This window comes from Humulus lupulus, chromosome 9 (assembly GCF_963169125.1).
Source record: "Humulus lupulus chromosome 9, drHumLupu1.1, whole genome shotgun sequence".
NCBI lineage: Eukaryota > Viridiplantae > Streptophyta > Magnoliopsida > Rosales > Cannabaceae > Humulus > Humulus lupulus.
Genome location: NC_084801.1, coordinates 16,816,064 through 16,888,152, shown reverse-complemented (window position 1 = coordinate 16,888,152; position 72,089 = coordinate 16,816,064). Strand labels below are relative to the sequence as shown.

Below are 72,089 nucleotides of genomic sequence, written 5' to 3'. Positions count from 1 at the left end.
TGCCCGCTTGGAACGTCAGACTGCCACTGCGTGCTTGAGCTCCCTTCAAGCACATGTTGCCAACATGCCTTCGTCCAAACAACAGTCTTGTTTTCCCTCTCCATCTGGTCCTCACTCTCCCTTGCATGTTTCCTTTTCTAGCGATTTCTTTCGGCCTCGGGGACCACCTCCAAATTTGTTCTCCCAGCAGCAACGGCCCCCCTAGAACCCATCCTCCCAGCAGCAACGGCCCCACTGGACCCCATCCTCACGTCCTCTTGCATGCCCTCGTTGTTAGATTTGTCTCGAGCCTGGGCATACTGCCAATAGGTGCTATCACCGTGCTAATCTTCAGTATCAGCCCTCTTCCTCTGCACCTCGTAATTTCAAAACTTACATGCCCTTTTAGGTCCTCTGGTTCCTTCACCTCTAGCTAATGCAGCATTGATCATTGATCCTACTTGGTATATGGATAGTGGTGCCTCTCACCACTTTACTCCAAATCTTAATATGCTGGACTCTGCTATTCCATACACTGGTCATGAGCACGTTACAGTCGACAATGGCAAACAGGAACCTATTACTCATGTTGGTAAGTCCTCCCTTCTCACTCTTCATTCCACTCTTCAATTGTGTCATGTCTATCACTCTCCTTCCCTCACTAAAAATCTTCTAAGTGTTTCTCGATATGTGCTGATAATCGTGCCTTTAATGAGTTTTATCCCCATTTTTTCTTGGTCAAGAACCAGGTAACCCACCAGGTTCTTTTGCGAGGATAGCTTGATAATGGTATGTATCGTGTCTCTCCTACCTTCTCCAGCCGCTCTGTGTCTTCTCCTCAGCTTCATGTTGCCTCCAGCTCTCCCTTTCATATCTGGCACTTTCGTTTGGGGCACCCAAGCAAAGACGTCGTCACTTCTATTTTATCTTTATGTAATTTGTCTTCTATTTCAGCTTCTACTTCTAAATTTTGTAATGTTTGTCAGTTGGCAAAATCACATAGATTGTCGTTTCCTTTGTCGAATTCTTGTGCTTCTTCCATGTTTGAGTTGGTTCATACGGATTTGTGGGGACCTTCCCCTGTAAATTCTATTATGGATGCTAAATATTTTGTTCTGTTTGTCTATGATTACTCTCGGTTTTGTTGGTTTTATCTTTTACATTCTAAGGATCAAACTTACAATGCATTTATCACCTTTCGTACCATGGTTAAAACTCAATTTCATTGTTCTATTCAACGCATCCGATTTGATTGCAGTGGCAAGTTTCGTCCTCTCCATTAATTTTTCACTAATTTAGGGATTCATCATGAGGTTTCCTGTCCTCATACCACGCATCAAAATGGTCTGGTTGAACGAAAGAATCGTCATGTTGTTGAAACTGGGTTAGCCTTGTTAGCCCACTCCTCTATGCCTTTGTCATATTGGCCTTATGCCTTTGCTACCGCTGTGTATTTAATTAATCGTCTTCCTACTCGTACTCTGTCCAATTCCTCCCCTTACATGGTGTTGTATAAAAAACTCCCGTCTTACCAACATTTTCATAGTTTTGGTTGTGAGTGTTTTCCTTTTTTGCATCCCTTTAATCACCACAAGTTGGAATTTCGTTCTCAATCCTGTGTCTTTCTGGGTTACAACTCTCATCATAAAGGATATTTGTGTCTCAACGTCCATTCTGGGCATTTGTACGTTACCCAACATGTAGTTTTTAATGAGTCTTATTTCCCTTTTGCCCATATTACTCCTCCTGTTGTCTCTCCACCTTCTCTTCCAGTACTTTCCTCCTTACCATTTGCTACTGTTTCCTCCTCCTCCAAACTCATGTCTTCCCTTCATGTGTCTACTAGTTCTTCTTCCCCTCCTCTTGCTCCTTCCCCTTCTTCCTCTGTTTCGTCTCCCTCTTCCTATGTTTCGCCTTCTTCTTCTGTGTCTTCCCCGCCTCCTCCTGCTGTTAATAATCACCCCATGGTTACCTGCTCAAAGGTCGGTGTGTTTAAGCCTCAGATGTTTTGCCATATTGCTACCACTGTACCCATCTAGCCCTCTTCTTTTGCTTTTGTTGTGCAAGATCCCAAATGGGTTGCTGCTAGGACTCTGGAATTTCAAGCCTTGAAGTCCCAGAATACTTGGAACTTGGTCCCTCGCCCAACTCATTGCAACATTATTGGCTCTAAATGGGTTTATCGGATTAAGTTGTGCCCCGATGGCTCGGTTGATCGCTACAAAGCCCGTCTTGTTGCACAGGGCTTTAATCAAACTCATGGTTTGGATTACCATGAAACCTTTAGTCCCATCATCAAGCCTACTACCATTCAGTTGGTGTTGAGTATTGCTATCTTTCGGCAGTGGTCTATTCGACAGTTAGACATTCATAATGCCTTCTTGCATGGTGACCTTCATGAGGATGTTCACATGGCTCAGCCTCAGAGCTTTCAAGATCCTTCTCTGCCCCATTACGTTTGCAAGCTTAACCGTTCATTATATGGTCTCAAACAGTCCCCTCGGGCCTGGTTTATGAAGCTTAGTTCTGCCTTGCTGTCTTGGGGATATTCTGGATCTAAGGCTGATACTTCTATGTTCATTTTCAGGAGGTCTGGCCATATGTTGGTTGTGCTTATTTACGTGGACGATATCTTTGGTACAGGCTCTTCTTCTCCTTTAATTGATTTGCTTCTGCAGTACTTAAGTGGCCAGTTTGCTGCTAAGGATTTAGGGGCTTTGCACTACTTCTTAGGGGTGGAAGTTCACTCTACTCCTTCCGGTTTGCACTTAAGTCAAACCAAGTATATCAGGGATATCTTAACTCATATTGGTCTCCTTGATTCAAAGGTCGTGGCCACTCCTTTAGCCTTACCTTCTTTGTCTCTTCACGACGGTACTCGGTTATTTGATCCTTCTCAATACCGCAGTATCCTCGGGGCTCGTCAGTACTGTACCTTAATGCAGCCCAACATTACTCATGCTGTCAATCGTCTTTGCCAATTTATGCATGCTCCGACTGATTGCCACATGCTTGCTGTGAAACATGTTCTTCGCTACTTGAAGGGTATTGCCCATCTCGGCCTCTTTCTTCATGTTGATTCTCCGCATTCTCTATTTTGTTATACTGATGCCGATTGGGCGTCTTGCCCCGATGACAGATGCAACACTAGTGCTTATTGCATTTTTCTTGGTCAAAATTTGATCTCCTGGTGCTCTTCCAAACAACGCATTGTGTCCCGTTCTAGCACTGAGTCGGAGTACCGTGCCCTCGCCAATGGAGTTGCTGAATTATCTTGGATCCAATCGCTTTTACTGGAGTTACAACTTCTATTGTCTATGCCTCCCGTGCTTTACTGTGATAATCTCTGTAACGCCCCAAACTCCAGGGACCATTACGGTGTGCCTTGTAAACAGTGCTAAACTCGCTAACCGAGTCATTTGGCCAAAATCGTGAACTAAGTATGATTAGTGGTTTAGGGATTAAAAACTTTGGTTAAGATGTAACGTCTCACTAGAACGTTTAATATATACATTGGGATCCCGAAAATATAATTTCAGAGTTTATTACAGAAAATATTTACAACAAGCCGTTCTAAGCGGCAAAACAGGGTTTAACCCTATTTCCACTTTAAACCTCGGCCGTGGCGGACGAGCAGCTTCATATGTACACGTCATCACCTAAGCTCTCCAACTCAAGGATGGTCCAGCTTCCTCTTGCCTTTACCTGCACCACGTAGCACCCGTGAGCCGAATCCCAGCAAGAAAACCCAATAAAGCTTGATATAATATCAACAACGATCATAATAATCATTCAGGACTATCAGTCCAAGCAAATAGGTGACAATAGCCAAAAGTCACAATAATGAGCATCGCTCCCTCTAGCCATGTGACGATAGGGTCACCAGGGCTTAACCGATAAGTGATTCTTTCTTAAGTTTGATTAGGACAGGTGCAAGGTGATTAGTCACCAACATAACCTTCCTCATGACTCTAGAGTCGAAACTATGGACAACGTCCCTTAGCCATGTGACAAACGGTCACCAGGGTCATATACCTTGGCTATAGTCATCTGGTCGTAGACCAGGCAAGCGCTTATAATTTCTTCGACCCTAGGGTCAGTCTAGCATTAATGTCATAGAGCCATTCAATGCGTGATTCTCGACTTTAGAGTCAGTCCCTGACTAGTCAGTGTCATTCACAAGTAAGACATGCCACCAATCATATATCACATGTTCAATATCCATAAACAAGGTATTTAGCATGCTTACTAAACAGATACCAGTACAATTAGGACCGTGCACAACCACAGAGGCTCAAGCTCTGAACAATATCATACCCAGTATACAAAGCATGTCCTAATCACATGTTTCTCATGCATCATATGCAATATATCCAGCAATCCAACATGCACCAATAACAACCATGCATGTCACGTTTAATAGTCAACCAACATGCATCAAGAATAGCCATGCATGTCATACATAATAATCAATCGACATGCATCAATAATAACCACGCATGTCATACTCATTGATCAACCAACATGCATCATAATAACCATGCATGTCATACATAATAATCAACCGACATGCATCAATAATAACCATGCATGTCATACCCATTAATCAACCAACATGCATCATAATAACCATGCATGTCATACATAATAATCAACCGACATGCATCAATAATAACCACGCATGTCTCATATACACAGGGTGCAGTTTTCTTACCTTTGGTCCAAGCACAGGTTACCAACAAATGAGCAACAAGCACGATCCTGATTCCAAGCCTCTAGTGATAACCTAGTCACAACCACAAATGGTGATCCAATGAGTTCAAGTTCCAAAACCAATCCCGGAACCAAGACCTAGCCTCCGAGACATCAAACGCCACCAATCCGGGTAGTAGGAATGATCCCGAGGCCTAAGGTTTGAGTTCCCATGACTAAAAACCCATTTTGGTCACTTTTCCTCTTTTGAGCCGCGACCCCAACCATTAGAGCCGCAGCCCCACTCAAGTCAGGCCCAAAAATCCTCTCTAACAGCAATTAGAGCCTCAGCGCTACCCCATAGAGCCGCAGCTCAAATAGCCCATCAGCACCAAATCAGCAACTTCTTCAAGCTTGAGCCGCAGCGCCCAAGAACTAAGCCGCGACTCAACCTCGAACCCAACCAAAAATCCTCCATTTCTTCATCTAAAATCCTTTCATAAACATATCCAAACATCTCCAAACTCAAAAATCAAAGTTCACAAACATCCCCATGATCCAAAACCCATAAAACCCAAGTCTCAAATCACCCAAAAACACATTAAAACACAAAATCCAATTCAAGCTTAAAAACTTTAAAAAACTTAGAACTTAAAACTTGAATTACCTCCAATAGAGTTGTTTCCAACTAAATCCTCCAGCTAATAAGCTTCTAATCTTTCCTAGGATCGCTATGCCTCGATCCTCGCTTGAATCCGAGTCCTAGAACTCAAGTTATCTTCGAAAAAACGATCGGGAGACAAAAAGGGAACTTTTAGGGAGAGAGAACGTATAGAACGTTCTTTTTATCCTTTTAAAAGGTTACTTCAAGCTTAAGTAGCCTCAACCCTTATCCTAATACTCGGGGTCCCGAAAACACCCCCGGGGACAAAATAGTCAAAACCTCCAGAATTTCCCCCTGATCTTACTAACTCCCAATTTATCACCAAATATTAATTCCCATTACCCATTAACCCGGTAATGCTCTAAATACCTCTTGACTTAATCCAAGTCAAGCTTAAATCCCGTTGTGACTTTCCCACTAGCTTACCTCCTAGGATCGTCTTGTACTGGGTAACCCTGGCATAACCAAATAATAATAAAGCACCACGCCCATTTCACATATATACCAAAAATGTCCGAAATGGCCAAAATATGACCATCACCCAATTAATCACAAATTGGTTCACATGCATATTTAATACACCTAAACATGCATATTATCATTAAATAGCATAATAAAGCAATTATGGCCCTTCCGGCCTCCTAATCAAGGTCCTAAACCTTATTAGGGAATTTGGGGCATTACAATCTCAGTACTTTGAGTTTAGCCTCTAATCTGATCCTTCGTAATCGCTCTAAACATGTTGAGATCGATCTTCATTTTGTTCGGGAGAGAGTTACTACTGGTCAGTTAACTCTTGCTCATGCGTCATCTGAATCTCAGCTTGCTGATTGTTTAATAAAAGCATTGGTTGTTGCACGTTTTCAGTCTCTTCGCACCAAACTCAGTGTCCTTCCCAGGCCGCTGAGTTTGCGGGGGATGTTAAGCCTTAGTTAATTACATGTTTTAGTTAATTGCATTCTGTTAAAGTTAGTTTTTACTGTATTGGGCCTATTACCCTTTTAGGGTCCATTTCTTTCTACTGTACACATATATATGACTCTCTTTGTACTCGTTTGGAATGTGATAGGAAATACAATCAACATTTTACAAATTCATTCTATTACATTTTATTACAGAAATCAACAATACAACATTTTTCATGTTTCTGTCTCTGTGCTTTAAGCTTGGTAAACCGAACGAACGAGCTCTACCTTTACCCATTTAGCGATGAAGCTCAACAGGGACCCGTTAAGAGCAGCTCTAACTGGACTGCAAAATAGTAAATATAGTGCTAAAATGGCACAAAATCAAATCTAACACAACTCTATTTATCTCATCATTATGTTGTCAAGCTACAGTACCCCACTAAATATGGTGAAGTACTATAGCAATGGCAAAAAAAAAAAAAATATTATTTTACTTTTTATATTAGTATTTAATAATAAATATATATGTATATTATTTTATATATAAGATAAAATAATAAATAATATATATTTTGGCAAAAATAAAAAAGAAATATTATATTTTTATATTATTATTTAATAATAACTATATATTATTTTATATATAAGATAAATAATAAAATAATAAAGAATATAATTTTGGTGTAATTTTTGACATCGTGGTTGATAAGGAAAAAATATATAGTGAGGTTTAGTGTTACTGCATCACTTTATATTTTGTTATGGGTTGAAAATGGCTGAGTACGTACATACGTATACCCGTTGAGTCTTCACCCTTTTCTCAGAATTAACTTCTCATGAAATGCCTTATGAAATGTGACTCAACTCTACTACCTCTGCCACTATCATCCGCTTTCGCCATCGGATATCAACTTCTTTGCCGGTCTTTGAGTTCGTCAAGTTCCACAGATCAACGTAAATGGAACCCAAAGACCAGTGTGATCATTACGAACCCAACTTTATTTGCCATGGAGTCTTGCGCCACCATGCTCGAGATGAAGCAAATTCAAGCTCAAATGACTCGCACTGGCCTCATTACCGACACTTTTCCGGCGAGCCGGGTCTTAGCCTTCTGCGCTCTCGCTGATTCGGGCGACATTCGCTACGCGCACGCTTTCTTTAACCAGATTGAGAAACCCAAAACTTATATGTGGAATACAATGATCAGAGGCTATTTGAAAGCTCAATTTCCTGAAAAGGGGTTTTCCTTCTTTGGCCAGATGGTCCGGGAAGGCGTCGAAATGGACAGGCTTAGCTTTGTTTGGGTGCTTAAGGCATGTGGGAACTTTCCGGGAATTTCAAAGGGAAACTTGGTCCACTGTGCGATTTGGAAGATGGGTTTCGATATCGATTTGCTAGTACGAAATGGGCTTATACACTATTATGCTGATCGTGGTTGTTTATTAGTTGCACGCAAAGTGTTTGATGAAAGTTCTGTTAGGGATGTCGTTACTTGGACTACGTTGATTGATGGGTACACGGCCCGTGATTGCTTGGATAAGGCTACGCAAGTATTTGATTCAATTTTGTTAAGTAATGTTAAGCCGAATGAGGTTACTATGATTGCAATGCTCTCGGCTTGCAGCAGTAAAGGGGATATGCGCATGGGAAAGCGTATCTATTATTATATTACGATGGAGAATGTAAATTGCAGCCTTAATTTGCTCAATGCTACATTGGATATGTTTGTGAAATGTGGTCTCTTGATCGAAGCAAGGAAGATTTTTGACAATATGAAAACCAAGGATGTGTTTTCGTGGACTAGCATGGTTAATGGGTATGCTAAATGGGGAGATTTAGATTCTGCAAGAAGCTTCTTCGTCTGCATGCTTGAAAAGAATGTGATATCTTGGACTGCAATGATTGCAGGCTATTCTCAAAATAATCAACCAAAGGAAGCCCTGAAATTGTTTCAGGACATGATGAAAGCAGGTTTGTTTCCAATAGAGAATACTTTAGTGTGTGTTATCTCTGCGTGTGGCCAACTGGGTTGCCTGGATTTGGGCCAGTGGGTTCACAGGTGTTGCATCAACCCTAAAGGGGTTCAACAAAGTGTCATATTAAGTAATGCACTTATAGACATGTATGCCAAAAGTGGGGGTATTCATACAGCTGCAAGTCTCTTTAATGAAATGCCACTGAGAAATTTGGTTTCTTGGAATACTATGATTGGGGGATATGCTTCACATGGTTATGCCAAGCAAGCACTTATCCTCTTTGAGCAAATGAAACAATCAGGATTTGAGCCCGACTCTATCACATTCGTAGCTGTCTTGTCTGCCTGTAGCCATGGTGGATTAGTCTCTGAAGGTAGAGAGTACTTCAAAAGCATGATAAGGGATTATAAATTAGAGCCCAGAGAAGAACATTATGCTTGCATGATAGATTTACTTGGTCGAATTGGACTGCTGGACGAAGCTTATCATTTGATCACAAATATGCCAATGTTACCATGTGAATCAGCTTGGGGTGCTCTTCTTAGTGCTTGTAGGATGCATGGAAATGTTGAGCTGGCTAAGCTTTCAGCTCATAAACTTTTAGAAATGGATCCCCAAGACAGTGGTATCTATGTATTGCTGGCTAATACCTTAGCTAATAACAAAAGATGGGCTGATGTGAGGAGGGTTAGGAGCAAGATGAGAGAGATGGGGGTCAAGAAGAGTCCTGGTCGTAGCTTGATAGAAATAGAGGGTGAATTCCATGAATTTTTGGCTGGGGATGATTCACACCCTCGGTCCAAAGAGATTTATAAAATAATAAATAATATATTATTGCTCTCTGATTTGAGGGACTACATACCTTAAACATGTTAAACATCTTTATGCATATAGGATGATGATTCCCAACAAGAGTAATGCATATAGGACTCAGTTTTAGTTTGCATAAAAACAATTTTGAGACTTAATTGGATAGGTGTCTACTACCAATTTTGATTATTTTCATTCATTTTTTTTCATCCACTCTTTTTAAGCTTTTGATGAGCTAAGCTAGTTTGTATTTTTTTCTCCTTCCAATTTTGTTTTTCAAAAAATTAGGAAAGAAAAGAGAAAGAGCATCTTTAACTTCAAACTCCTCCCCTCACCAGCCCCTTAACAATTTATTATTATTATTATTATTATTATTATTATTTGTTGATTATTTTAATTACTGGCCTTTCCTTTATTTTTGTTTTAACGTCAAAATCCCTTGCGTCGAAAGTCTTGTGCTAAATAACCTTAAAAAGTTTTTATCTTAGCTATATCACCTTCATTTTTCAAAATTTAGCTACACTAACCTCCTCCTTTAATGAAACTTTTGTATTCCAATAATGTCCTTTTATTTTTATATATTTTTTTAATTAAAATAATAAAAAATCAGATTTGAAAAAAAAAATTAAAAAACAAAAATATATTCAGCCCCCCATCATTCCTCCATCCACCATTTTTTCCTTATAATCTCTTCAAATCCTATCAAATCTCTCCAAATGTATAGAAAGATTATTTTGTGACACACTTACATACTGATTTCAGTGACATTGTTGGAAAAAAGTGATTACATTAGGTAAGTAAATGAGAAACTCTAATTTTTTAATTTTTGATTTGAATGTAAAAACAAAGAAAGTTGTATTTTGTTTGCTTAGATGTTTATTTTTTTTTCATATATATGTGGTAAAAATAACAATAAAAGTACCTTGTTAGCCATATTATAACCATTTTGTGGTTTTAGAGTTGAAAATGGCATTTTTCGAAATGAAACTCGTGAAGAAGATGAAACGCAGATCTCGATTGTGTATAGTTGAGCTCGACTGTGTTCAGTCGAGAAGATAGTTACAGTAGAGCTCAACCAAACATGGTTGAGATACTAGTAGAGCTCAACTGTTGCTCAATTATTGCTGGTTTAGATAGTAGTTGAGGTTAACTGGATTTGATCAAGATTAGTATTTTAAATTTTGAATCTTTCTTGATTTGAATGTTAGAACTAAATATTTGCATTTTGTTTGCTTACAAGTTTGTTTCTTCATAAATATGTAGTAAAAATAATAATTAAAGTATAATGCTACTCATATCATTACCATTTTGTGGGTTTTGAGTTAAAAATAGTGATTTTGCAAAGTGAAACCCGTGAAAAAGATGATATTGCTTAGTTCTTGTCTTGGTACAATCGAGCTCAACTAGGTAGAGATGTTCAAGATAATGGTAGAGCTCAACTATTGTTTTACTATAGCTAGTTGAGATACTAGTAGAGCTCAACTGATCTTGGTTGACATTTATATTTGTAATCTATAAAATTGTTTCATCAACATTTTTGTCAAAAAGAGAGATTACATTCTTTGTAAAAAAATTATTAAATTCAATCTATATGTCAATTCTAGTAGTAGAGCTCAACTGTTGCCCAACTATAGTTGGTTGAGATACTAGCAGAGCTCAACTATAACTGATTGAGATATTAGTAGAGCTCAATTTTTTCTCAACTATAGTGGGTTGAGATACTAGTAGAACCTAACTAGACTTGGTAAAGATTCGTATTTTTAATTTTAAACTTATTAATTATAATTTTAACATTAAATTTATTTTCTAATGTTAATAATCTATTCTAGTTACAGGAATGACTCGAGTGGTAATCTATGCTCAATATGATGGGGAATGGAAGGAAGAGCAAGGGTTGTATAAATGGTCACCAAAGAATAATGAAGTTATATCTATCATTGTTGATGACTCCAATATTACTTTTGAGGTTTTATTAGAGAAATTGTATAAGAAGATTAGGGTGAATCAAAATGATATCGAATTGAAAATAAGTTACTTACCTATCATTGTGGGAGAAAATATGCCACCACTCATTTTACGAGGGGATGAATGTCTTGCAGCTTATCTTTTGGATTGTGGAGAGAACAATCGTAGAGTTGCACTACGTGTGGAGCTCATTAAGAGAGAAGATATATGTGACATGGAAGTTGAACACAACATGAAAGAAAATGAACAAAGTTTAGTAGATTACTTTGACCGTGAATTCTACTTTGAAAATAATATTTGTGATGCTGCTTCTGCACCAGGCGAAAGTGGTGTTAATCTAGGTTGTGAACCTGTGGACCTTCTTAACAAAAGGACAACATCATCATCTCCAACTCCAAATCACATTGACCCACTGAACTACTATGATTCGTTGGACCACCATGATGAACAAAATCTAGTCCCTAGTGAAGACACCTTTAGTTTCCCAGATGGGTCAGATTTGGCAATTGGTCAAGAATTCAAGAACAAAGATGAGGTAAAAACTAAGTTGAACGATATTGCAATAAAGGCTTGCTTTGAGATGGAAATTAATAAATCTACCAAGTCATTATAAGTGACAAAATGCATTGACAAGTCATGCAATTGGGCAGTGCGTGCAAAAAAAGTTACCAACTCAGAGCGTTTCTCAATACGAACTTATTGTAGCACTCACACTTGTTCCCTTATTAGCCGGAAAAGAAAGCATCGTCAAGCAAGTGCTGTAGTAGTTGCTAATGTCGTGAGGTCAAGTTTCGATGGTAAAAAAGAGACACTGAAGCCAAAAGCAATAATGACGATTATGCAGAACAATCACATGCCAATAACATATTGGAAAGCTTGGAAGGGGAAAAAACTTGCAAACAACCTTCTTAGAGGTTCACTTGAATTAAGTTTTCAAAATCTTCCAGCTTACTTATACATGGTTCGAAAGATGAATCCAGGTACGATCACGCATTTGGAGGTGGATGAAGATTCTAAATTCAAATATGTTTTCCCAGCATATGGAGCATGCATCAAAGGATTTTGTTGCATGAGAAAGGTTATTGCGGTGGATGGGACTTGGTTGAAGACCAAGTACAAAGGTGTAATGCTCATTGCAACAGCACAAGATGGTAATTTTCATCAATATCCTATTGCTTGGGCTGTAGTTGATTCAGAGAATGATGCTTCATGGTCATGGTTCCTTACAAAGTTACAAGAACTTATACCAGAGGATAGTGATTTAGTCTTTATTTCAGATAGAAATCAAAGCATCATCAATGGGGTGTCAAATATTTATAGGAAGTCACAACATGGGCATTGTAGGTGGCATCTGTCTCAGAATATTAAAGCACGTGTCAGAGTTAAAGGTGTCATAAAATTATTCGAAGAAACTGCCAATGCCTATAAAGTTTCCGACTTCAACAAACTCTATGATGAATTGAAGAATAGATATCCCGTAGTAGTGAAGTATCTTGAAGAATCAAATCTCACACTTAGTAAATGGGCGAGATCTCACTTTACAGGCTGTCGATACAATATTATGACTACGAATGGTGCAGAATCTATTAATGCAGCACTAAGGGAACCTAGAGAGTACCCTATCATTGCGTTGTTGGAGGCTATGCAGGCAAAAGTATCTGAGTGGTTCAACAATCGCCGCAATATTGTGGCATCTATCAATACAAAGTGTACACCTTTAACTCCAAAGGCAGAGAATATTTTTTTTTTTTGGTAACCGTGGGTATCAGGGGCCCCACCCCCACTAATCCCACGAGGCCCTGGCGCTTCCTCAAAGACCCCTTTGGAGTCCCGAGGGATTTTTTTCAGCCAGAGATTGCCCCAGTGGCCCCAAAGAGTATTTTAGGTGCTCGTGGGGGTTCGAACCTGGGTTAACTTATTACTCCACAGGCTCGCCCTTACCACTTGAGCTACCCCTTGGGGTTCCAAAGGCAGAGAATATTATTCGAAAAAGATTCAAGAAAGCATCGGAAATGAATGTGAAACAACTTAACCGATTTGAGTATGAGGTTACAGATAAAGAAAATGATGACATAATTTATTTAGGTCAAAGACAATGCTCATGTCGTGTCTTTGACCTTGATCAACTTCCATGTGTGCATGCATTAGCATCATATGAGCAAGCTGGAATAGAAGTGTATGATTTGTGCTCTAATTATTATAAGTTGGAAACTTGGGCGTTGGCTTATGTTGATACCATTTATCCAGTCCATCAATAAGAAGATTGGGATATCAATGAAGTTGAAGTATTGCCGAAGGTATTGCCTCCAAATGTCCCAATCAAGCGTGGTAGAGCAAAATTGAAAAGAATCCCATCAGTTGGTGAGGGAAAAAAATGGATAAAAAGGTGTGGTTTATGCGGGCAGCCTGGTCACTCCAAAAAAACATGCCCCCTACGAGCCACAACTTCTAAATTGTAATTGTTGATGCATATGCTTGTTTTGAATTACTATGGTTAATTTATATCATTGTATTTGAATTAATTTAAATTTTCTTGTGTTTACTTGAGATGAACCTCGACTTCCATGAGTAGAGCTCGACCATGGATGGTCGAGTTTTGCAAAGATTGATAAATATTCCAGTATAGAACGCCTAACATGAGTAGAGCTCGACCATCAATGGTCAAACTTTGTAAAGATAGATAAATATTCCAACATAGAGCTCAACTAACGTGAGTAGAGCTCAACTGACGTGAGTAGAGCTCGACCATGGATGGTCGAGCTTTGTAAAGATAGATAAATATTCCAGCATAGAGCTCGACAGACATGAGTAGAGCTCAACTATCAACAGTCGAGATTTAGAAAAACTAATAATAATTTCATCATAAAGCTCAAATATCGTGAGTAGAGCTCGACTGTGTTAATATGTTTAATAAGAATAATTGAATATTAATAAATGTGACATTTAGTCTAGGAAAATTATGAAAATACAAATATTTTTATACAATAAATTTTATAAGTGTATTGATAATTTTATTTATTAGTAAAAAAAATGGCATTAACATTATTGCATTTATTAGATGCGGTACTTTATCTATAATAAATAGGAGACGTGTCATTATGTTTAATTAGAATAATCGAATATTAATAAATGTGACATTTAGTCTAGGAAAATTATGAAAATACAAATATTTGTATACAAGAAATTGATAAATGTGACATTTAGTCTAGGAAAATTATGAAAATACAAATATTTTTATACAAGAAATTTTTTAAGTATATTGATAATTTTATTTATTAGTAAAAAAAGTGGCATTAACACTATTCCATTTTTTAGGTACGGTACTTTATCTATAATAAAGAGGAGACGTGTCAATATGTTTAACAAGAATAATTGAATATTAATAAATGTGACATTTAGTCTAGGAAAATTATGAAAATACAAATATTTTTATACAAGAAATTGATAAATGTGACATTTAGTCTAGGAAAATTATGAAAATACAAATATTTTAATACAAGAAATTTTTTAAGTATATTGATAATTTTATTTATTAGTAAAAAAAATGGCATTAACATTATTGCATTTATTAGATGCGGTACTTTATCTATAATAAATAGGAGACGTGTCATTATGTTTAATTAGAATAATTGAATATTAATAAATGTGACATTTAGTCTAGGAAAATTATGAAAATACAAATATTTGTATACAAGAAATTGATAAATGTGACATTTAGTCTAGGAAAATTATGAAAATACAAATATTTTTATACAAGAAATTTTTTAAGTATATTGATAATTTTATTTATTAGTAAAAAAAGTGGCATTAACACTATTCCATTTTTTAGGTACGGTACTTTATCTATAATAAAGAGGAGACGTGTCAATATGTTTAACAAGAATAATTGAATATTAATAAATGTGACATTTAGTCTAGGAAAATTACGAAAATACAAATATTTTTATACAAGAAATTGATAAATGTGACATTTAGTCTAGGAAAATTATGAAAATACAAATATTTTAATACAAGAAATTTTTTAAGTATATTGATAATTTTATTTATTAGTAAAAAAAATGGCATTAACATTATTGCATTTATTAGATGCGGTACTTTATCTATAATAAATAGGAGACGTGTCATTATGTTTAATTAGAATAATCGAATATTAATAAATGTGACATTTAGTCTAGGAAAATTATGAAAATACAAATATTTGTATACAAGAAATTGATAAATGTGACATTTAGTCTAGGAAAATTATGAAAATACAAATATTTTTATACAAGAAATTTTTTTAGTATATTGATAATTTTATTTATTAGTAAAAAAAAGTGGCATTAACATGTGTATAGAGCTCGACTGTATTGAGTAGAGCTCGACTGTACGTGGTTGAGATTTTTAGAACCTTTACAAAATGGCTCGACTGATATGAGTAGAGTTCGACTGTACATGGTTGAGACTTTTAGAACCTTTACAAAATGACTCGACTGATATGAGTAGAGCTCGACTGTACATGGTTGAGAATTTTAGAACCTATACAAAACGACTCGACTGATATGAGTAGAGCTTGACTGTACATGGTTGAGATTTTTAGAACCTTCAAAATGGCTCGACTGATATGAGAAGAGTTCGACTGTGCATGGTTGAGACTTTTAGAACCTTTACAAAATAGCTCAACTGATTTGAGTAGAGTTCGACTGTACATGGTTGAGACTTTTGGAACCTTTACAAAATGGTTCAACTGATATGAGTAGAGCTCGACTGTACATGGTTGTGATTTTTAGAACCTATACAAAACGGCTCGACTGATATGAGTAGAGCTCGACTGTACATGGTTGAGATTTTTAGAACCTTTACAAAATGGCTCGACTGATATGAGTAGAGTTTGACTATACATGGTTGAGACTTTTAGAACCTTTACAAAATGGCTCGACTCATATGAGTAGAGCTCGACTGTACCTTGTCGAGTTTTATTACAAATATTTACAATATGACTCAACTGACATGAGTAGAACTCGACTATACATGGTCGAGATTTATCAAAATTGTAATTTTGTTTACTATAGAGCTCGACTGACATGAGTAGAGCTTGACTATATCCAGTTGAGATTTCCAAATACTAAATAAGCTTTAAATTTAGAGCTCAACTGACATTAGTATATGGTTGACAAATCTAGAGAAATTCATGATGATCTTCAACTACGTATAAAGTTTTTAAAACATTGTCATTCTTGAAACTATCCAAACATTTTAAAATATACAAATTACTAAAGATCTCAATCTTGACAAAAAATATCTACTGCCATCTTCATTCTGGAGAATGGTATCATGTCATCTGAAAGACGATCAAAAGTACAACCAGCCATGTCAAACTCAATGAACTTAATTGTGTACACTGCACAATCTCCCCTGTTATAAGAAAAGTTTAAAATCAATAATAGATTTAAGATTGCAATAAATATAGACTAAGTAAGCATGTATATATACACTTAGATAAATACACTTACCTTGAATTTTATGGAACACTAAGTAAGCGTGTATATGTCCATGGTTTGTGAAGACATTGTGCTATGTCCTCAAATTGTGAAGATACATGAAGCATAGTCGAAATCATCGTTTGGAGTGGCAACATCAAAGCATCCATTTCTTTTGATGAGATCGCTCCAATACTGCAGTCATAAACAATCAACTCTAATGCTTGTAAGTCTACTTTAACTGCAACCCAATGATGATCCCTTATGTTTAAAGGCATATACAACTTTTTTGAGTCTTTCCATTTCTTGCCCCAAAAATGCAGATGATTCCCTGAAATATATTGACTTATTTCATCATCAATAATGTTAGGGTTAGAGTTGAAGTTGATGGTCACCAATTGAGTAAATTTTTCATCCAAAATGATTGCATCTTGTGGAATCACATTTTGATACTCATGTTGTCGCTTTCTAATGCCAAACAAAGCATCATCAATGTGTTTTAAAAAATAATAATAACATTATACATGTGGAAACAAAATTAAGTCTTAGATATAAGGGATCATAAAAGCATATGTCATACCTCACTAAATAGCCATTCATGGTCTTTAATAATCTGCTGGAAATAGTCTATAGTTCGTAAACCAAGCCCACAATCAATACTTTTTTGACTTCTTAAATGTTCATCAAACATCTTTTGTTTTTCAGGATTAATCTCCCTTGAAGGATCAAATTGGATATGATCTTCTCGTCGCAATCTAGTCCGACGAAAAGGATCGGTGTACGGTGATTTCATGTAGTGTGAACGCTTTAGTGGCATCTTTGGAGGGTGTTCTTCAACTTGGGGAAGATGCTCTTCAAGTTGGGGAGGTTGCTCTTTATCAAGAGGATGTTGGTCATCAACCTGAGGACGTTGCTCTTCAACTTGGGGAGGTTGCTCTTTATCAAGAGGAGGTTGGTCATCAACCTGAGGAAGCTGCTCTTCAACATTAGGAAATTGTTCATGGTATGTTCTCATGTAATCATCACTAGTACAGTTGCCACCATGACCATCATCACATTGGGGCATTGATACGATATTCTGTTGTTGAAGTAAGGAAATTATCATTGAAGGCAACAATGCAATTTCTGATCTTATCAATGCACATTGTTGATCTATGTAAGCCTTGAGAGTAAACCAGTCAACATTGTTGATCTATGACTCTCTTCTGGTCCAACTTCTGTAGCTTGACCAGTGGCGTGACCTTCATTTGTAACACCAACATTGTCACAAGTCTCATGCCTATCAGTGTCATCTCTCGTGGCTTCATTCATAGATTGGACATGATTTCTGTTACCAACTTCAGTAGCTTGGCCTTCAATTGTAACACCAACATTGTCACAAGTCGCATGCCCATCAGTATCATCGGCCCAATTAATTGTACCTCCAAACTCTAACACAGCATTCAATATATGAATCATGCGATTTGACTTTGGTTCAGGGATACGGATGAATCCTTGCATGTGTGGCATTCTCTTCTCTCGTTTAGTAGGTGAAAGGATACTTTTTATATCCTGAATACAAAAAAATATTAATATAAATATATATATGTATATTAAAAGGAAGACTAAATAACAAAAAATAAATTAGATGTTAACCTTGGAATCACCTAGAGCTTCTAGTACATCACTATAAGAGGGAGGTCTCTTATGCTTCCAAGTAGTCCTCCATCGACAAATTCTCGGCATTGATTCATCAATATCATCTCGAAGCTCTACATACTTTCTTGCCACTGCCGGCACACATTCATACACTAATGTCTACACATGCAAATAAGAAAAATTGTAAGGATTTCTAAAATAATGGATGTTCTTCAACTTTACTTAGGGAAATTTTCTTACCGCTAATGGAAGAACAAAGCCTGAATAGGTGAATGACGACATTGTCTTTGCTTTCTCATGCACTGATTTTGCTTTTCCTTTCAGTCCCTTCCGAAGTTGCTTTAATGCATACTCATAAGAATGAGTCCCCCAAGGGTATTGGTTGAACATGTCCAAATTATCAACCAATCCCAATAATAATGAGTCGATGTTAGAAGAACTTTTGTTCCTATGCATTAAGGCCGCAGAGACAAACAAGAGAGATGTCATCTTTAATATTTCCTTGTTACTTACATTTACATTCCTTCGAACTCTATTATTTTGTTTTTGGTTGGACATTTGTGTAAATTTGGCATTCACGTCGTCAATGGTAACTATTTCTTTCCCACGAAAGTGTTTATCTTTAAATGCATTTGACTCAACTTGAGTTTCCCAACCTTCTGGATATTCTGAGCATTTTAGCCCAGATATTAATGCATACTCCATCAATGAGAATCAGATTGGTACCCCATTAACAACAAACCACATCTCTGAATCTCTATCACAGTCTGCTTCCCGAATGAGTAATAACCACATCACTTGACTTGAATGTTCATAGTTCTTAAAAAGATCAAGAAAGTGGCCAAACGGAGATTCCTTGAACAATTGTAAGTTGGTCGAGTCATTCTTTAGTACATCATTAATAAGTTTTGTGACCTTATCTATCTGACCTTTTACACTTATCTTGCACTCAAAATGTTCATTCTCCTCTAATATAGGCTTCAATCGAGGAGTCTTTTAAATCTGCAATAAATTAAATATCATATTTCTCAATATTAAATAACATAAAAACTTAAATATTTTACAAAACAAAACTTACTGGAAGTGTTTTCTGTCGTGGCATAGAGGAAGACTCTGATTGTTCATCAACATGTGATTGTAATTGTTCTTCAGAACATGTCACTGACTGTTCTTCAATATATACCTATTAATTAAATATAAGAAAAATATAACTTTTTAATCAATAGAGTAAAAAACACGTTAGTCGAGCTCTACTCACTCTAGTTGAGCTTTACACTAAAATTTCATTTAGATTTTGGAAATCTCGACCATGTTTGGTAGAGCTCTACTAAAGCCTGGAAATCTCGACTATGTATGGTTGAGCTCTACTCACACCAGTCGAGCTCTATACTACAACTTCAATTAGACTTTGGAAATCTCTACTATGCATGATCGAGCTCTACTCACATCAGCCGAGCTTTACTCACTCCAGTTGAGCTCTACTCACAACAGTCAAGCTCTATGGTACAATTTCAATTAGGCTTTGGAAATCTTGACTATGTATGGTGTTGCTCAACTCACACCAGTCGAGCTCCATACTACACTTTGGTCGAGCTCTGCTCACACTTGTCGGGCTCTATGCTACAATTTTAATTAGACTTTGGAAATCTCAACTATGTATGGTCGAGCTCTACTCACCAGTCGAGCTCTATGCTATCAATTAGACTTTGGAAATCTAAACTCATGCTAATCGAACGCTAAACTGAAAGTTCATTGCATTTTTAAAAATCTCGACCATAACCACTTGAGCTCTACTCATTCTAGTTGAGTTCTACATTTTAAACCAATATTTTTCAAATCATGCCTTTAGTGCTCTAAATTTATAGCCAATTGATTTCAATTAAATTTATTATCTATTCTAACAAAAAAGTACAAGAATAGAAAAAATGTATTTAACTTCATTTACCTCATTATCTAATTGAGTGGTTGTTGTGTCTGCGGGAGGTGTTGGTGGCACACTAGCATCCAACGATTTTGAGCACGACGACTCTGGACTAGATTCGTGAATAATCAACCGTCGTTGAATCGGTTGTTGTGGATCTCTAATGCTTGGTACTTTCGTTCGTGCCATGGAATCTAGGAAATAAAGTGTATAAGAGTCGAGCTTGGGTGATTGGACAATCGATCCACCTAAAAATGCTAATAGAAAGCAAATTTACATGAAAATATCATTATTCGAACATCATAATAAGATCTATTTAAATATATGGGTCTAAGAAAATTGACTTAAAGTGATTATGTACCGTGACTGAAATCTTCAATAAAAACAAGGTTGTTAATATATCAATTATCAAACTAAGCTAAAATAAACACTCTACATCACATATCCAATATGTTTTTTTCAACAAAAAAAAAAAAGATAATGAAGTAGTACAATTAATCAATGCAATGTAAGTATTCATTTTAAATATCAAACCATAAGCAACGACACATATTGTATATTAGTTGAAAATCTCAATCTAATTTAATAAAGTTAGTTCATTGAGACATTTTCACAAATATATGGTTTGCATTATTATTAAGATTGTAAAATAAAAAAATTAATAAACAAATAAATATTATAGTAGAGTGTAATAGATTACACAAAAGTTTAATACAAAAAATGGGTACTCGCTGTCATTTTAATTCAATAAATCAACTCATTTATATGTATATATATATATATATAAAAAAGCTGAAAGAAAACAGGATAAAAAAAAAACAAAAACAAAAAAGTGAGGAATGTTCCTTGATGTGTTAGTGGGAGTGAATATACTTTTGTTGTTTTGCTTCTTTTCAATTATTTGATAATTGTTTTGTGATGTCAATATTGTATTATTAATATTGTAGTGAAGGAGTGGAAGAAAAAGAGAGTGGGAAAATGGGAAAATGGGGCCTGCGGCGAAAATGAGAGAGAGAAGATAATATATATATATATATATACATGGTTTTCAGTTAAAAGGTTATTTTAGTAATTGTCTTCTTAAAATTGTAAAAAAAAATTAATAAAAAAAAATAAATATTACTCAAATATAATCAGGTTATATTGTTAAAACCGGGTAATCACAAGGTTATATAACTCAATAGCCCGTCCAAAACCCTAGTGAGGAGTAAGACTAAAACCACCACCGAGCCTCAGAGCCTCTCTTCTCTTTCTTTCTCACTCTCGCCATTCTAATGGCAGAACATCAACTCTCCAAGACGTTCCCTGTAAAACCCAAGCTCAAACCTAAGCCCAGGACCCAGAAACAGACTCCAGAATCCAAATACTGGTCTTCCTTTAAGTCACAACAAATCCCTAACCTCATCTCCTCCATAACATCCATCACCTTCTCAACCACTCCCGCTCGCCCTTTCACCGCCACCCACTCCGCCTCTCTCACCATCTTCAGCTCCCAAACGCTCTCTACCACCACCACGATTTCCTCCTTCTCCGATGTTGTTACGTCCACCTCGTTTCGTTGCGATGGTCTCCTCATCGCTGCCACTGATTTCTCGGGTCTCGTTCAAGTCTTTGACATCAAGAGGCGAACCCCGCTTCGTAAACTTCGCTCCCACATGCGCCCAGTTTGATTCGTCCAATATCCAATCGCCGATAAGCTCCACCTTGTATCGGGCGGCGACGACGCTCTCGTTAAGTACTGGGACGTCGCCGGAGAAACCCCAATTTCTTAAATGCGGGGCCACAAGGACTACGTTAGGTGCGGTGATGACTTGCCTGTGAGCTCGGAGATGTTCATCACCGGAGCCTACGACCACACCGTCAAACTCTGGGACATGAGAGTGGCCGATTCAAAATCGGCAATCAGTATAAACCACAGAAATCCGGTCGAAGACGTAATATTCTTTCCTTCTGGAGGGCTACTCGCGACAGTGGGCGAAAATTCTGTGAAGATTTGGAACATAATTGGAGGTGGGAAGATGTTGTGTTCGATGGAAAGTCACAACAAGACAGTGACCTCGCTTTGTGTGGGAAAGATGGGGAAAGATAGCGGAGAGGAGTCTCTGTTAAGAACCTGACCAATACTTGACTGCCTACCAGACCTCTGTACTCTGCAGCTGCAGAGAATTGCTCTCTTATCATTTGGTTGTAATTAGTATTCTAGAATATACTACTGAATGTAATGTGTGTACGAATTCTGTTAGAGTTTGTTTTGCCTTGCCTTCTGTGTAAGCCATGTGGCAGCATATGAGAGGGTGTAACATTTTTCTCTTTGTCAATAAATGGAATGCAAATAGCTCAGTATCATTTGAGCTGAGATTTATCAAATACCCAATTTCTCTAAAACTTATCTTGGTATCCGAGCCAGGTTCGGTGGCCCAACCAATGTCGATGGGAAACTCTCAGACTCCACTCCCAGGAACTCCGGCGAACAACCAACCACCTAATCCAGCTGCTCAGGCCTCTCTCCTCCCTCTCTCTCTCTCATTCTCACGAAATCATCCATAAAACCTACAGTTTTGTATAATTTTCTTGTCAAAATCATTGTTAGCCATCTCCATTGTCTCTGTGAAGTCGTTAATATCAAAGGCAACATCTATTTTGAGAGTTTTTGGAGGAGAAAAACCATGGGTAATAAGATTTTACATTTTATGTGTTGGGTAATATTTGTTTACATTTTTTTTTGCTATTTTGAACAAATCTGGGCCTATATTGGTGTATTTTTCAGGATTTTTTGAGAGATTCCGCGATCTGTGTTTTTCTACAACTTTTTTGCTCAATAGCAGCTCGATAACGGTTCGATATGAGCTCGATGGTATGTAGAAGAAGGTCTTGTATGAGTTCGATGTAGCTCGATGTGAGCTCGATAGGTTTGGGTTTTAGTGCTCGATTGTGCTTGATGGAAACTCGATAAGGGTTCGATTGGACCCTACAATATTTGAGCTCGATAGGTTTAGGTTTTCTCGATATGTGCTCGATAGGAGCTCGATAGGGTTCGATGGAGGGTTTGGTTAGGTTTTATGTTCGGTTTAAGAAATGGTAGCTCGATGCTAACTCGATAAAGCTCGATGTTAGCTCGGTAAAGCTCGATAATGTTCTTTTTTAATGTATTTATGAAAAAATGACAGTTTTCCTGACAATGTTAATGTTTTTTTTTCCAACACAGGCTCTATTGTCTACGTTTTTGTATCCTACAATGGTGTTTGGGAATTACAAGGGAATAAGTGGATTTTCAAGGGCCCTCAATCCATGGTGATACCGATGGAGGATACTGTAATGTACTTGCAACTTCTTGACATATTGCACAAGGAACTTAAAGTTGATAAACAGATGTATGAGTTGAAATTAGAGGTTCCTTACACTTGCGGCGACCAACCGTTTACACCCGTTCATGTTGAAAGTGATCTTGGTGTCCGTGCATTCTTAGGAGTAACATCTAAAGAAAGGTTGGCCTTGCGTGTCACTCCTGTTAATAAGATTGTCATTGCAGACCCATATTCCACTCTCGGACCTGAGGGAGCAGCCAGTACTTTAGGATTTCCTATTGGTGACTTGAGGGACAACCAGTATGAGTACAACCCCTATGTGAATGACGATCCAGTAGCTGAACACAATGAGGACTTAGGAGACAATTCAGTGGATGATGATCTATCAGCTAAACATTTGCAAGTAGAAAAAGCACAAGAACAACCAATACGTCATATTGCACGGACGAACCCACCAAGTCAAGGACGTCGAACACCTGGCACCAGCTCTAGTCGTCCTGGTGGAACAAAATATAACTATACAGGGAACATTTCAATATGTTCAACAGAAGATCACAGAAAATGGAGTGCTCCCATGTTAACAAAAGAAGATATCATGGCTTGTAGTTGTTCTGAATCACCCTCATCCGGTGTAGCATTGGGGGAATTACATCTTAGGAAGACATTTGAGAACAAGATGGAATTGAAAACCAAAGCGACTCTCTTTGCAATGAAGAATAATTTTGAGTTTATGGTTAAGAAGTCTGGTACTGATGTGTTGTATATCACCTGCAAGGATCCTGATTGTGGTTGGAGAATAAGAGGGAAAAAAGTAGTGCGATCGGAGATGTTTGAGATCAATGTTTATAATAGTTTACATACTTGCTCACTAGAATTGCGACAAAAAGACCACCGTCAAGCAGCACCTTCTGTCATTGGGCACCTTATCAAGAACAAATATGCTACTGATGGCACTAGCTATCCACCAAACAGCATAAAGGAGGATATGAAGAATAATTTTGGGATCGATATGAGTTATATGAAGGCTTGGAGATGCAGAGAAAAGGCACTCGGTTATGTCAGGGGGACACCTGAAGAATAGTACTCCAAGTTACCTTCTTACCTGTACATGCTGCAGCAAAAGAATCCAGGTACAATTACTGATTTTGTCACAGATGACCGTCGCTTTCTTTACTATTTCTTCTCACTCGGAGTTTGTAGAAGGGGATTTACATCATGTCGTCCTGTTATATGTGTGGACGACATTTTCTTGAAGTCAAGGTACGGTGGCCACATGTTGTGTGTTGTCTCTTTCTTTACTCTCCAAGACGTTCCCTGTAAAAACCAAGCTCAAACCTAAGCCCAGGACCCAGAAACAGACTCCATAATCCAAATATTGGTCTTCCTTTAAGTCACAACAAATCCCTAACCTCATCTCCTCCATAACATCCCTCACCTTCTCAACCACTCCCGCTCGCCCTTTCGCCACCACCCACTCCGCCTCTCTCACCATCTTCAGCTCCCAAACGTTCTCTACCACCACCACGATTTCCTCCTTCTCTGATGTCGTTACGTCTGCCTCGTTTCATTGCGATGTTCTCCTCATCGCTGCCTCTGATCTCTCGAGTCTCGTTCAAGTCTTTGACATCAAGGGGCGAACCCCGCTTCGTAAGCTTCGCTCCCACACGCGCCCAGTTTGATTCATCCAATATCCAATCGCCGATAAGCTCCACCTTGTATCGGGCAGCGACGACGCTCTCGTTAAGTACTGGGACGTTGCCGGAGAAACCCCAATTTCTGAAATGCGGGGCCACAAGGACTACATCAAGTGCAGTGATTTCTCGCCTTTGAGCTCGGAGATGTTCATCACCTGCTCCTACGACCACACCATCAAACTCTGGGATGAGAGAGTGGCCAATTCAAAATCGGCTATCAGTATAAACCACGGAAATCCAGTCGAAGACGCAATATTCTTGCCTTCCGGAGGGCTAGTCATGACAGCGGGCAAAAATTCTGTGAAGATTTGGGACATAATTGGAGGTGGGAAGATGTTGTGTTCGATGGAAAGTCACAACAAGACAGTGACCTCGCTTTGTGTGGGAAAGATGGGGAAAGATAGTGGAGAGGAGTCTCTGTTAAGAACCTGACCAATACTTGACTGCCTACCAGACCTCTGTACTCTGCAACTGCAGAGAATTGCTCTCTTATCATTTGGTTGTAATTAGAATTCTAGAATATACTACTGAATGTAATGTGTGTACGAATTCTGTTAGAGTTTGTTTTGCCTTGCTTTCTGTGTAAGCCATGTGGCAGCATATGAGAGGGTGTAACATTTTTCTCTTTGTCAATAAATGGAATGCAAATAGCTCAGTATCATTTGAGCTGAGATTTATCAAATACCCAATTTCTCTAAAACTTATCTTGGTATCAGAGCCAGGTTCGGTGGCCCAACCAATGTCGATGGGAAACTCTCAGACTCCACTCCCAGGAACTCCGGCGAACAACCAACCACCTAATCCAGCTGCTCAGGCCTCTAATGCAGCTGGAACGTTTACCGTCAATGGCAGCACCTCACAAAATCCTGTTTACAACTACACCTAGCCATTGACTACACTGAATCAGCCCTTTTCTCTCAAACTAGACAGAAACAATTACATTCTATGGAAAACCATGGTATCCATGATTATTAGAGGCCACAGACTCGATGGTTTCATCAGTGGCAGCTGAGCTTGTCCATCCGAATACATACCCGCAAAAACCACTCAAGAAGGTCAACCAGGTTTTGGAATGCGCATCAACCCCAAGTATGAGCAATGGATTATGAGTGATCAACTACTCATGGGCTGGATATATAGTTCAATGTCAGAATCAATTGCAACTGAAGTAATGGGATGTGGATCGTCAGCCTCTCTGTGGAGTGCCTTAGAGAACTTATATAGAGCACACTCAAGAGCCAAACTAGATGACACCAGGTGTAACGACCCAAATTCACTAATAAGGCCTAAGGGCCTTGATTAGTGTGCCTGGAGGGCATAATGGGAATTATGTGTGATTTTTATGATTAAGATGCATGATTATGATTTTAAGCATGTTATATGACTATGTGTATTATGTTATGTGATAATTATGATATGTGAATCGTACCACGTGGGTGCGGTGATTTCAATGTGATGCACGTGCCGAGACGGTCCTAGAAAGCTAGATAGTGGTAACTGGTGATTTGGTAACCTGTGTAACTGTTAGTAACCATAGAGGGTAACAAGTTTTGTTGGAGAGGTGGTAGAATTGTAAAGCTAGTAAAAGGACAAGTAAGCCCTTGAGGTCTAGTTAGAAAGGGATATTAATGGAGGGATAAATTGGTCTTTTGGCAGTGTATAGGTGAGTTTGAGCTGAAGGAAAATACAAGTACGTATAATACTTTGAGAAATTGGTTTTATGCTGAATTTTGGGAGACCTAGAAAAAGAGCAAAAGTAAGATAGAAGAGGGAAGCTGAATTTGGCTCTTGGAAGGTGAATCAAGGGAGGTTTGAAGTTATCAATCAAGCTTAGGCCAAGAATACTCAGAGGTAAGGATTTAGCTATGATATATTTAAGTTTCAAGTCAGTTTTTTGGTTGATAAGTATGAATTGAAACAAGTTGGTGGCTGGTTTTGTATGAATTCAGAGTTGGGTAATCAAAGGGGAATGAGGTTTGAAGCTAGAGGTTGTACTCTCCATTCAAGGTAAGGATTCTGTGTAATTGTGAAGCTTATTTCTGTTATGGATTAGGGAATTTGGAGTAAGGTTTGGGTTTGGGTTCAAGTTGTTTTTAACTTTCTGGTTTGAGTTACTAAAGCATGGAACTCAAGAGTGAATTTTGGGAATAATTGTGTGAATGAGCTTGGGCATGACGTTTCTAGGTTGTTGTGTGGTCTATTAGGGATTTAGAGTTGGTTTTGGGACTTAGGAAGGAGTTTGGGGTGATTTGGAGTGAATTGGGTTCGGGAAAAACGCAAAAGAAAACCCAGAATTTTGGGCTCGCGAAGGAGCGTCGCGGCGCTGTTCTAGCGTGCCGCGGCGCAAGGCTGTTTCTGGGCGGTGTGCATGCTCTCTGACTTGCAGGGCGCCGCAGCCCTATAGGGCAGCGCCGCGGCGCTAGGCCAATTTCAGGATGTTAGAATTTGCAATTTTGAGCCTTTGCTCCGGGGGTTCGGGGGATGTCTTCGGTGCATTGTTTTAGGGATTTGGGGGTTCCGAGAGTGTGGGATTGGTTCCGGGGAGGTAGCTTTGGATTGATTAGTGACAAAGAATGTTTCATTTGTGTTGTGATTAGGACTTTAGAGAGGCTCGAGGTAGAGGACCGTGCTCGCGGCTTCGTGGCTTCGAAAACCAGTGAATTGAAAGGTAAGAAAACTGCACCCGGATAAATGTTGGTGATGGGACTAAGTGCTTCCAAGAATTGTGTCGTGTCAATGTTGGTATCACGCCAAGGGACATGTAAAAGCGGCCTAAGAGTGCTGTACTTGATATTAGCGCACAGGGCGCGAACTGGCCATTGGTAGCCAAGAATAACAGGATAACGGAGGGAGCAGCCTGAGAGCTCTAGCCCTGGTTATCGTTTGTGAATTGTGAATGTTATGAACTGAAATGCCTAGTATGTGGAATACTTGTCTATACTGACTGATGATGTATTTGAGTTTATGTGGTGCAATGTGAGATATTGACTTGTCTGCTAATTGTTAATGCTCTGTTGTTGTTGTGTTTTCTTGCTGGGCCTTGGCTCACGGGTGCTACATGGTGCAGGTAAAGGCAAGGGCAAGCTGGACCAAGCCTGAGGTGGAGAGCTCCGAGGTGGAATGTACATAGCCAGCGGTTCGACCGCCATGGTCGAGGAGTGTGACAGGACAGGGATTACCTAACTGCTCGTTTTGCCTTAGTATGGCTGGTTAATGTATTTGAACCTTGTAACTTTTGTAAATGGTCGTTAAACTGATATTTTTGGGATCCCGTGTAAATAAACAATGTTTCTTAATGATAACGTAACTTTTGAGACCAAAACGCTTTTAACCCTAGTTCCTTTACAGTTTCAGTAACACGATTTTATTTAAATGACTTGGTTAGCAAGTCTGGCACTTTATAAACACACAGTGTAACAGTCTTGGCTATCCAGGGCGTTACACCAGGACTCTTATTCAGACCACAAGAAAAGGTAACACTCCTATGGTTGATTATCTTAGATCGAAGAAAATGTGGGTTGATAGCTTAGCCCTAGCTGGAGACCCATATCCTGAAAGTCATTTAATCTCTAATGTTACCTCTGGTTTGGGTGCTGAATATCTGCCTATTGTTGTTCAAATAGAGAGAACTCGAATGTCTTGGCAGGAATTACAGGACATTTTGCTTACTTTTGATAGTAAACTTGAGAGATTACAGGTTCTTGGGGAAATGCCAAAAACAGGAGGTTCAGTAACAGCTGGGCATTCATCAGGTCCTTCTGCAAATTTTGCTGCTAAACCGAGTCATGGACCAGGGAGAGGTCGAAGTGGTGTTGCAGCTCATCGTGACAGAGGTGTCTTTGGACACAATACAGATCGAGGTGGTGTTCAAGAAGTCGAGGTAGAGGGAGATCTACCAACACCAAACCGACCTGTCAAGTATGCGACAAGTACGGTCATTCCGCAGCCTATTGTTACAATAGGTATGATGAGTCTTACATGGGACAAGATCCTACTGCAAATCGCACCTCACAAGTTGGAGGTCACGCAACCTTCATCGCTTCACCTGAGGTAGTAGATAGTGATGTTTGGTATGCAGATTCTAGGGCAAGTCATGTCCACTGCAACCAACTTGACTCAGAAATCAGATTATGGTGGTAAGGAAAAATTAACAGTAAGTGATGGTAATCAAATAGAAATTTCTCTTATTGGTTCAAGTTCTTTGCAAACCAAAACTGATACTTCTTTGACACTTAATGAGCTGCTACATGTCCCAAAGATTGCAAAAAATTTGATTAGTGTGTCAAAATTAACAGCTGACAATGATGTATTTATTGAATTTCACTCTGATTATTGCTTTGTGAAGGACAAGACAATAAGGAGGGTGTTGCTTCAAGGGATTCTTAGAGATGGATTGTATCAACTTGACACTTCTACAACAAAGTCAGTTCCCATTTTCAATTCATATCCAGTTCGAAGCTGTCAAAATACCTTTCAAAAAACTATTGTTGTTTCTATTTTACCAAAAAACGATGTAATACATCTTCCTAGTGATGAGATTTTACTTTCCAAAAATGATGTATGGCATAGGAGATTAGGACACCCATCTGTAAAGATCTTAAAACATGTTCTAGAGGTCTCAAGTGTACATTTCTCAATGAATGAAACTTTACATTTCTGTGATGCCTATCAATTTGGAAAGTCCCATGCTCTTCCTTTTAAACTGTCTTCCAATAGAGCCAACAAAGTCCTAGAGTTGATACATATTGATCTTTGGGGACCATCCCCAATTGCTTCCAACACAAATTTTAAATACTACATTCACTTTCTCGATGATTTTAGTAAATATACATGGTTGTACCCTCTGAAAACCAAAGATGAAGCACTAGAAGCCTTTATTCAGTTAAATTTTTTTGTTGAAAATCAGTTTGAAAAGAAAATTAAAGCTCTTAGGACTGACTGGGGTGGTGAGTTTCAAGCCTTTGCCAACATTGGTAAGACTAATGGAATTGATTTCCAACATTCTTGCCCTCACACCTCATCTCAAAATGGTAGAGCTGAGAGGAAGCATAGACATATTGTAGAGATGGGACTAACACTCCTAGCACAGGCGACAATGCCTTTAAAATTCTGGGTAGATGCTTTCCAAACTGCTGTCTATCTCATAAATAGACTTCCAACACCAGTCTTGAGACTAAAGTCTCCCTTTGAAACTCTATTTCACAAAAAACCAGATTACTCTTTCCTAAAAGTTTTCGGCTCAGCGTGTTTTCCATGTATTAGGCCATATCAGACACACAAATTTCAATTCCACTCTCTAAAGTGTGTCAACCTAGGCTATAGTTCCTTTCACAAGGGCTACAAGTGTCTAAGCTCAACGGGAAGAGTCTATATTTCAAGAAATGTAACCTTTAATGAACTAGAGTTTCCATTCAAAAAGGGATTAATTCATAATGGTGCCTGGTCACAGCTTCCCTTCTTACCTTTCTCTCGGGCAACCCAAGTCAACAGCCAAAGTATAGTTGATACAACTCCAACCTCACCTTCTTTAACACCCCCTGAAGCATCATTGTAACGCCCTGGTTACCCCAGAACAGTTACAGTGAACAGTGAACCGAAAATTTGACTCGCTACCCGAGTCCTTTGGTTAAAAACGTGATCTAGGTACCATTAACAGGTTAAGGTGAAAAACCAATAAAAAGGAAAGGGTACATTTCATTAAGTAAATAAACTGCTCATGAGCCTTTTAAAATGTTTACGAGTAGTTTGTATTACAAAAGAGTTGCTATAGTTCCAAATATACAATCCCCGCCGACCTAAGAGGCAAAAATAGGGTAAACCCCTAGTCCCTCTGAGAACTCCTTGACCGTGGCAGTCAAGCGGCCCTGTATGTACATCACATCGCCCAAGCTCTCCACTCAAGGCTAGCCAAGCTTTTCCTTTCCTTTACCTGCACCACATAGCACCCATGAGCCAAGGCCCAGCAATAAAACACAATAAAGCATGATATAATATCAACAACGATCATAATAACCATTCAGGACTATAAGTCCAACAAATAGGTGACAATAGCCAAGAGTCACAGTAATGAGCATCGCTCCCTCTAGCCATGCGACGATAGGGTCACCAGGGCTTTACTGATAGGTGATTTTCTTCATAAGCTTGTTCAGGACAGGTGCATGGTGACTGGTCACCAACATAACCTTCCTCACGACTCTAGAGTCGAAACTATGGACAACGTCCCTTAGCCACGTGGCAAATGGTCACCGGGGTCATATACCTTGGCTATAGTCATCTGGTCGTAGACCAGGCAAGCGCTTATAAGTTCTTCGACCTCAGGGTCGGTCTCGCATCAATGCCATAGAGCCATTCAATGCGTGATCATCGACTTTAGAGTCGGTCCCTGACTAGTCAGTGTCTCAAATAGGTATTCAGCGTTCACTAGCATTTAACATTCAATCCATGTCCACATAAGTCAACCAACATGCCTCAATATCAAACCATGCATGTCATATACCTATACAGGGTGCAACTGTATTCATACACTGTTTTCTTACCTCTGGTTCGAGTGAGGATTATTATATGAACAACCCCTGAGAACGATCAACCTTTAAAATCCTTGACGGTCACCTGGTCATAACCAAATTATAGAATTTATCAATAAAAATGATAACTGAGGGTTCCTAAACCAAGATCTAGCCTCCGGGACATCAAACATAACTCAACTAGGTACTAGGTTCAACCTCGAGGCCTAAGGTTTGAATCCCCAAGCTAAAAACATGCTTTTGGCAAAATTGGCCTTAAGGGCCGCGACCCCCCTCTGCTGCGCCGCGGCGCGCCTCCAAACAGAGAGGCTCCCCATCTGCCAGACGCCAAGGGCCGCGGCGCTCAGCCCAGAATGGCTAAGTCGGCCACACGAACCAGTCTTTTTCCCTGAGCTCTTTCCTCTCAAACCATCTCTAAACCTCTTCCAAACACACAATTAAACCCCCAAATAACACCCATAGCTCACCCTCATCAAACCCCAATCAAAACAACATAAAAACTCCCTTTAATCCTCACTCCCCACATCAAAAACCATGAACTAAGAACTTGAACGAAAACAGAGTACTAGCTGAAACCAAAAGATAAAACTTACCTTGAAACCGGTTTTGGACCTTCCTCACAAGCCAATTCAAGTCTTCAATCCAGCCCTTAAGTTTCCCTAGCTTGAAACTCCACCAAGAACTCAAAACCCTCAAAGAGAAGTAAAGAAGATGAAGCAAGAAGAAGGTACGGGAAGAGAAGGAAGCAAACCCCTGTTTTTACTCTGTTTTTATTCTACAGCTTCCTAAGCCACTTAAGTCACATATATCCTCCCAAAAAGACCAAAATACCCTTGTGTCATCTTAAGCCTCTAAAGCCACCTCAAGGGCAAAATTGGTACTTTCCGCCTATCCCGTTAATTATAATTAACGCTTCCCAATTCCCGCTAATCTCAAAATCCTCAAACACCAATAATTCACATCCCGTTACCCTAAAATCCCCGGTAACGCCATAACCATAAATATCACCCCGAGACTCACCCCGAGCTCAAACCTGTTATGACCAAACCGATAAATCATGTTTAAAGATCGTCTCATGTCGAAATACTCGAACCAATCCACATTATAATGTGGTCTCACAATATATCATTATCATACAAACCAATATTCAATTATACCCTCAACGGGCCAAATTACCAGAATACCCCTGTAAACAAATGTGGACTCACATGCATGCATTTAACATCATATTATAATATAATTCTCATAAATATGCATAAACACATTTAATGGCGTAATTAAACAGTTATGGCTCTCCCGGCCTACTAATCCAGCCATTAACCGTAATAGGGAATCCGGGGCATTACAATCATCATCCGACAACCACACTATTCATAGTGATCATGAGGTTAGTGACCGAGACATTACACCTGCTGAGCAGTTTGGCAGTGTTGATCTAAATAATGTTGCTACAGATCCAATAGAACCAGCAATCGGTCAACCTGCTGTTGTACAGAAAATGCCATCTCATTCCATGGTGACAAGGGCCAAAGCTGGCATCTTTAAACCGAAAGTGTATTTGAGCAAAACAAAATGGAATCTGAATTTAGAAGAACCAAGAAGTGTGCAAGAGGCTTTGCAGTCTAAAGAATGGACAGAGGCAATGAATGCCGAACTTGTTGCTCTAAAAAGAAATAAAACCTGGACATTAGTTCCTTTTTCTGCTGATCTTAATCCTATTGGATGCAGATGGGTCTACAAAATTAAGTTCAAGGCAGATGGGACAGTTGAGAGGCTCAAAGCCAGACTAGTTTCCAAGGGCTTTCATCAAAGGCCTGGACTTGATTTCAGTGAGACTTACAACCCAATTATTAAAGCACCTATAGTAAGAATTATTCTGTCCATCACAGTATCAAAAAATTGGGTCATACGGCAATTGGACATTAACAACGCATTCTTGAATGGATACTTGGAGGAAGATGTGTACATGATGCAACCACCAGGATTTGAAGACCCTCAAAAACCATATTACATTTGCAAACTTCACAGGTCTTTGTATGGCCTGAAACAGGCCCCTCGGGCTTGGTTTGACAGGCTGAAAAACACATTACAGCAGTGGAATTTCAGAAACTCAAAAGCAGATACTTCACTCTTCTTCTACATGACAGAGACAGTCATTATTTTTGTACTAATCTATGTGGATGATATTATAGTTACTGGGAATAATGTGAATGAACTCAATGACTTCATTGTTAGATTGAATAAGCATTTTTCCCTCAAAGATCTGGGTTCACTTCATTACTTCCTGGGCATAGAAGTGTACCGAGATGATACAGGTCTGTACCTCACTCAAACCAAGTATATTGCTGAGATTCTTGAAAAGTATGATATGTTGAATGTCAAGCCGTGCCCCACTCCGATGATCACAGGGAAAGTTTTGTCTAAGAGTGATGGTGCAGTGCTCTCCAATCCTACAATGTATCGAAGTGCAATAGGAGCATTACAATATTTATGTCATACTCGGCCAGATATTGCTTTTGCTGTAAATAAGTTAAGTCAGTTCCTACATTGTCCAACAACTAGTCACTGGAGTGGAGTTAAAAGGGTCTTAAGATACTTGAAGGGCACGTTGCATTATGGATTGCATCTTGGCTACTGTGAAAGGCTGGCTCTTGTGGGATATTCAGATGCATACTGGGCATGCTGTCCCGATGATAGGAGATCGATTGCTGGGTACTGCGTCTACTTTGGTGACTCGCTTGTATCATGGTCATCCAAGAAACAAGCTGTTGTATCAAGATCAAGTACTGAATCTGAGTATAGAGCCTTAGCTCATGTGGCTTCTGAAATTACTTGGATTGAATCATTGCTGAAAGAATTCTGTTTCCAGCTGCCAGGAAAACCAATAACTTGGTGTGACAGCATTAGCACTAGTGCACTTGCCTCCAATCCAGTGTATCATGCCAGAACAAAGCACATTGAAATTGACATTCATTTTGTTAGAGACAAGGTACTGAAGAAAGAGCTTGAAATCAGAAACGTTCCAACCTCAGACCAAATTGCAGATTGTTTGACAAAGAGTATCTCTCATTCAAGGTTTCAGGTTTTAGTTGACAAACTTGGTGTGAGAATGTCACCCCTTCATTTGAGGGGTGGTGTTAAGAACCTGACCAATACTTGACTGCCTACCAGACCTCTGTACTCTGCAACTGCAGAGAATTGCTCTCTTATCATTTGATTGAAATTAGAATTCTAGAATATACTACTGAATGTAATGTGTGTACGAATTCTGTTAGAGTTTGTTTTGCCTTGCTTTCTGTGTAAGCCATGTGGCAGCATATGAGAGGGTGTAACATTTTTCTCTTTGTCAATAAATGGAATGCAAATAGCTCAGTATCATTTAAGCTAAGATTTATCAAATACCCAATTTCTCTAAAACTTATCTTGGTATCAGAGCCAAGTTCGGTGGCCCAACCAATGTCGACGAGAAACTCTCAAACTCCACTCCCAGGAACTCCGGCGAACAACCAACCACCTAATCCAGCTGCTCAAGCCTCTAGTGCAGCTGAAACATTTACCGTCAATGGCAGCACCTCACAAAATCCTGTTTACAACTACACCCAGCCATTTACTACACTGAATAAACCTTTTTCTCTCTAATTTGAGGATACTGCGAGAACACATCCGAAAATGATATGTAACAAACAAATAATAAATCAGTTGATTGCACCAAAAAAAAAACAAGTACCAATATATATATGATAATTCTTCTACAGAGACTTTACTTTAAATCCTACCGGTAGGCCTCTCAGTGCTTTCGACCTGTGAACAATTTTCGGCACGATTTTTTTTTATGACCTTATATACTGTAGCTATTTAGAGCATCCTGCAAATTTGAAAACTAAATTCAAACATGTTGCTTTCCACGAGCATAAAAAAAAATTAGTCACGCGTGTAACAAGTTTGAACTTAGTTTTCGGTACTGTAAACTATTTGGAATTTTCTGAAAATTTGTAGAATGCTCTAAATAGCTACAATATACACGGTCATTAAAAAATTCGCACCGAAAACTGTTCACAGGTCGAAAACACTGAAAGTTATACCGGTAGAGCTTAAAGTGAAGTCCCTATAAGAGAATTCCTATATATATATATATACACACATATATATAAGGAAAACAATTTCATGTATAACAACATTTTTAATACTTGGTAAATAACCAATATCGAATTGAAACCCGATACATAGTTATACTGCATTCATGAGCAATTACTTGTGAAATCAATCAGTAGACTGCTTTAAAATGATAATAAAGATTTTCACAATGGGGGAAAAAGAAAACGAAATTGCATATGATATTCACTCGATCATACAAATATAACATGTATGTATTATAATTCCTCAACAGCCTTTTTTATAATATGAACTAAACTTATTCAATCTATGATATGTATAAAAGATGCTAAAAGATACAATATTATTAAGACAATAAACTTATTTACGCTTTCACATCAAAGTGAGATATAGTACTTAAATTTTCTTTCATTTAATGCTTATTGGTGTTCCAAAAGTACCTTTTCGAAGTCCTGGAGACGAAGATGCATCGTGGGTTGACGTACAGTGTGACTTGTCAAATATATTGGGTCATATGGTATTCCCCCATTCTCTTCCCCAATCAAGATATCCTCCCTTTCGCCCAAGAAAGATTGATTGAATTATCAAAAATTTGGAGCGTGAAATGCAATGAAGTGCACTTAAATATATTTTTTAGGGGGGTATACAAATTAATATTAGCAATTCAAATAATTTATGGTTGGCTTGGTTCGACCAATAAAATGAAGTATCCAGGCTCCGTTTAGAAACAAAACAATTGGTAATATATTTAGGATTTCTACTTAGATGATCATATTTTATATTATATTCGATTTCTAATTTCTAATATGAATAGACGTGATTTCAAATTGAATATTTAATGTTTGGATTTGGTAGGAGATATGAAATAAATTGAAAAAAAAAAAAGAAGTCGTAGCAAAAAGACATAGTATTTGTCCATTTGTCCTATATAGGCAAATCCAAATCGGGCAGATCTTTACTCGGAGTAGAGCATAAACCTAAAAGAATTCAAGAAGACCATTCAAGAACAAGAAAATTACATCGTGATTTGGATTCCGATGAAACAATACATCAATGAGAAGATAGTTCGATAAGTTTGTTTATAAGTTTAGTGAATTTTTTTGTTTATTTTTCTATTTATAGAAAAGAAATATATAAATAAATAGAAACATAAATAGACCAAAACTCATCTTTTTTTACAAAATGAAAGAAAAAGAGCTCTTTTATTACAAGTTCGACAGGGCCTGCGATGAAAAAAAAAACTATAATCTACACATTGATTCTTTTTTTTCGCAATTTGTGTTGAACCGTATGCATCAAAAGATGCATGTACGGTTCCAAAGGGATACAATTTTATCCCAATCAACCAACTTTATCGAGAAAGATTACTTTTTTTAGGCCAAGAGGTTGATAGCGAGATCTCAAATCAACTTATTGGTCTTATGGTATATCTCAGTATAGAGGATGATACCAAGGATCTGTATTTGTTTATAAAGTCTCCCGGCGGATGGGTAATTCCTGGATTAGCTATTTATGATACTATGCAATTTGTGCAACCAGACGTACAAACAATATGCATGGGATTAGCCGCTTCAATGGGATCTTTTATTCTGGTCGGAGGAGAAATTACCAAACGTCTAGCATTCCCTCACGCTTGGCGCCAATGAGTTTTTATTTTTTATTTGATTTGAGAGAAAAAAAAAGACTATGCCTTCGCGATATATGAAATATGATTAAGTAGTAATAGCATGGCATTTCGAATTCAATATGAGAATTTTTTTTGTTTTCAAAATTGTTACATTATGTATCGAAAGAGTAGTATGAGATATAAATGTATTTCTAATTTTAGCTGATATATCATGAGACCCATTTCAGCATCACAAACTTTTACGAAAATAGAATTTCGTTTTTTACTTAGATATATATATATTTTTCAAATAAAAAAAACTTTGGGATTGCTAAATAACAGTCGAAATATATATATAAAGCAACAGAACCATCATAGTATTTTTTTTACTACTCAAAAAGGAAGGGTGGTTATTGGATCATTGACCTATGTGAATAGGATATACCCTATCATTTAATTTATTTTAGATTTATTCTATGTAAGGTAAAAAAAAAGGGAAAAGTGAATTCCATTATAGAGCTATATGCAATATACAAAAGATGTATACAAAAGATGCATGTACGGTTGTTCAATTCTATCTTTTTTTCTTATTATTCTTTTTCGCCTTTCATTATGCGAGATAAAATAATTTTTTATTATGTTATATCATCAGGGTAATGATCCATCAACCTGCTAGTTCTTTTTATGAGGCACCGACGGGGGAATTTATCCTGGAAGCAGAAGAACTACTGAAGCTGCGCGAAACCATCACAAGGGTTTATGGACAAAGAACGGGCAAATCTTTATGGGTTGTTTCCGAAGATATGGAAAGAGATGTTTTTATGTCAGCAACAGAAGCCCAAGCTCATGGACTTGTTGATCTTGTAGCGGTTGAATAAAAAAGAACAGAGATTTCCGCAAAAATGCAATTTGATATTTTCTCTTCTTACCAGGTTTAATATAATAACAATAAAATAAATATTGTATTCGATAAATCTATTAATAAAAAAATAATTCATAATCATCCGGTTGTGATCGATCTAAACCAACCCATTATGTATATGATTCAACATGCAAACTATTCAACAACTTATTAGAAAGACAAGACAACCAATAAAAAATGTCACAAAATCCCCCGCTCTTCGAGGGTGTCCTCAACGACGAGGAACATGTACTAGGGTGTATGTGCGACTCGTTCAGGTCATGGATTAGGCCAAAAAAAAAAAAACAATTGATTCCGTATCAGTGATCAGTAAGAGTGAATAGGATAGACTGGAAAAACACCATTCACTATCGAATCGAAAAATGAAAATATCTAAAAATCTAAAAAAGCTCTATCATATCCTTTATTGTGGTATCAAATTAATTTATGGTTGCTGTTGGTACAAATCCAATCACTTCCATTTTTCATTTAAGATGAGAAAGAATTCCCCATTGGTAGCAAATGGTATTCATTAAGCAGGGAAATCCTATTTAAAAAGCAGAAATATTCTGTCTTTACTCTTGACTCTTGCAAGAACGGACTAACAGGGTCAGCTACTCAGCTAATCTTCATAATATAATTACATACCGTTACTGTATGAGTGGGTCTCGTTGTGAAAGACCTATTACTGGATAATTATGGGTAGAGCCAAAGAGTGTGAACTGTACAAGTTAACAATAACATTGATTAAATGAGGGAAGAGGCTCCGGTGTATAGAGAGGACCTTACCGTTTAAGAAGTAACCATAGAAACGATGGAACCCACTATACCTATTTATTATATTTACTATGTTGTACAGTATCAATACAATTTCTTATTTCTAGGTGAGAAGTCTAGAAAAAAAAATGAAAAAATCGTGGTTGGGAAGGTTATAGTAGCAAAAGCCATTGGAATTTTGATTTTATACATTGGAAGAATCCGTTTTCTTATTAATAGACTAGAAAAGGGAAGGACAATAACTGAAACTCGATCAGACAAATATAACATGTATGTATTATAGTTCCTCAACAGCCAGAGAAAGATTTAATCATATCATTGTTCGTTTTAAGAATGGACTAGAATAATTTTCATCACCAAAACTAACATGTCTGACTGATTGTGTTTTTCTTATAAAACTAGTCCATTAATAAGGTTGCCACAAATCCAACTTCCACCTTACCCCATCCCCATCAAAACTAACATCAGTCCGACTGCTTAGTTTAAATTCATAATAATCCTAACAATCGTAGATTATAGATTATAGACGCTCACCCTTAATCTCTATACTGGGAATGAATCATAGGACAAAGTACAATTTAATTTATTTCTTTTCAATTATATTTTATATTGTCTGACCATTCTGATACACAGCAAAATCATTCAATTTTCAAAACCTAAAACTGGGCACATGCATGTCATTTCCATATATAGCTACATATTTGTGAATACCTTACACCGAAGAAAATGCCAATCAGTGGCAAAGAATAATCAATTCCTACTCGGTATTCAAGAAGCAGATAAATTACCTTTAGCTCTAGCTGAGTCTCCTGTCATTGTCTGGCTCTTGCTTGCCTCTTTTGAAGCTCTCAATGACCTCAACTTGGATGACCTAATAGAATTTATTATGGGGATATTTTCCTCTTCGTCTTCATCTTGAACATTTTCATGGTCAGAATTGCTGATTGGGTCCTCTTCTTCACTTGTTTTATGTTCATCAAAAAGTCTCTTCCCCTGTACATTCTGCTGTTTACGTGGACGACCCCTTCGCCTTGCAAAAGTCCCTTCTTTTTCATCTGTAGAAATCCACCATTGGATTGAATAAGATACAAGATATTGTGCAAGAGGGGAAAAATAAATGTTGAAGCCAATATCACTAAAATCTAATGAAAGAAAATCAATATTTAGTGATAGTCAAGAAGAAATAAATAAAAAAAACCAATTCAGTTGTAAATTTTAGACCAAAGGCAGCTCAGTTAAAAAGTCCGCCAGGGGGGTGTTAAAACTTATTGAGCAAGAACAGTAGTACAAATAAGTAATAGAGAGAACCAAGGAAGTTGAACATTACCTTGGATGCCTTCAGGCTTTGCATACTTTTCATGTAACTTATCAATAAATGTGAAATAGGGGGCGCCAACCACTGGGATTTTCGTCCGTATTTACATTCTCAGTTCGTTTTTGGACATCCCTCATGCTATATATGTAGAGCAATAAAATGTCACATGCTGAAAGTATTTAAAAGACTATACCACATAAAGAAAAGCTTACATCTCCAGGATGTCAGGTGTAGGAAGTTTGGATACAAAGGGAAGCACAGAAGCTTCCAGAAAACCAAGTTGCTTTGGAGCATCTACAAAAGCATGTTCAATGCCATCCTTGACAATTTTCAAAATGTCTAATCTATGTTTGTTCCGAGCAGCACCAACAAATGTCCCGGAAAGACTGGGAAGCAAGTTCTTCACAATCTCGAAAATACTTATCGCTTCTGGAAAGCTCAACCATATAGCGAAGATAGGCCTGTTTTTTTAAAAACAAAAAATGATGTCAAAAAGAAAAGATACGATTAAAATAATAATAATAATAATAATATACACATCTGAAAATTGATGACATGGCGAGAAGATTAAGGAACTAGACCTCTTTTCAGATTACAATTTAGAAAGATAAATACAGTAACAGAATAAAAGCAGATACAATGCAAAAATTTCTTCAATTAATCATACACACATCTACATCCTCCACATATAGCATCTAGAAATGAGAGATTACAACACAAATACTTACAAGGATCCTTTTCAATACTCTAATACCATTAAGAATATGATATTTTCGGACCACAAATTACCAATTATTACTTGCATTGGATCAATATTAAAAAATATTTTGTTTTACTTGCCGAACCTTATAATATTTGAGGAACAAAGAACGATAATGATTGCTATGTAGGTACCCATGAGAGACTCAAACCTCAGTCCTTGTGGGGGCAAACCACAAGTTTGACTGTTGAGCTTTTGGATAAAAAAAATATACCTTTTTCAATGCTTCCAGAAATATTTTGGGAATATCACCATCCTTCTTTTTAAGAACAGTGATGAGATGCTTAACAATCTCCATGATACTTGCCCCATGCATAACAAAATGAGAAATTATTTCTGGACCAAGATACTCCTGCATATTAAATGAATGTCGAATATATACTGTTTAACATAACATCAAGCAACGAACAGTAATATATAGTGTTTAACATTTGTATACATCTAACACCATCGCCTCAGCGCCTTCTCACATCATGAAAGGAAATTTCTCATACATCAAAAAATAACATTGTAGATTCACCTTAGAAACCGAATTACTAGCAACCAACTTTGCAGCAGCGATCATAACACAACATCTGTTTGTGTCCTCAACATACTCCTTGTTAACATCATCATCTTCTGTCTCATCTGTGAAAAGATTTTGCATGCAACCAAGAGTTCTTAAAGTGCAAAACCAATCGGCATAATGTAGCAAAGTATGTTTTCTGAGTTAAACCAATGTCCAAAAAACAGATGTTCTGAAGTTTTACTTTCCTCTTTCAGAAGAAAGAAGCCAATTCTAAGTACAACGGAGGAAGTAAAATATAGAGTAGCCAAACAACGTACCTGAAATATTAAGTTGTTGCTCACAAAGCTTCCAAAACTTTTGGAGAATTGCCTCATCTGGACAATATCCTAACCTTTCCAGCTTTGTTGAGGAAAAATTAGTCTTTCTGAACATAAACCACGATTCTGCAAGTATGGTACAAACCTTGGGCACAGACAATGCATAATTAGACAAAATTTGAACAATAGTCATTATAATAGATTTAAAATGAAGCTTCAGTTCAGATGTCATAATATCAAGGGAAAAATACTTACCCTGCTGGCTAGAAGGTTACCATAATTAACTTCTCCCTCCGAATGAGGGCTGTTAAGAAAATACTCTAGGTTGTTAAACAAAGTAGTTCGTTTAGATAGTAAGGAAGACAACGATGCCTCTGATACCACCTCACTACTTATGATCGATTTTAGACAGCAGGCCAAATGAATATACATGTTAAGAAGCAGAAAACAGACAACCTGAATGATAATGAGCACCAAGATAATTAGTAACTTACAAATAAAAAGTTGGAACAATACAGTTTGTAATTCTAACACAAGCTACAACTTACTCACCTCATCATCCAAGTTTCTAAATTTTTGTAGAGTCCTCACTATATCTTCATATAAGCTCTCAACTGGCACATCCCTTGACAGCTGAAGTTCATACAACCTTTTCAAATTTACAAGAAGGGAATACTCATCGCCACCATCCTGCAATTCTAAGACCATGTCATTTTCATATCATTGAGTGATTTTCAGTTTCTTCTTATGGGGTTAGGAAAGCAAAGTGCATACCGCAACTTCTTTTATTGCGGCTTTAACCTTAGCAACAATCTCATCTTCAACTTCCCTCAACTTAGAACGAGCAAAATCTTGTAGCTCCCCTTGACTCTCCGTAGAACAAAAGTTAATAGCCTTCACACAAGATCTTAATGCTTCCTTCTCACCATGTTTGAAATATGCATCTTTCATGAGCTGGAGGACATTTTTAAAATTCTGGGGGGAGGAACAAAACCATAAAAGCACCCAGCTTTTGATAAGATAATCTAAAATCAATTAAAAGTAAGTAAGAAAAAGAAAAACCAATGCCCATCTGTTCTTGCCTCGTCAGAGAATAAAGCTCAAGATTCATATGCACAATAATTTCAACTAGCGATGGTATTTTCGATTTGTCAGCCATGAACTTGCGTAAAAGCAATGGGTAGTTCTTCATCATAGCAACAGTAACATCCCTTCTGTTGTGTTCAAATATTTCCTGAATAAAGACTTACCATTATGAGAAGTTGGTCCTGTAAACCCAAACACATGGCTACAAAATTTGAAGAAAGCATGTGAAATATTACATCTAAAAGTCCTTCCTAAACCATACACTTTCTAACTAGCAAAAAAATTCACATTTAGATAAACAAACTAAAATAAACTTTCCTCATCAAATTTATAAAAGCAGAATTGACATTTAGAGAATCATTATCATAAAACATGAACTTGTGGATAAAAACTTTTGAATGGAACTTCTTCAGTATAAAAGGCTGCAAATGAAAATTTCAAAAAACCATTATAAATGATAATTGATATTAACTAACTTTTTGAGAATTAAAATTTAACAAAATAAAAACCAATTTATAACTCACTTTCTGAGCTTTATTGTAATACAGCTTGCGGGTATCAGTTGCAGGTACTATTCTCTCTCCAACAGCCTTTTTGACAGATGCACTAAGAAGTCGTACTAAGTTGGTTCCATCCTCATCAGTAAGCTCAACTAAAGGATTTTCATCCAAAAGCATAGATATAATACACTTCCAGTCCTGCAAGCACAAACTACATCCTATGAAAAAATAACAAATTACAAAGAAAGTCAAGAATTAGCTCTTTTTCTTCCTTTTTTAATTTGATCCTATAGTTGATCCAGCTATAAAAAGATGAAATCAATTAATTATATAATTACATCTTCTCACCACTAAAAGGTTCACTACACTTGTAACACAAACATGTATTTACAATTTGTACCATGCTTTACTTTTAGGTCATCTTTTTTATTTTTACTCAAGTCTATCTCAACTACAACTCAGGTTAAAATTCAATTTATAAGAAACTGCCTCTATACTTTGAGGATAACAAAATCTGTCAGTTGAAGCACTCAGCCTGAGGCTGCTAGTAGTGGTCAAGTGTGACAACTTCCTCCCTCCTGAATTCTAACCTCTTACTATAGGTCGGTCTAGAAGCTAATACCTTCATGGCCTTCATGTACTCCCCAAACATCATCAATCACGTAATTGCTTAGAATTTGATCAGTGGAGAATTCTCTCAGTATCTGCAACATTCTGCCCAGATGGACCTCAGAAGAGTTGCTTCCTTCACCTGGAAAGAATATGTTTTGAACAAAAGTACTGTATACATGAGAAGACAGATAAATTGAGTCAAACGAATATAATCTAGGTAATGATGAAATGTTTCGCACCAGATTGGGAGCAATTAAACTTTTGGGCAATCAAGTGATCATACACTAATGCTCCGATGGCATGCCTGATTTCTGGCGGCTCGTCAATAAGCAAGTCGTATAATGGACCCAAATCATCATCAGGTAGAAGTTGATGTCTACACCATACATTAATCTCAAGGAGAATCATTAATCTAGTACTTGACTAATAAGTTTGCAAAGATTTAATCATAAATTACCTTAAGAGTTGTTTTACAAGGCCTATTGCACATACAGCTACAGTATTGTCAATGTCATCAGCAAGCTCAATCATCCGATTGGAAAATCTTTCAGTGAATAGACCAAGAGTCGGCACATTATCATCCTCATCGTACAGCTTTTGCAATGAAAGGACAGAAGCTTTTCTGACACCAGCATTCTTAAGATAATGTAAAAAAAAAGTGATAAGCTAGGCTTGTCAAGCAGCAGATAAGCATGAATAGAAAATTCGTTCACAATTAATTAGAAATTTAAAACTCACTTTGTCATTTAGTGTCCAACCAAGATACTTTAAGTATAAATCCTGCAAGAACAGAGAGGGGTAGGACAAAATCCATACACCCAAAGACTCTATGCAAGACATTCGAATATTTGGATCCATGTTTCGATAACGGTGCATAAATAACCTTCAAAAGAGCAGCATGATTTAGTTTAAAATTCCTGGGGAAAAAAAATAGAAGTATAGCACTTTTTTTTAAATATATCAGAGACTTTACCAAAGTATTTAATTTTTAAATTCCTTAAGCTTAATTTGGAAAATCTTACCCGGTGAAAATTTTGCGCATCATCTCCTCTAGCATTGTTATCTTGTCATGAGTCACTGAAAACCTTGTGCTTAGTGACTCAACACGAGGTCCCTCGGCTCTTTTCTTTTTTTCAGCATCTAACTGCCTACGAGTTGTTTCACGTTGAGCACTGAGGACATCAGCAATAGCTATGAAGGATGTGACGAGTTGAAGTCCCATAATAGAAGCAACTTGACGATAGACTCTTGGAGGAGTGCCGCATAGTGTGGAAATGAGCCAAGTTCAAAGAGAGTAAGCTACATGAAGGGTTTGGCTTCAAATTTAAACTACAATTATTTGAGTACTAACCATGACAAAGCTATTATATAGTCCATGCACTTGTCGAACAGAACCTGATCAAAGAGAGGGCCATGTTGACTCTCATGTACCAATCTTTCCCAGAATAACTGAAGATTATCTTTGAAATTCTTAAACTCCTTTTTTGAGCTTTGGTAATCTTCAACTTCCCCCTAAGGTTCCCAAGAGTCGAGCAAAACTTTGGGTACAAAATTCAATGAAAGATTTATGGTTCCAAAATATTTAAATTATGCGAGGACATATTTAAAAAGAAAATTGGGAAAAAAAAGAGTAATAATAACAAAGCATTGCAGGATACTCGCCTAGCAAGCTCGACCAGTGCAACAACAACATCATCGACATCAATCTCATCTAGAAGTTCGCCTTTTATAGTATATATGGCACCACATGCCTGTAGAATTATAAGTATCATCAATCAAAAACTCATGGAAACAGTAAAGAAGTGCTAATCTAATAAGTTTTTATTTTCTTATACAAGCAGGTGACATTCCAACTAAAGAATGAAAGGCAAACCTACTTCAAGTTATTTAACTTTTCAGTATAAGACCTGTATTTGTCCCTGAACAATTAAAAAGAAAATATATTACTCTCATTTTGAAATTTATTCAAGTAATTTCTAGGAACTTCCAGATTACCTTAAAGAGCATTGTCAAGAGTACAACCATTGCAGATTTTGAATCCGTTTCATATTGCTCGACCCACAGCTTGACTGTTTGGCTAACATGCTTTCCATTGCCTTCGATAACCTCTGCCCAAAAATAAATAAAGTAATATAACTATATTTGTCAAATCTACACATCAGATCCCACAAAGCGTGGTTTCTGTATATACAAATTATTCAAATACGTTTTTGAGCAAAAGTTTATTCTGCCAATATAGTTACCCTCAAAGATCAAACTTTTCTTAACTCTCCACATCCAGCAGTACCGTTTATAACAGCAATTAACATTCTAGCGATAGTTCTCGACTTTCTAAGAAAAGTAGTATGGAATTCGCACTTACTAACATTCCAATTGAAACTGAAGTCACAAATTTCCCAAAAATGTTGTTTGTATTCGCTAATATGCGACTGGAAAGATTTTCCAGAACAATCAATTAATTACGAAAATGAAAAGAAAAAAAATCACATAGTTGCTCGCACTTTCACAATAAGTGCATTGAAGTGCTAGTAACAAGAAATCACGCTGAACTAGAATCTAAAACCTGAACATGTAATTTTCTTATAAAAGTGTAAAAGTCTAGGGTTTAAGGCAGTAACCAAAATTACCAATTAAGTTATGAGCAGTGGGTTCCTTGACAATTTATTATTATTATTATTTGTTTATTATTTTAACTACTGCCTTTCCTTTATTTTTGTTTTAAAGTCAAAAATCCTTGCGTGAAAGTCTAAAACCCTAGTGACCACCAAGTTTCAGAGCCTCTCTTCTCTTTCTTTCTCACTCTCGCCATTTCAATGGCGGAACATCAACTCTCCAAGACGTTCCCTGTAAAACCCAAGCTCAAACCTAAGCCCAGGACCCAGAAACAGACTCCAGAATCCAAATACTGGTCTTCCTTTAAGTCTCAACAAATCCCTAACCTCATCTCCTCCATAACATCCCTCACTTTCTCATCCACTCCCGCTCGCCCTTTCGCCGCCACCCACTCCGCCTCTCTCACCATCTTCAGCTCCCAAACGTTCTCTACCACCACCACGATTTCCTCCTTCTCCGATGTCGTTACGTCCGCCTCGTTTCGTTGCGATGGTCTCCTCATCGCTGCCTCTGATCTCTCGGGTCTCGTTCAAGTCTTTGACATCAAGGGGCGAACCCCGCTTCGTAAGCTTCGCTCCCACACGCGCCCAGTTCGATTCGTCCAATATCTAATCGCCGATAAGCTCCACCTTGTATCGGGCGGCGACGACGCTCTCGTTAAGTACTGGGACGTCGCCGGAGAAACCCCAATTTCTGAAATGCGGGGCCACAAGGACTACGTCAGGTGCGGTGATTGCTCGCCTGTGAGCTCGGAGATGTTCATCACCGGCTCCTACGACCACACCGTCAAACTCTGGGACGTGAGAGTGGCCGATTCAAAATCGGCTATCAGTATAAACCACGGAAATCCGGTCGAAGACGTAATATTCTTGCCTTCCGGAGGGCTAGTCGCGACAGCGGGCGGAAATTCTGTGAAGATTTGGGACATAATTGGAGGTGGGAAGATGTTGTGTTCGATGGAAAGTCACAACAAGACAGTGACCTCGCTTTGTGTGGGAAAGATGGGGAAAGATAGCGGAGAGGAGTCTCAGCAATATAGAATCATGAGTGTTGGTCTTGACGGGTATATGAAGGTTTTTGATTATGCCAAGATGAAGGTCACTCATTCAATGAGGTTTCCAGCCCCACTAATGTCAGTGGCATTTTCACCAGATTGTTCGACGAGGGTCATCGGAACATCAAATGGGATAATCTATGCAGGGAAGAGGAAGACCAAGGAGGCTGAAGAGAAGAAAGATTTGAGGGGTTTCATGGGTTTCATGGGTTTTGGAACGGTGGAGGAACCTCAGGTAAGGGCGTTGAAGTCTTCTTACGTCAGATACTTCCATAGAGGGCAAGGAGAGAAGCCAGCCGAGGGAGATTACTTGGTTATGAGGCCAAAGAAAGTGAAGTTAGCAGAGCACGATAAGCTATTGAAGAAGTTCAGGCATAAAGAAGCTTTGGTATCTGTATTGGGGAGTAAGCATCCAGATAATGTCGTGGCAGTAATGGAGGAATTGGTGGCGAGAAAGAAGTTGTTGAAATGCGTTTTGAATTTGGATTCGGAGGAGCTTGGATCTCTGTTGATGTTTTTGCAAAGGTATTCGACAGTACCAATTTACTCAGCATTGTTAATGGGGTTGACTAAGAAGGTTCTTGAGCTGAGAAGTGAGGACATTAAAGCCTCTGGACCTTTAAATGGTCATATTAGAAACCTCAAGCGTTCTGTGGATGAGGAGATTCGGGTACAACATTCTTTGCTAGAAATACAGGGTATTATTTCTCCTCTATTAAGGCTTGCTGGAAGAAGATGAAGATTTGATTAGATTTTTTCTCTTATAGCTATGGGAACTCTTCCAACTCTTTTACTTGCTGCATGCTTTTTTGGTCAGTTTTCTTTCTCCCATTTTACAAGGGAATTTCGACAATTTTGTTTAGTGGGTTTAACTCGTGCAACTTTATATCTTCTTTGGTAATTGTTCTCGTGTGGATAGGGATATTGGCTTTCTTTTCGTTTTTTTCCCTGATAACAACCGAGAAATATTATACAAATCACATCTGTATGTTTAGTCATGGTTTTAAATTTAATCCATGAATTCAAGGTACTACTAGAATTTCATATGATATGATGCCTGGTGTGTTTATGGATAGACCAGACCTCATTCATAGGAAGACTTGCAATTTGAATTGTTGATGAGCAAAATAACGAGTTTAATTACGTTCTCAAGGAAATCAACCTTGTCAGAGGCACCAGCACCACTCTTAAGAAGGCCCAGCTCTTCATTAATCTCCATATTGGACACTTGGATTCAGCATTTTCAGCCCTACTTTTTGCTTTACATATCCTCACCTCAGAATCTGCAATAACATTTTCCATTTCATTGATTATGCAACATAGAGCATTAAGCTCTTCCTGACTACCATCTGCAGAATACTTTGCATTCAGCAGCAGAAACTCAGATTCTTTCAGCTCTTTATCAAGCAATCTGACCTTTTCACCCAAAGTAAAGGCTTTTGAATTGGCAAGAATTATTTTATCTTCAGCATCTCTCAATTTGGATTTTAGGATGTTTGTCTATGCAACGAGCAAGTCATTAAATTTTGCATTGCTCCTTTCCAGCTTGCTCAAAGAATAACAGAGTTCAAAAATAATAATATTTGTTCTAGATTCTGAGAACATATAACATTCTCATGACACAACATAGAATTTTCATATTTCTTTATATTTGCTTGCTGCTTTCTCAGAAATGGCTCTCTGTTTGTGCTATCTAATTTAGATATTGCTAAGTCAAATTTACTAACAATGACATGCTATGCAAAATGTCTTTGGATTTGGATTGCATCGAATGCTCACATATTAAAGTCATAGCTGAGATCTCAGCTTCAAGAGCAGACCTTTTGGATTTGGATTGATTAGCCAGAGACAAATGAGTTCTCAGATTTTACAAAAGCATTGATTTAGTTATTATAATTGGATTAGATGTTTATAAAACTAAAAAAATTAAGGTGATGAACTTGAGATCTCCAATACGGATAGTTGGTGCGAGTGAGGCGAAGATTCAAGGCCGCCATGTTTGCAGGGTAGACAAAAGCAGCTGCTGGATTCACTGGTGGAGCCAGAGGAGGGGGAGGAGGGACCACGGGTGCAGTATTCTCTGGAGGATCGACAATAGGAGAGGGAGTCATAGAGGTAGACACCATGAAAGAAGCTTCACGAGAAATGAGGGTGAATTTGGGATTGGTGGTGAGGGAAAAAGAGCCGAGGGCACTAATACCAGTGGAGAAAATGGAAATGAATGGAAAAACTCACCCATTCTTCATTGAGCTTATTTAGATATATATATGTTACAATGGAAATTAGAAATTAGAGACTAACAACAAATCTGTTGTAAATTGTAACAGACCTAACAAATCATAATAAATCTCCTAACTGAGTAACTAATTCCAGGTTCTGATACATGCATAACACTTTAAGTTTTCAATGTAGGAATGTTGTCTTAACATCCTGCTGTTCTGACTCCAACTCAAATTGATTCTCATATTTCTTCATAATGACATGATATATATATTAGTACAAAGTTCAATAAACAAGTTCAACTCAAGTTCATAATGAAGAAGGTTACTCTGTGTCGTTCCAAGATAGAAACAAATAATATGCATTCAAAATCTCTTTTCAGCAACTACTTTATACCCAGATGCGTTTTTTAGTTGTTTCATTCTAATTAATTCAAAATAGACTACTAAGTTTCTTATATCCTTTTCTGTTCTGCTTTTGACCTTACTATTCTGAGCATCAATTGTAGTTTGAGCGGCACATATAATGATACAAGGGCCACCATCAAAATGTTCTGTCATATCAAAAACTTTAGAATCCTTCCATGCACAGTTTACTTCAAGGCATCTATTTCAGCTTTTTCATTGCTGGCTATCATCGTGTCTTGGACTTTGCCTCAAATCGTTCAAAGATGTTTCAAGTGAATAGGATTTTCATTTTTTCTCAAATTCTTCCTCAAGCTCTCTGGTAAATTCGCTTGCCCTGCAAAATATTTATGCACTTTTAAGCAAATTAAACTACGTGAACCACTAGCATATATTACAGTTAAGAGCTCATTCACTTTCAGCAACACATAACAGATAAGCACCAGCTGAAGCTAATTTCTGTAGCTTATTATAGAGCTTAATCATTTTAATTGAACTAAAGCACAGAGATTTGTTTTGCCACCTTGTGCATGGAAAGATGTTTGCTTTGTCTAATTGCTTTATATGTATAAGCTGCTATGAAAGCTTTATTTGGTATGCTGCTATGCTATTAAGTATGAAAAACCAAACTAACTTGCTGTGTTTTGTTCTCCATAATCAACTTGCCATCCTTTCAAAACATACAACAATTCTGTAACCCTGAAATGACAAGAGCATTCAAATCCCAGGAATCAGCGTGAGAAACAAATACACCTAACTAAGTATACCAACAGAAATACCCAACTTAACTAACTTCTCTTTCTATACATATAACTCTGAGCTTTAAAAATTTGAGGCATGCTATACAACTTTTTAGAAAAGGTTTCTGATTCATGACCAAGACCATGCATGGTAGCTGCATATTATTATAGAAAGCATTATTCATGGCAAGTTTGTGACCAGAGAGTTCTAAGATTGTATAATAAATTACAAATTGTTATGACGCCATGATATATTGACACAATTAAAACAAAAAAGTCTCTCTCAGTCTCATATTTTCATCTTCGTACAAAATGGCAGAGAGATTTTCTTTACTTGGGAAGAAGGTGGAATTAATGGCAAGCGAATTGGCTAATTCCATTCATAAGAATGATTTTGGTGATATGAATGATGATAAATATCAGGTATTCATGGCTGAATCACAAGACAAGTTTCAATGATGGGAATGGAGTTGTGGCTGCCACTCTTGAAAATCTTGATAAAGAAATCATTGGGTCTTTGTTGCCAACTAGGCCATCTTATGTACGATGTGTCCTCGAATGCAAGGCTGTTGCTGTACGGAATGTGGAATCTTTTCAAGCAAGTACTCAAAATTCTAGTGCATCACCATCACCAGCACCAGCAGAAAAAGCATACTATTGTTTGATTGAAAAAACAGAGATTCATGCTGATGATGACGATGAGTATGATGATGACGAGGGAAGAATGGACATAATTTTTGACATGTTCTTGAAGGAAGCTCTGTGCCTCAAATCCAGTTGTACTTATCCGGCTCTATCTCTATCAGAATTCCTCATAAACAATGAGCTACAAGTAATTCAGAACGGTGTTGAGGAGTCAAAGAAGCAAGTGGATGATCTTAAATATAAAGTGGATGCAGTGATGATACAATTCCTATCTGAAAAGCCAGAAGAAGAGCAAGAGGAACAGAAGTTGCAGCAATATCAGCCAGCATTACAAGATTGGACAAAATTAGCAATAGCAGAATATATGTATAGTTTCTCTGCTTCTTCTTAATTAGTTAGTTGACATCAGCCATGTACTAGATATTTTATTTTGTCATGTTTAATTCTAGAAATTGATTATGATGTACATACTAGTCAATAGTACTTACTGGCCAGTTAACATGCTATTTTTGAATTCTTCAGCTGGTTTACATTGATAAAACTAGTACTTTATTCTAAAACAAAATGAACATATTGGTATGTGTTAGGAAATTTTTTCCAGATGTTTGCCTCTTTGCTCTCAATTACTAGATGAAGAAAGATAGATATTGCAGTGTTACTAGATGAAGAAAGATAGATATTGCAGTGTTACAAAATGAACAGATTGGTCTGTGTAAGGAAATTTTTTCCCGTTTGTCTCTTTGCTTTCCAATACTAGATGAAGAAAGATATTGCAGTAGTGTGTGCCATTAATTTAGACTAATCTTTCTAACCATATTAAAAATAGAATTGTCTTATTACTTAGATATATGTAAGTCCTGCAGATTTGAAAAATACATGTGATACAACATAGTGTATTCAACACAAGGGGACACACAAAAGTATATGTTAAAATTTTCTTGAATTGAAAAACATAGTGGGAATTAGTCCCACGTTGGTAATGAGAGGGTTTTGTCCACCTTCTTGGCCTATATAAAAAAACTTGGTATTTTATACATCAAAATCCTTTATTTTAAGGTATTATAAATATATTTTATCTTAAGGTATTATAAATATATTAATTATATTTATATCATGTGATTAGGTAAAAGTTTTATGCTCCTAGGCGAAGTAATCATGTTATTATGGGAGTGTTCATAGATTGCCAGCAACATGTAGGACAAGAGTGTCCCTGATAAGGATTATCAAATGATATGATCATCTTCCAACTTAACTGCTTTTATTAATTTTAATATATCAAATGATATGATCATCTTCCAACTTACCTGCTTTTATTAATTTTAATATATACATGACAGTCATAAATTTATGCTTCATGAAATGAACTAAATGAATGTTATGCTCATTGTGCTCTCTTTTTGGTAAGATACACACAAAAGGAACATTGCTCTTCCTTTAGGAACTTTATCTATGTGTATTGTACATATAAATTTTATAAGGGCACTAGTATCCAAGCAAATTAAGCATAACATTCGAAAAAGAGGTTTTGTATTTTCTAAAATATATTTATAGGGAATTTCTCGTATAAGCTTCACTTTAAGCTATACTGGTGGGGCTTTCAGTGTTCTCGACATTTGAATAGTTTTCGGCGCGATGTTTTTTTATGACCGTGTATGTTGTAGCTATTTAGAGCATCGACGCGATTTTTAGAAAATTCTGAATAGTTTACAGTACTGTTTAATACCCAAATCGTGACAACCACTAAACGGTGATTGTAGTATAATCGGGCGGTCGATCCACAATGAGGTAACCTAAAATCAAAAGATTAGTAGAAAATAACACAAAAAGTTAATAACATGAAAATAAATAAAAAATGGAAATGAAAAGAGATTTGAGATTTTGGTGTTGTCTTTTTGATGAAATAATAAAATGAGATAAGTGAAATAAAAGTAACGTGTAATCAAGAGTTTGGGAAATATAAATGTTTCAAGAATCATCTATATGCTTGTTTGGTTACTTAGTTACTTGATTTACAAAAATACACAAGTAAATAGTTCACATCCCAACATTTACTTGAAAAATCTAATATTAAAGCCCATATCATTTTCTAACAAAAGTTCATTTGAGTTATAAAGTTCTTTACTTTAGGAGCACAATGTTAATCTTATGAAAAATCTAAAAATGACAAAATACCTAAGGGCAATAATGCAATAGAAGACTAGACATAAAATTATGTATCAATATTACTTTTACTAATTAGAAGCACATAAAAATAGCATGACTAATCCTATATACTATTAGCACAAGTAAATAAAGATAACAAAATAGAGATGGTGATAAAAGAACATAAATAACTTAAATACATTACATTAAGAACATAGTAAATCAAAGTAGTAAAATAACATCACTAGCATATGGAATCATCCTTAACATTCTTAGGAAGATTAAGCCATTATGCTCATGATTCTCACAAAATTCTAAGAAGAAAATATGAGAAGAAAGTGAGTAGAAATTTTGCTATAGTTTCTTTACTCTAAAAATTACATTCCTATGTGAAAGAAAGAGTCACTATTTATAGAGAGAGAAAATGACTAAAAGGAAATTAAACAACAAATGGGGTTACACAATAAATCTAAAATATTAATAATAATAATAAAAAAAAGAGCTTTGAAGCTCAAAATAGGAGGTCTATGGCCCAAAGTGCATCAAAGATTGGGCTGAAAGGGTTTTGGCAGCTGAAAGTTTGACCCAATCCACAACCAATAAGGAGGCGCCACGTGGTGCGGCTGGGCAAGGAAAGGAGAGGGTTGAACCGGGTCAGGAGGTAGGTCGATGGGCTGGGATGCTGGAGGCTCGCGGGTCATGCGGGCCGGGTTCGCGGGTCAGATTGCTGGAGAATCTGGGAGCTGGGCCGGTCAGGTGGTGGGCTCCAGGCGGCTAGGCTTCTCCTTCAGTTGGGTCAGTTGCTAAGAAACAAAACAAGTTACTCCTTAAAAATGCCATTTTTAATTTAATTCTTTTACCTTTTCCCTTTTTTCTTTTCTTTTGCTTTTATTAATGTCAAAATACAACATACTTTATACAAATTAAATTAAAATTAATATTTTCCATTAAAGAAATATATCAAAATAAATTTAAGAAAATATTAATTAAAACTTTAAGCTTAGTAAAATATCATTTTTAAGTACTAAACAAGTACTGAAAACTAGGTTCAAACATCTTCTTGCACGCGTGACTAATTTTTTTCATGCGCGTAGAAAACAATATGTTTGAACTTAGTTTTCGTTACGGTAAACTATTCGGAATTTTTTGAAAATTTGCAGGATGCTCTAAACAATTACAATATACACTGTCACACAAAAAAATTCGCGTAAAAAATTGTTCACGAGTTGAGAACACTGAAGAGCCCCACCAGTAGGGCTTAAAGTGAAGCCCTATAGGAGAATTGTTATATATGTATCTGTGAGTGTGTGTCTTGCCAAAAAGAGAACACAAAAGGGGGTGTTTGGTATGGGGTAAAGTAAAAGTAAGCATGTGAATCAAATTTTAAGAGAGTAAAGTTAATAATTTGTGTGAGTCCCACATGTATTTTAATGGTAAAGTGAACTCTTTTGTACACAAGAGTTTAATATTACTTTTATCCTAAATCCTTTAAACTTTCCAATGCAACTCAAATACTCAAAACAAACACTCCCGAAGAGCATACATTTTCATATAAAAATAATGACATCTCATTAAGAATAAGAATGAACTCACAAAGTTCTTAATTAAGTAAGGCCCCCAATTTCACCTTCAAGTCCCCCTCTGAGTTCCTTGGTTGATAATCCCCTGCAAATTTTAGCTGATCATATTCATACTAATGATCTTGCTAACTTAATTACTTTATTTTCTAAAGGGTACTAGAAATAACACTCACAATGCTATGTGGCGAAACATTTTGAGTCTTCAATAGTAAGGCTGCTTCACCACCATTAACGCCTATTTCTCTCTGCAATATCAATTTGGGTATCGAGAGAGTCTTGTATTGTGAGGAAGAAGACGTTTACCATTGTTCCAATCCAAACCATTTGGTTCTTTTGAATACCAATCAATTTTTCAGTTGTATGACCTCATAATAATTTTATCAATGAGATTGCATTTTTTCAAAAAATAAAAAAAACTGATAAAATAATATTTTTAATTAAAATACCCGACTTTCCTGATTTTTTTTTGGGATATTATTGTTGAGGAGAACTATTCAAAATTGGTTGTTGTGATGTTAATATATAACAAACTAGAAGACAGTTCTAAATCGAAGTCTTTGTAACAAAATAATAAAAATATCTTCCTTTCCTTATCATCATTGCATGTCACATAATATTCTGACACAACTTTTGGTCTCTACTCCTAATCAGTGACTATGACAATGGAGCCTTCACCATTGGAATCCATGAGCGATGATGTACTGATCAAAATATTATCTTCATCATCTCTACTTGACTCGAGATACATAGTACAGATTGGACTGGTTTGCAAGCGTTGGTCGAAGCTCATCACTACTAATTCCGAATATCTCAAACGCATCATCACTCAACATCGATCAACACCACCTTATACTCTATTCCTAAGACACTCTACTTCTTATGATCATCGAGATTTTTTCTACGAGGAAAGATTATTAGTCTAAAACTCTTGGACCATCTTCTCCAAGAAATCGAGGGCTCTTCACCAAATCAACAACCAACTTTCATCAATCACGACATACACACATCTGACTCCCACGAATGAGATCATCTCATCGAATCGAGATTTGTTACTTGTTCGTCGCCATCAACGCTTCTACGTATGCAATTTGGTTACAAGACAATTAGTTGATCTTCCTACCATCCCTTGTCTCTTCGAAAAATTATTACTTAAAAGTTTGACCTGCGGATTAGTTTTGGATGATGGCTCGAAGAAATCATCATCATTGGAGTGTAGTCACTATCATGTGGTGATGTTGCCGATCCAACCTGAAGATAATCTCCTTATCCATGTGGCCATATTTTCTTCTAAAACTCGAAAATGGATAGTCTCAAACATCAAACTCCCAAAGTTATCATCAGAATTTTATAAATTCGATGTTGCACCAGTTGTTGTCAATGGAAATGGAAGTTTATACTAGACATTTTCAGGGTTTTCTACGATTGTGGGAGGAGTTATTGTTTTTGATCTCTTCAAGATGCAATTTCGATTCATTAAAATGCCCTACGTGATACCAATGAGAAATAAAGTGACTCGTCTTGGAGTGGTTCGAGGGCAACTGCGTCTGGCTACCACTTTTCCTCCTCCTCTTGAAGAGTCCAACACCATTGTTTTGAAAGTTTGGGAGCTTAATGGTGATGAGAATTGGGATTTGGTGCACGATGTTAGTATCACATTAATGGTGGACGATGGAACTGTTCTAAAGTATTGTTATGTGATTGGTTTAATACCTAATCCAGAAGAGGATGATGATGGTGATGAGTTTGTGTTTCTATGCCACCACCATAATGATAATGATATTAATGGGCCATACAAATACAAGATTGGACAAGATAAATTTCAACAGGCTTATGAACTTCCAAATCCAACAAGGTTGATGAGTGTTAATCCCTTCATCTTCACTCTTGTTCATCCTCTCTTCCCTACCAAAATTCCTCCTATGCTTCCACCTTGATTGTCTTTTTAAGTTTATTCAACTTTATTATATTGGTTATGGATGGCATTAATTTGTTTGATTTTATTGTTTTAGTGAAGTATTAACTGGTTTTTATTTTAGTTTACGAAGGATCGATATATGCTTAATTAGTTTACTTCAAGGAATTGAGAAGCCAATCTTTTCATTTCATGACATGCAAATCAAAGGCATAACAAAACTAAGCAAATCTCATTGCACTTTGCTATAATTGACATGTAATTTTTTTTACTCTATTTAACGTGGGAAGAACATGTGTACTCTGCTAATTTTGGGTTAGTGATAGAACTATAATTAACTTAAACATGGTGACCCGATGATAGGAGATCGATTGCTGGGTACTGCGTCTACTTTGGTGACTCGCTTGTATCATGGTCATCCAAGAAACAAGTTGTTGTATCAAGATCAAGTACTGAATCTGAGTATAGAGCCTTAGCTTATGTGGCTTCTAAAATTACTTGGATTGAATCATTGCTGAAAGAATTTCGTTTCCAGCTGCCAGGAAAACCAATAACTTGGTGTGACAACATTAGCGCTAGTGCACTTGCCTCCAATCCAGTGTATCATGCCAGAACAAAGCACATTGAAATTGACATCCATTTTGTTAGAGACAAGGTACTGAAGAAAGAGCTTGAAATCAGATACGTTCCAACCTCAGACCAAATTGCAGATTGTTTGACGAAGAGTATCTCTCATTCAAGGTTTCGGGTTTTAGTTGACAAACTTGGAGTGAGAATGCCACCCCTTCGTTTGAGGGGTGGTGTTAAGAACCTGACCAATACTTGACTGCCTACCAGACCTCTGTACTTTGCAGCTGCAGAGAATTGCTCTCTTATCATTTGGTTGTAATTAGAATTCTAGAATATACTACTGAATGTAATGTGTGTAGAATTCTGTTAGAGTTTGTTTTGCCTTGCTTTCTGTGTAAGCCATGTGGCAGCATATGAGAGGGTGTAACATTTTTCTCTTTGTCAATAAATGGAATGCAAATAGCTCAGTATCATTTGAGCTGAGATTTATCAAATACCCAATTTCTCTAAAACTTATCTTGGTATCAGAGCCAGGTTCGGTGGCCCAACCAATGTCGACGGGAAACTCTCAGACTCCACTCCCAAGAACTCCGGCGAACAACCAACCACCTAATCCAGCTGCTCAGGCCTCTAGTGCAGCTGGAACGTTTACCGTCAATGGCAGCACCTCACAAAATCCTGTTTACAACTACACCCAACCATTTACTACACTGAATCAGCCCTTTTCTCTCTAATTTGAGGATACTGCGAGAACACATCCGAAAATGATATGTAACAAACAAATAATAAATTAGTTGATTTCACCAAAAAAAAAAACAAGTACCAATATATATATGATAATTCTTCTATAGAGACTTTACTTTAAATCTTACCGGTAGGGCTCTCAGTGCTTTCGACCTGTGAACAGTTTTCGGCACGGTTTTTTTTTATGACCTTATATACTGTAGCTATTTAGAGCATCCTGCAAATTTGAAAACTAAATTCAAACATGTTGCTTTCCACCAGCATAAAAAAAAATTAGTCACGCGTGTCACAAGTTTGAACTTAGTTTTCAGTACTGTAAACTATTTGGAATTTTCTGAAAATTTGTAGAATGCTCTAAATAGCTACAATATACACTGTCATAAAAAAAAATTGCACCGAAAACTGTTCACGGGTCGAAAACACTGAAAGCTACACCGGTAAGGCTTAAAGTGAAGTCCTTATAAGAGAATTCTTTTATATATATATTGTTATCCAAAAAAATTGGCATTGATGACGTGGCAAGTGATTCCTGGACACGTGGCTGACATCTGGAGGAACTCTGTTAGTGTATCGACCAGAAGACGTATTAGAAACAGTAAGCAGCCCAGTCTTACCTGCGACCAGTCTGATCGATGGTTCCGCATGCAATGTAATATTACTGTAAAGATCTTTGTAAATCCCGAATTTAACTCACACAATCTCCTGAATATCAGGTTATTTAGGAGAGAATATCGGCAACTAAATCATGTAATCCCCCTTGAGCCTATAAATAGAGAAAGATAGCTCAAGGAAGGGACTTTTGGCTTTCGAATTACTTGATACTAGTGTAATTCTATTTGAAATATTGTATTGTTCTTCAGAGGTTGGTGAAACTCATTGAACCCTAGTTCTTTGATCACTCCTTTGATTCTTACATCAATAACAGCCTAAGTGGACGTAGGTTATTACCAGATCCTGGGGCTGAACCACTATAAAATATCGTGTCTTATTATTCTTGTCATTACGTTCTTCTCAACGCATTAATTCACATCAAGCATATTCTGACTCCGTGTCAGTTGGCCAAAATCTGGGTCAACATTCTGGTGCTTTCATTGAGAGCTTGATTTATCATTGTTGAGAAAACCAATGGCGAAAACTACAAGGAAAGCTGGACAGGCGGCCGCCGCTGCACCATCAAACCCACCTCCTCCTCCCCCTGCAAGCGTGGTGGAGGATGAGCCACATCTGGACTTCGAGGAGGAAGAGATGGATGATGCAACGCTGAAGAGTACCCTGGGGGCGTTGCAGGAAGAGCTGGCTAACCTGAAAGCCAGTCAAGAGACTGCTGCCGAAGTTGTGGCGCGGCAGCAGCAGGAGATTGAACGACAGCGCGCGGAATTAAGCGAAAGGCAGGCGGAGATGGACCCCCACCAGATCGAAGCCATGGCAGCCCTCGAGGCAGCCTTATAATTGGATAGGAATCAGGCTGCACCTGCCTCGCAACCTGAACATCCTACAAATGGGCCACCCCAAAGCGGTCCCAATCCTAGCCCACCAATCCAGCCCTCAAGTCTGCAAAGGCCCGAGCAGCCCCAGGTACCCCATGACAATGTCCCACTGGAACCTGAGGCACAGCCACCATTCCAAGCTGGTCGTGGTAATCCCCCGCAGCAGAGGCAGAATAGGACCGAGCATCAGCCTCGCAGTCCTAGACGCCGTAGGGGCGATGAGCCAAACCTACCGAACAGAGGTCAGAATCCTCCTGGTAACAGGAGGAACTCAGAGTTAGGCTCTGCGGTCTGTAATCCCCCACGGCATGATAATGCCCAGAGACACAACGACCAGCGCAGACCACCCTCTAATGCTCGGGACGCTTCAGCCAGGGATGGAAATCGAGGGAACATTTAATCCCATCATAGCCAATCGAGGTTCAGAGATGGCCATGGATATAATGAGGCCGACTCAGGTAGGGGAAATGCTGGTAGGAGGAATGAAGAAAGAGGTAGAGGCAGGAGCCAGGTATCTCAAGATGACCAACCCAATAGACGGGATGCTGGGGGGCGGCCCAGGCAGAATAATGTCTTCAACCGGCTCGGGGGTAGCGAACAGCGGAGAAGAGAGGAGATGTACTCAAAGATCGCCGCGAGCGGCACGGAGAGAACGTTCCCCCAGCAACTGAGACCACAGCAATTCCTGCCGCTGTACATGCCCAGATAGACGCCCTCAACTAGGCAGTGCAACAGCTGGTCGGGGGAAGAACGTCTTATATCGACCACGATAGGAGAAAAGGCACTCCTTTCGTCCAGAGGATAGCCATGGCAGAAACTCCAAGCAAGTTCAAAATGCCTACGCTCCCAAACTTTGACGAGTACGGAGACCCAGTATCTCATGTCAATAAGTTTGAGATACAAATGGACATTCAGAAAGTGTCCGAAGACGCTCGGTGCAGGATCTTCCCTGCAACACTTTCTGAAGCCGCTCAGGAGTGGTTTTTTAAGTTCCCACCCGCAAGCATAGTTTCCTGGGAGATGTTCGTAAGGGAGTTCTACGGACAGTTCTATGCAGGTCGTGTGCATCCGACCGAAGCAAACCAGTTGGTTGAAATTCGCCAGCAAGATGTGGAATCACTGAAGGACTACATCCAGCGTTTTATGCCAGCAGCAGCTGGAGCAAAAATGGTCGGGGACGAAGGCAAAATGATGGCTATAACCGCAGGAGTTAAGCGTCGTTCCCCCCTCTGGAAGAGCTTTCGCAAAGATGGTGTTAGAACTACCCAGGAATTCTTGGACCGGGTTGATCGTTACATCAAGCTCGAAGAAGCCATTGCCGATGATGGAAAGCCCTCAGGCAAGGATAAGAAGGCTGCCGAACCCGCCAAAGCCGCCAATGGGTCCAAACCTAATGGCAACGGCAAAGGCAACGGGAACGGGAACGGCAATGGCAAGAATGGTGGAAAACGACCGCACAATGAGCCTTCCACCTCTGACAACGAGCAGGCGCCCACGCGCCAACGCTCGCCACCCTTACAGCCTGCCCCCGTGACTGGCACCTTATTGACCATTTGTGGAGGCCCGCACCTCGCGGGAAATAGTGGAAAGGCTAGGGAACGATATGCTCGGACTCTGCGCCACGACCAGGACATTGAGATGATGACTGTGGAAGACCGTGCACCGAAAAAGGCTCGGTCAGAGGAAGGTGAAATAACCTTCTCTGATGGCGATGCCCAACATGTTCGTTTCCCACATTCCGATCCGCTGGTCGTGGATATCCAGATGGCCAACATGATGGTGAAGAGAGTGCTGGTCGATACAGGAAGTTCAGTGAATATCCTATATAAGTCTACACTGGAACGCATGAAACTGTCTGTTAAGGACTTGGATCCTTACAACCAAATGATATACGGCTTCTCTGGGGAAGGACTCGCCCCCGCAGGATTAATCAGACTACCAGTGATGACAGGTACGATGCCTGCTACCAGGACATTACTGGCCACTTTTGTGGTGGTCGATTGTCCTTCGGCATACAATGTCGTCATTGGGAGGCCTATACTGGTTGATCTACGGGCCGTCATCTCTATGTGGCACTTGGCCATGAAGTTCCCAACAGACACAGGGGTAGGACGCGTGTTGAAGAGCCAGAGGGAAGCCAGAGAATGCTACAATGCCTCAATCACAAAGGCGAAGAGCGGAACACCAAAGAGCACTACCTCGGATAGGTTGCAAATGGCAGTTGATACACAAGCCCAATCCGGTGATGGAGTCACCAAATAGGGTGTTGCCCAAAGTGAGGATAGAGATCTAGATCCTCGCTTTGGGGATTTTGAAGAAAACGTTGGACCCGTCGAGGACCTGGAGGAGGTCCAACTCAACGAAAAAGACCCGACCCGAGTCGTAAAGGTCGGGAAAAACTTAGAGCCCACCATGAAGCACGCGCTGGTGGAATTTTTGCAGAAGAACCAGGAGGTTTTCACCTAGTCGCATAAAGACATGGCGGGGATAGATCCTGCAGTTATCAGCCATGTCCTGAATATAGACAAGACTTTTCCACTCGTGCAACAGAAAAGAAGGCTGCTCGATAAAGACAGATCAAGAGCCTTAAAAGAAGAAGTTGAAAGGTTAAGGGAGAATGGGTTCATCAGGGTGGCATTTTATCCATCGTGGGTCTCCAATCCAGTGCTAGTTCCCAAGCCTAACGACAAATGGCGAACCTGTGTGGATTTTACAGACCTTAATAAAGCCTGCCCAAAGGACTGCTTCCCACTCCCAAGAATCGACCAGCTGGTCGATGCTACTGCAGGACATGAGATCCTCTCGTTCATGGATGCATATTCGGGCTACAATCAGATTAGCATGCACCCCCTGGCGAGGATCACACCAGCTTTCGGACTGATACGGGCTTATACTGCTATAAAGTAATGCCCTTCGGACTGAAAAACGCAGGTGCGACTTACCAACGGCTAGTCAACCACATGTTTAAGGAGCTGATCGGAGTAAACATGGAGGTATACGTGGACGACATGCTGGTAAAGTTTAAAAAGGCAAAAGGACATGTAAAGGATTTACACGGGTGCTTTGATGTATTGAATAAATACCAAATGAAGTTAAATCCCATCAAATGTTCCTTCGGAGTTGGATCAGGGAAGTTTTTGGGGTTCATTGTAAATTCAAGAGGAATCGAGGCCAACCCCGACAAGATAAAAGCCCTGATCGACATGAAGTCGCCAGAAAGGATCAAAGATGTACAAAGTTTAACCGGGAGAATCGCAGCCCTAAGTAGATTTATTTCGAAATCAACAGACAAGTGCGTCCCTTTTTTCAATCTACTTAGGGGAAATATGAAGTTTGAATGGACAGGGGACTGCGAGCAAGCATTCCAGGCCTTGAAAGCCCATATGGCACAGCCTCCCATCTTATCAAAGCCAATCGAAGGAGAAACTTTGTTTATTTACCTGGCGATTACTGAAGTTGCTGCTAGCGCGGTACTAGTGCGAGAGGAAGAAGGCGTACAAAAAGCGGGCTACTATGTAAGCAAGAGACTGATTGGAGCAGAACTAAGATATCCACCAATTGAAAGGTTAGCATATTGCTTAATCCTGGCCTCTAGGAAGCTACGCCCTTACTTCCAAGCCCATCCTATCACAGTTTTAACTGACCGGCCCCTGCGGCAAGTCCTCCAAAAACCAGAGGCGGCTGGGCGATTATTAAAATGGGCAGTCGAACTAGGGCAGTTCGATATAACTTATTCACCACGAGCAACAATAAAGGGACAAGTCTTGGCCGATCTTATTGCAGAATTCACAGAACTCTCAGACAGCGAGCAGTGCGAATCGCCTTGTACGCCTGGGCCTCAAGAGAAAGCTCCTTCGTGGAAGTTATTCACAGATGGGTCATCCAACGAATCCCACGCTGGAGCGGGAGTAATATTGATAACGCCGGAAGGGCATCGATTTCACTGCGCCATCAAGTTCGACTTCACCGCGTCAAATAATGAAGCTGAATACGAAGCACTCCTCGCTGGATTGAGAATGGCAAAAGATATGAGCATAAAGGCGCTTGATATTTACAGTGACTCACAGCTGGTCGTGAACCAGGTTCTAGGAGAATATCAAGCGTGAGGTTTAAAAATGGTGGCCTACTTAAATAAAACAAAGGACCTGCTAGCCCAGTTCACAAAGTACACCCTCCAGCAAATACCGCGGGATCAGAATTCAAACGCAGATGCCTTAGCAAAACTTGTGAGCGCAAAAGATGCTGACACTTTGAACATTCTGCCAGTAGAAAGACTGAGTGAGCCAAGCATACAAGCAGTCGAATCCAGTATGGAGATTCGAATGGAGGATACATGGATGGCACCTTATTTGGAGTATCTGACAAACGGTACGCTACCAACAGATAGAAACAAAGCTAGAACTCTACAAAGGCAAGCTGCTAGGTACATACTGGTCGATGGTGTTATGTACCGAAGAGGATATTCCATGTCACTACTCAGATGCGTTACACCAGAAAAAGCTAAGGAACTCATGAAAGAGGTGCATGAAGCTTCTGTGGGGATCACGCTGGGGGGCAGAGTTTGGCAAAGAAGATTCTAAGGCAAGGCTACTTCTGGCCAACTATGAACGAGGATTCGATGGAGTTTGTACGAAGATGCGATAAATGTCAAAGGTTCTCCAAGATTCCACGAGCAGCTCCAAACGAGTTGAAACAGATGCAAAGTCCATGGCCTTTTGCAGTATGGGGGATAGATTTGATTGGATCCCTTCCTACAGGGAAAGGCGGAGTAAAGTACGTAGTCGTGGCAGTTGATTAATTCACCAAATGGGCCGAAGCTGAATCGCTCGCTACCATCACGACCAAGAAAGTTCTTGACTTTGTCATCAAGAACATTGTCTGCCGATATGGTTTGCCTAGAAACATAGTTTCAGACAACGAAACCCAATTTGACAGCGACTTATTCACCGATTTTTGCGAAAGACATGGAGTTACTAAAAGCTTTTCTTCAGTTGCACATCCCCAAGCAAATGGGCAGGTCGAGGTCGTGAATAAAACTCTTAAGACACCCTGAAGAAGAGGCTTGAAGAAGCTAAAGGAGCATGGCCAGAGCATCTGTCTGAAGTCCTCTGGTCCTATAGAACGTCTCACCGAACAGCGACAGGACATACCCCATTTTCCTTAGCCTACGGATATGAGGCGATGTTGCCTGTCGAATTAGATCCCCCCTCACATCGATGCCTAACATACGACCAGGACCAGAATAACCAACTGATGATGGAGTCCCTAGACTCGATTGACGAGATACGGGAGAAGGCCCAACTCCGAGTTGCTGCGTACCAGCAAAAAGTCGCTCGGTACTTTAACTCCAAAGTTATAGAAAGAAAATTCAACGTCGGTGACTTGGTGCTACGACAAGTTTTCTTGAATACCCGCGACCCTACTGTTGGAGTGCTCGGACCTAATTGGGAAGGACCTTACCAGATTGAAAAAGTCCTTCATCCGGGCACCTACAAACTTGCACGCCTAAACAGAGATCTCGTTCCACGTTATTGGAATGGAGAACACCTGCACAAGTACTATCAGTGAACAGTCCTTTTTAAAGGACTGGCTTGTATTAAATTTTTCTTTTTACAAGTTTAGCAAAGAGGGTTAGCCACGCTGTATGGCTAATCGCTCGTATGTGTAAGATTCTATTTTAGAATCACTCGTAAAGACATGTTTAGTCCATTTTTAATACGAGATTATAAGGGACTGTGCGCATCCAGTCATTCTTGCCAACCTTTGTAAATTTTAATTTACAAGTATTTGTTCATTACGTGTGTTGTTTTGCTGTATTACAAAGTATTACATTTTCACCCGAGCAGGAATGTTCGAATAGGTCATGGTCAAGGCAAGTGGCCAAGGACCTAAAGCTCCTCGATCACTTGGGGGGCATATAAGGTACATCGATAGCAAAGCGTACCATGAGGTATGTAAACACACGAATAAAATGAGTGAAAGCATGCTGAGGTACTTAGAGTATTTTTCAAAATTTGTATTTTGTTAAATCAAGCCAAAGTACTATGCTAAGTTCGGTCATGCGGACAAATGTCATAATAAATGAAAATGTTATAGCATCATGATGCAATCTTTTATACCGCAAGCATCACTGCTTGGATGTAACTGTTCAAATAAAAGGAAAAGTTTGCTGCCCATGCAGCAAATTCAAAAAAAAAAAGATATTGTCTTTACATCACGACACGTAGGTCGTGTATGTAATGCCCCAAATTTCCTAATAAGGTTTAGGACCTTGATTAGGAGGTCGGGAGGGCCATAATTGATTTATTATGATATTTAATGATCATATGCGTGTTAATGTGAATTATATTATTATATGATGATAGATGCATGCATATGGGTGTATTTATACTTATAAGGGCATTTTGGTAATTTGGCCTGTTGAGGGCATATTTGTAAATTGGGTGCATACTGTAATTTGTGAATGAGATTTCATTATTGTGGAGATATATTCGAGCTATTCGGCATGAGACGGTCATATATAATGGATTAGCGGTTTCGTCATAACGGGGTCAATTTTGGGGTAATAGAAATGTTTATTTGGTGATAGATTGGGAATATTTGAGATCAGGGTGAAATTCTGGAAGTTTTGACTATAGTGTCCCCGGGGGTGTTTTCGGGACCCCGAGCACTAGGTTTTATTTGAGGATACTTAAGCTTGAAGTAGCTTGACAGATAAGAACGTACGTTAGAAACTTCTCGTTCTCTCTCAAAACAGTCCGTTTTACCGTTTGAGCCTTATTGAGGAAATCTTGAGCTCTAGGAGTCGGAATCAAGCGAGGGTCAAGGCATAGTGATCCTAGGAAAGATTAGAAGCTTCTTAACCGAAGGATTTGACGAGAAACAACCCAATCGAAGGTAATCTAAGTTTGAAGTTTTAAGTTTTTAAAGTTTTAAAGCTTAGAATTGGACTTTGTTAATTGTTGAGTTTTTGGTTGGTTTGAGCTTTGGGTTTGGGTGGTTTTGGACCATTGGGGAGTTTGGGAATGTTTTTGGAAGATTTGGAGTGTTTAAAACGCGTTTGGGAATGGCCCAGGGTTGGGGGCCGCGGCCCTGTTCTTGTGCGCCGCGGCCCTAGTTCGATGAAGCAGGTGTCAGGAAATTGGCCTTGCTGGGCGCCGCGGCCCTTGATGGAGGGGGCTGCGGCCCTAGCCTCAGAGAACCCTGGGGGCCGCGGCCCAAGGTGCTAGGGCCGCAACCCTTGCCCTGTTTTCACCCTGTTTGCTCGTTTTGACCCCGGGAACTTAGCTATGGGCCTCGGGAGTGTCCCTACTACTTGGTTTAGTTTGGATTAATCTCTTGGGGGCTAGATATTGGTGTGGAACCTTTGATTATCATGTTATTAATGGTGTTCCATATTTGGTTATGATTAGGTGACCGCTAAGGGTTTAAAGGTTGATCGTTCTCAAGGATCGTTCTTATAACGGTACTAGCTCGAATCAGAGGTAAGAAAATTGCACCCTGTGTATATGAGACATGCATGGTTGTTATTGATGCATGTCGGTTGATTATTATGTATGAGACATGCATGGTTATTATTGATGCATGTCGGTTGGTTATTATGTATGAGACATGCATGGTTATTATTGATGTATGTCGGTTGATTGTTATGTATGACATGCGTGGTTATTATGATGCATGTTGGTTGATTAATGAGTATGACATGCGTGGTTATTATTGAAGCATGTCGGTTGATTACTATGTATGACATGCATGGCTATTCTTGATGCATGCTGGTTGACTATTAAACGTTACATGCATGGCTGTTATTGGTGCATGTTAGATTGCTGGATTTATTGCATATGATGCATGAGAAACATGTGATTGGGACATGCCTTATATACTGAGTATGATATCGTTTAGAGCTTGAGTCTCTGTGTTGATGCATGGCCCTAATAGTACTAATACCTGTTTAGTAAGCATGCTAAATACCTCGTTTATGGATATGGAATATGTGATATGTGATTGGTGGCATGTCTTACTAGTGAAAGACACTGACTATTCAGGGACAGACACATTGATTCTTTTTTTCGCAATTTGTGTTGAACCGTATGCATCAAAAGATGCATGTACGGTTCCAAAGGGATACAATTTATCCCAATCAACCGACTTTATCGAGAAATATTACTTTTTTTAGGCCAAGAGGTTGATAGCGAGATCTCAAATCAACTTATTGGTCTTATGGTATATCTTAGTATAGAGGATGATACCAAGGATCTGTATTATTTATCAATATTAATGAATTTACCCAAATATTTTCTTTTATTCTCTAAATCTTATATCTTTGTAAATTTTTCAAAATTGACCTAGTCAACTTTAAAAATCCTAATTGATAATTAAATCAATTAATTGAGACATTCTAGATGATTTGCTCAAAGGTGATGCGAAGACCATGGATCCATGATATCAAACTTCAATAAGTTACCGTGAATTTATTTACGAATAATTTCACTACCTTATTAATTCCTCGTGACTCCATTATAGACTCAGAATTGAACTCTTGAATTCATAGAACGTATTTTCCAAACCATAAATATGTTATCCATTGTTATAACCATTACAGTCAGTCAATCCTCTATCGATGATTTACTAACGAGCTGGGTGCAAATTACCATTTTATCCCTCATTAGTATTTTATCCTTAACTCCCACTAAGTTCCTTATAAATGATATTTTTGTGAACTTAATCACAGAAATGAGATCTCAATCATTTAACATTTTGAACAAAGCAATCAAGGAAATCATCTTTTCACTTCTCATACAGAAGTTATAAATTTCATATCTATGAATAATACTCCCACTCAATTACACTACTAAATCTCCAAGATGTAAGTATAGGCTAGACCATAGGGTAAGCTGGTAACGAACAAGTCAAAAGATTTAAATAATATAATTAGTAGAATATTATCACTTAGAATTAAGATCGACTTAACCTATGGTCAATGTGGTGAAATTGATTAGATTTATAACAACGATACTTATTTATCAATCAATAATCAATATCGGTCCTAGTTCGATGTAACCAAATACAATCGATCTTATCTACTTGGTCAATTCCTTGGACAAGACATCACACCCCGAATGTGTAAGTAGATAATATCGTAGATTGCCTAATCAGTGAAAATCTAATGCACTGATCTAATCTTAGGACTCGTTCTTTTTTAACATATAATTACAACTATAATCTACAGTGATCTAGTCACTATAATTGTAACTATCCATATGTTCGACATTTTATAAATGTTTGTATTATTTCAATAATTATGTAATAAAACAAGTAAGCAACATGGTTGTCAAACTAAATGATTTCTACTACTTTTATCGACAATATAAAATCGTGCTACATGTCCGACATGGTTTTATAAGGGCATAAAACCCAGCAAAACAATATCTAGTATTTTCTCTTTCCCCATCATAGAGAATACATAGAGAAAAAAATGTTTTCTTAGAAGAACTAAGCTTTTTGTGCAGTCTCCAAAAATGGTTTTATGTTAGTACTTTCACTCTTAATTAAGCTATTCTTTTTTTTTTTTAATTCAACAAATGATCTATAGAAATATGATTTAGGATTTTACATTAAAGCACTTTTAGAATTATAATTAGGATATGTGTAGCGTCCCTGAATTTTACTTAGCTAGGTAGTAGTAGTAGTAGTAGTAGTAGTAGTAGTAGTAGTAGTAGTAGTAGTAGTAGTAGTAGTAGTAGCTGTAGAATTTTAGTTTTCGTAGATATTGGTTCAAGCCAGGATCTAGTTAGAAACTCGTAAAAATAGTTATGGATTTTATAAGTTTAACCTATGGTTTAGAAATATTAATTTTATCATAATGTTTGATTTATGAATATAGTCCTAAGAATATTATTTATTTTAACCTAAGGTGTAGATAGAATAATTAAGAGTGTGACACTTGTCATAAGTATGTTTATTAAGGATTTAAGTATTTTTGATGAATAGTTTTATTAAAAGAAAGATCTAGAAGCTCTAGAGCCTTCCTTTATCTGTTAGGATCACGTTTTACTCAGTCAAAGTAAGTTTTAATCAATTTCATATTATCCTGAAGTATGCAAAAACATGTTTGAATTATCAGCGTATGTCGATATATCGCAGCTATAAGGGCCAATATATCGCCTATGATTGGTACGGAAAACATGTCGACTTCGCACAAACGAAACCACAGACCCTCAGGATCATGGTAGGGGTGATATATCGCCTATCCTAGGCGATATATGGGGCAACGATAGACTGTAAGGGTAAGATAGTCAACTTTCAAACAGAAGGCAGAGATCAGTTCACCTTCAAAGGAGAAGTTTCCCAAACTCGCATACTGATAGTCTCAGCTCTAAAAGCTCCATGGTTAATTAATAGCGGTTGCCAAGCGTTTCTAGCTAGTGTGGTGGACAAAACACGAGAGACGCAGCTCGAACCAAAGGATGTACCCATTGTATGTGAATTTCCCGAGGTGTTTCCAGAAGATCTACCAGGATTACCTCCGAGTAAGGAAATCGAGTTGGAAATAAAATTGGCACCAGAGACAGCACCAATCTCGAAAGCTCCCTATAGAATGGCGCCTACCGAGTTAAAGGAGTTAAAGATTCAACTGCAAGAGCTTTTAGACAAGGGTTTCATCCAACTGAGCTATTCGCCTTGGGGAGCACCAGTGCTTTTTGTCAAAAAGAAGGACGGGAGTATGAGGATGTGCATCGACTATCAAGAACTAAATAAAGTGACGATCAAGAACAAATACCCTTTGCCTCGAATAGACGATCTTTTTGATCAACTACACGAATCTACGGTATTTTCGAAGATAGATTTGCGGTCAGGGTATCATCAGCTAAGAGTACGAGAAGAAGATATCCCAAAGACAACTTTTCGGACTAGATATGGACACTACAAGTTTCTGGTGATGTCTTTTGGCTTAAGAAATGCATCAGCAATGTTCATGGATCTTATGAACAGAGTATTTAAGGACTACCTGGATAAGTTCGTTGTGGTGTTTATAGATGACATATTGATCTACTCAAAGACGAAAGACGAGCATGAAGAGCACCTGCAACTGACGCTGGGACAACTCAAAAGTCATCAATTATACGCTAAGTTTAAGAAATGCGAATTCTAGTTAGAGAATGTGGCATTTCTAGGACACATTGTGTCTAAAAATGGCGTAGAAGTATATCCAGCCAAGATTGAAGCAGTAAAGGACTGGCCCAAACCCAAGAGTTCCATGGAGGTGAGAATTTTTCTGGGATTGGCCAGATATTATAGACCGTTTATTGAAGGGTTTTCCAAAATAGCTACACCCTTAACAAATTTGACGCGGAAGCAGCAGAAATTTGTATGGACAGAAAAGTGTGAAGAAAGCTTCCAAACGTTAAAGGACAAGCTTATATCAGCCCCAATTCTATGCGTCCCAAACGATAAAGGCAAGTTTGTAGTGTATTGCGACGCGTGAAGCAGGGACTTGGATGCGTTTTGATGCAAGACGAAAGAGTGGTTGCATATGCCTCGAGACAGCTAAAGGAGTACGAGCAGCGGTACTCGACCCATGACTTAGAATTGGCAGCAGTGGTTTTCGCTCTAAAGATTTGGAGGCACTATCTGTACGGAGAAAAGTGCGAAATCTATACAGGCCACAAAAGTCTAAAGTACTTCTTTACGCAAAAAGAGCTCAATATGATGCAACGGAGGTGGCTGGAGTTAGTAAAGGACTATGATTGTGAGATCTTGTATCATCCGGGAAAGGCTAATGTCGTGGCAGACGCACTTAGTAGGCGGAGTTACGGAAGCTTGTCAACACTTAAGGGAATAGCGCAACACTTACAAGATGATATTAAGAGGTCCGGAATTGAGCTAATAACTGGACAACTAGCTGACCTCACGATCAAATCAACACTAATGGAGGAAATAAAAGAGAA

General features: G+C 38.3%; 4 protein-coding genes and 3 pseudogenes across 4 annotated transcripts; 6 read left to right on the top strand and 1 right to left on the bottom strand.

Annotated features, from left to right (window-relative positions):
• The first annotated feature begins 7,014 nt into the window (after positions 1 to 7,014).
• LOC133801761 (pentatricopeptide repeat-containing protein At2g22410, mitochondrial-like) lies at positions 7,015 to 9,390 on the top strand. The gene has a single exon (XM_062240015.1). It carries the CDS (start codon positions 7,080 to 7,082, stop codon positions 9,084 to 9,086), a length of 2,007 nt encoding a protein of 668 aa, XP_062095999.1. The 5' UTR covers positions 7,015 to 7,079; the 3' UTR covers positions 9,087 to 9,390.
• Positions 9,391 to 11,823: 2,433 nt separating this feature from the next.
• LOC133799472 (uncharacterized) lies at positions 11,824 to 13,252 on the top strand. Its single transcript, XM_062237486.1, has 2 exons — positions 11,824 to 12,703; positions 12,924 to 13,252. The coding sequence occupies exons 1-2, from the start codon at positions 11,824 to 11,826 to the stop codon at positions 13,250 to 13,252; spliced, it is 1,209 nt and encodes a 402-aa protein (XP_062093470.1).
• Positions 13,253 to 20,999: 7,747 nt separating this feature from the next.
• On the top strand, positions 21,000 to 22,129 carry LOC133799471 (protein SLOW WALKER 1-like; annotated as a pseudogene).
• Positions 22,130 to 22,286: 157 nt separating this feature from the next.
• On the top strand, positions 22,287 to 25,443 carry LOC133799470 (protein SLOW WALKER 1-like; annotated as a pseudogene).
• A 14,061-nt stretch (positions 25,444 to 39,504) lies between these two features.
• Positions 39,505 to 46,589, bottom strand: LOC133800510 (sister-chromatid cohesion protein 3-like; annotated as a pseudogene).
• Positions 46,590 to 46,736: 147 nt separating this feature from the next.
• Positions 46,737 to 48,727, top strand: LOC133800508 (protein SLOW WALKER 1-like). The gene has a single exon (XM_062238490.1). It carries the CDS (start codon positions 46,844 to 46,846, stop codon positions 48,434 to 48,436), a length of 1,593 nt encoding a protein of 530 aa, XP_062094474.1. The 5' UTR covers positions 46,737 to 46,843; the 3' UTR covers positions 48,437 to 48,727.
• A 262-nt stretch (positions 48,728 to 48,989) lies between these two features.
• Positions 48,990 to 52,351, top strand: LOC133800509 (uncharacterized). The gene is made up of 2 exons (XM_062238491.1): positions 48,990 to 50,643; positions 51,381 to 52,351. The coding sequence occupies exon 2, from the start codon at positions 51,468 to 51,470 to the stop codon at positions 52,095 to 52,097; it is 630 nt and encodes a 209-aa protein (XP_062094475.1). The 5' UTR covers positions 48,990 to 50,643; positions 51,381 to 51,467; the 3' UTR covers positions 52,098 to 52,351.
• Positions 52,352 to 72,089: the final 19,738 nt, after the last annotated feature.

What these genes read in the sequence shown, in the direction of transcription:
- LOC133800509 (XM_062238491.1), top strand. Translation starts at nt 51,468, where the DNA reads ATGATGATAAATATCAGGTATTCATGGCTGAATCACAAGACAAGTTTC.
- LOC133800508 (XM_062238490.1), top strand. Translation starts at nt 46,844, where the DNA reads ATGGCGGAACATCAACTCTCCAAGACGTTCCCTGTAAAACCCAAGCTC.
- LOC133799472 (XM_062237486.1), top strand. Translation starts at nt 11,824, where the DNA reads ATGACGATTATGCAGAACAATCACATGCCAATAACATATTGGAAAGCT. An exon ending in GGCATCTATCAATACAAAGT is followed by an intron (nt 12,704 to 12,923) that starts GTACACCTTTAA and finishes ATTACTCCACAG; the next exon opens with GCTCGCCCTTACCACTTGAG.
- LOC133801761 (XM_062240015.1), top strand. Translation starts at nt 7,080, where the DNA reads ATGAAATGCCTTATGAAATGTGACTCAACTCTACTACCTCTGCCACTA.